The sequence below is a fragment of the Dromiciops gliroides genome, chromosome 3, assembly GCF_019393635.1.
Source record: "Dromiciops gliroides isolate mDroGli1 chromosome 3, mDroGli1.pri, whole genome shotgun sequence".
Taxonomy (NCBI): domain Eukaryota; kingdom Metazoa; phylum Chordata; class Mammalia; order Microbiotheria; family Microbiotheriidae; genus Dromiciops; species Dromiciops gliroides.
The window spans coordinates 669,296,929-669,367,826 of NC_057863.1; the positions used below are offsets into that span (position 1 = coordinate 669,296,929).

General features: G+C 45.4%; 2 protein-coding genes, 1 pseudogene and 2 gene segments (V, D, J or C); 2 read left to right on the plus strand and 3 right to left on the minus strand.

Moving 5' to 3' along the window:
* Positions 1-9,106: 9,106 nt before the first annotated feature.
* On the minus strand, positions 9,107-9,743 carry LOC122748486. The segment is given in 2 exon segments: positions 9,107-9,552; positions 9,678-9,743. Coding segments are annotated over 2 exon segments (492 nt in total).
* A 6,179-nt stretch (positions 9,744-15,922) lies between these two features.
* LOC122748488 lies at positions 15,923-18,589 on the minus strand (annotated as a pseudogene).
* Positions 18,590-20,729: 2,140 nt separating this feature from the next.
* On the minus strand, positions 20,730-24,183 carry LOC122746873. The segment is given in 3 exon segments: positions 20,730-22,574; positions 22,698-23,242; positions 24,148-24,183. Coding segments are annotated over 2 exon segments (393 nt in total).
* A 2,515-nt stretch (positions 24,184-26,698) lies between these two features.
* On the plus strand, positions 26,699-44,861 carry LOC122746869 (zinc finger protein 883-like). Its single transcript, XM_043992933.1, has 5 exons — positions 26,699-26,803; positions 31,075-31,204; positions 35,770-35,896; positions 36,305-36,400; positions 42,070-44,861. Exons 2-5 carry the CDS (start codon positions 31,187-31,189, stop codon positions 43,869-43,871), a joined length of 2,043 nt encoding a protein of 680 aa, XP_043848868.1. The 5' UTR covers positions 26,699-26,803; positions 31,075-31,186; the 3' UTR covers positions 43,872-44,861.
* An 18,820-nt stretch (positions 44,862-63,681) lies between these two features.
* Positions 63,682-70,898, plus strand: part of LOC122746868 (zinc finger protein 883-like) — a 10,799-nt gene continuing 3,582 nt past the window's right edge. Inside the window, exons 1-5 of one of the 4 annotated variants that reach the window (XM_043992931.1) lie at positions 63,971-64,178; positions 64,733-64,827; positions 67,030-67,102; positions 67,533-67,659; positions 67,999-68,094. In XM_043992931.1, the coding sequence (XP_043848866.1) occupies positions 67,100-67,102; positions 67,533-67,659; positions 67,999-68,094 (226 nt within the window). In that variant the 5' untranslated portion in view covers positions 63,971-64,178; positions 64,733-64,827; positions 67,030-67,099. Of the gene's footprint in view, positions 64,179-64,732; positions 64,828-66,049; positions 66,154-67,029; positions 67,103-67,532; positions 67,660-67,998; positions 68,095-70,898 lie in introns of those variants that run through there. The other 3 variants (XM_043992930.1, XM_043992932.1, XM_043992929.1) reach the window with 3 other exon arrangements.

Consider the following 70,898-nt stretch of genomic DNA (forward strand, 5'->3'; position numbering starts at 1 on the left):
CACATCAACTTCAGAAAATGTGGAGATATTTTATACTTCTTATAATCTATTAACCATCTAGTGAGGAGATGGGCTTTTAATTGACTGCTGGACTGTAATGAGGGTGCATTCAAAGGATCCTTAGCAGCGAAACCAAGGCCCCTTTCTTCTCTTGTCCCCTTGACTGTGTGGAAGTAAGACATACTCTAAGCCTGGGGATTGGGAAAGGCCCTCTGTACACAGAAGACAACATGGGACTTGTAAGTGCTAGCTTCTGCTCTTTTGCTCTGCATTTCTGCTACTTTTTGGTTAAGGAGCATTATGGCTAACAGCACCTTTTGAGAACCTCAAAACGTCCCAGAAGCTGGGGAGCCCAAGTAGGGATGTGGGAGTGTGCTAAGCATCAATCATTGAGTCAGGCAGAAAACCAAGGATTGGAGATATTCCCTTTTTTTTTTTAATTAATAAAGTATTTTATTTTTATCCCTGTTACATGTAAAGATAGTTCTCAACTTTTGTTTATACAAGCTTTCCAATTTCAGATTTTTCTCCCTCCCAAGATTCCCTTTTAAGGAGAGTGTGTGGGTCTCCTGAGTCTTCCTTCTCCAGCTAAAATGTATGTGTGTTTGTGAGCAGGATTGGGGAGGGGGTCTTTTCCCAGAGTGGTCTTGCTGGTTCTCTTGGGAAAAGTCCTTGAGGCCTAAGATGGAAACCCTGAAATGAGTGAGCAGTTCTAATTTCTGAATAGTTACATGGGCCCAGATGGAGAAATCTCTCCCAATTAGAATGGAAGCTTAGTTTGGGTTGTAAGGTCTTGTCCCAGTGCAAAAATGTAATGACTTTTTCAGAGATATTTCTTTTTAGGTTCTCCAGGAAAGATGGCATTCTGAATTTCAAAAGTATTCTAAATCATCCCATTGGGCTATACTCTCATTGACGTGAGATTTGGTAGTATTTCTGTTCAAATTTCTCATGCACCTGGCCAAATTCCCTAATGTTAAATGCTTGTCCACCCTCTGCCTTCCTCATACTGCACACCAGTACCCAGGAAGTTGTGTCCTAGTGAAGTAGGAATAGAATAAGTGTGAGGCTTTTTTATCTCCTACTCTGATTCCCCTCATGGCTGTTTCTCCTTCTATTTTCCCCTTTTAGACCTTTAAGTTCTAGAGAGCTCAAGGCATCTTGGGAGAAAGTTCTGGCTCAAGGAGAAAATTTTCATTTGTAGCTTATTGCCCTTTTGTAGAGAGAAAAGGGGTGGAAGATAGCTATGTTGTGGGATTAGAAACAGCACTATATGGCCACTGATCAAAATTTATTTTGCCTTTCAGGGTCTAATAAGACTCATTTTATCTGAAGTTTGTTGGAGAGAGAGAGGGAAAGAGGGAAAGAGATAGAGAGCTTGGCAGGGTTAAACCAAGATGGCAGAGGAAAGACATTAAACACACAGAGCTCCTGACACAATTACCCCCAAAACAGCAATAAAATAACCCCTGGATCAACAAAACTCACAAAAGACAGGCTAAGATTATTTTCCAGCCATAGACAGATTAAAGGGGGCCATGCTGAGCTGTGAGAAGAGTCCAACCCCACAATCTTGCCAACCCAAACCCCAGAGATGCTGAGCCAGAGGAACTTACCCCCTAGCCTCCAAATCAGCTGCAGCACCAGCGTCTTCTGGAACTAAGCTTATAGTCAGGTGAGAGGGCTGAACAGCAGGCCAGGGAGGGGGGAAAATACAGGGGTGTCTGCGGGACCCAAGGAGCAATTCAGCTATCCAACCTCACCAGGGAACCAGGAAGAAATATTGAGCTTCAGGAAGTCCAGGTTGGGGAGGGGCACAGGCTCATTGGAAGCTAAGAACTACCACAGCACACAAGGTTCTGCTGGCTGGTTAATTAGTACACTGGCCTGAGGTTATCTTCGGGCCAGAGAACAGGCCAGGCAAGAGAAAAACCTTCCCTTCCTCAAACAAAAACATCTTGGACCTTCTGAAGCTTGGGACAGTGTAGCTTGGAAGTAGGGCCCCACTGTAAGAGGGAGTTAAAAGTCAAGAAAAAGATGACAAGAGTAGCAAGCAAAGAAAGTTGAGAACTATAGAAAGTTTCTTTATCAATAAGGAAGATTGAGGTGCACCCCCAGAAGAGGATAACAACATCAGGGCCCCTATATCCAAAGCTTCTAAGAAAAATATGAAATGGTCTCAGGCCATGGAAGCTCTCAAAAGGGACTTTGAAGAGAAAATAGTAGCGATAGAAGGAAGATTTAGAGAGGTGGAAGAAAGAATGGAAAGAGAAATGAGAGAAATACAGGAGAGTCATGAAAAAAAGTCAACAGCTTGAAAAGCCAAATGGAAAAAGAGAAGAAAATAATTGCCTAAGAATTAGGATTGAACAAATGGAAGCTTGTGACTTTATGAGAACCCAAGACATAGTAAATCAAATCCAAATGAATAAAAAAATAGAGAGCAATATGAAATATCTTCTTGGAAAAACAACTGACCTGGAAAATAGATCCAGGAGAGATAATTTGAAAATCACTGGACTACCTGAAAACCATGACCAAAATAAGAACCTAGACATCATCTTCCAAGAGACTGTCAGTGGAAATTGCCCTGATATTCTAGAAGCAGAAGGCAAAATAGAAATTGAAAAAATCCACCAATCACCTCCTGAATGAGATCCCAAAAGGAAAACTTCCAGCAATATTATAGCCAAATTCCAAAGCTCCCAGGTCAAGGAAAAAATATTGCAGGCAGCTAGAAAAAAAAGGAATTCAAATACTGTGGAGCAACAATAAGGATAAAACAAGATCTGGCACTTTCTATATTAAAGGATTGTAGGGAATAGAATAGGATATTCCAGAGGGCAAAGGAACTGGGACAACAGTCAAGAATCACATATCCAGCAAAATTGATCATAATCTTTCAGAGGAAAAAATGAGACTTCAATGAAAAAGTGGACTTTCAGGCATTTGTGATGAAAAGACCTGAACTGAACAAAAAATTTTACTTTCAAATACAAGACCCTGGAGAAGTATAAAAAGGTAAACAGGAAAAAGAAATCATGAGAGATATTAAAAGATTTAGCTCTTTACATTTCTACATAGGAAGATAATACTTCAAACTCATAAGAACTTTCTCAGAATTAGGGTAGCTGAAAGGAATACACTTAGACAGAGGACTGAACTGAATATGAAGGGATGATATCTGTAAAGCATTTATTTTTTGTTTATCCTTGTTCATTATGGGGCAAGCAGGGTGGGGTGTCTTATGTCTGGGGCCAGATTTGGGCTCGTGGCCTCCTGGGTCCAGTGCTGGTGCTTTGTCCACTGTGACACCTGGCTAACCCATGATGACATCGTTAAAATAGAATTGAGAGGAAGGAGGAATGCACTGGGGGAGGGGGAAGGGGAAAGGTGGACTGGGGAGAGAGGTAGCTCACATGAAGGAAATAAGAAAAAAGCTTATGGAGGGGAGGGATATAGGGGGAAGGAGTGGGGGGTGAGTGAACCTTACTATCATCAGAATTGGCTCAAAGAGGGAATAGCATACATACTCAAGTGCGTATAGTAACATATTTTTGCCCTGAGGATAAGTGGGAGGGGAAGGAGATAAGGGGGAGGGGGAGAAGAGGGGAAGGAGAGAAGTGCAGATTGCGGGAGGGAGCAGTAAAAAGCAAAACACTTTCAAGGAAAGTGAAGATGTTCTGCATAACTTGCACATGTATGACATATTAAATTGCTTGATTTCATAGGGAAAGTTGAGGAGGGAGGGAGGAAGAAAAATTTAGAACTCAGAATTAGCTCAAAGACCTTAATCTCATCAAAGTGGGCTCAAGGAGGGAATAACATACACATCCAATTGGGAGGAGTAACCTATTATTTTTTTTTGGTGAGGCAATTGGGGTTAAGTGACTTGCCTAGGGTCACACAGCTAGTAAGTGTCAAGGGTTTGAGGCCGGATTTGAACTCAGGTCCTACTGAATCTAGAGCCAGTGCTCTATCCACTGCACCACCTAGCTGCCCCAAGAGTAAACTCTTTAACCCTACATGAAAGTAGATGGGGAAGAGGATAAGGAGGGAGGGGTGAAAGAAGGGAGGGCAGAGCAGGAGAAGGGGCAGTCAGAAGTAAAACACTTCTGAGGAGGAGTAGGGTAAAAGAAGATAGAAAATAGAAGGGAATAGGATGGAGGGAAATAGTTATGCTGATTGACTATAATGGCAAAATGTATGATACCTACTTTGCTGGGCTACTGTGAAGTAAATTCTTTGTCAAGTTTAAGGTACTATACAAAAGTTATGATGAAAAGGATGCTATCAGAAAAACCTGGAAAGACCCACAGGAACTGAAGCAGAGTGAAATGTACTGTGTACAAAATAACAGCAATAGTGTAAGATGATCTGCTGGGAAGCATGTGGTTATTTTCAGGAAGGCAATGATCCAATATAACTCTGAAGAACTTAGGAAAATTGCAATCCATCTACAGAGAAAGAACTGGTGGTATCTGAAAACAGATTGAAACACACTTTTTGAAAATTCCTTAATCTGAAGTTTTGTTTTTATCTGTTTTCTTTCACAACCTAGCTAATGTGGAGATGTTTTCCATGACTACTCATATATAACTTATATTGAATTGCTTGAGTTCTTGGGGGTGGGGGTGGGAAGGGAGGAAGAGAAGTTGAAACACAAAGTTTTTAAAAATTGATCTCAAAATTTGTTTTTACATATAATTTGGAAAATAAAATTCTAAACAGACAAAATAAAGAAATAAAAAATATGAAAAAATAAAAAATATTTCCTCTTTCAAAAGGAAAAAAGATAGAAAGACAGAAACAGATAGAGGCAGAGGCAGAGAGAGACAGGCAAACACAGAGACACAGAGAAAGAGAGACAGACACAGAGAGAGAGCATTTATTAAGTGCCTGACACTCTACCAAGTACTGGAGGCCCAAGGACAAGCAAGCAAGGATGTCCTGAACCTCAAGGGCCTTATTTTCATAGGATCATACAATTAGAGCTAAAAGGGAAATAAGTCCCTTCGTTGACAGATGAGAAATTGGACAGTGATTAAGGGACTTGCCCAGCATCACACCTCATTAAATATACAGAGACACTTAACTCACTTCTTTCTGAATCCAATTCTTGTTTCCTAACCACTGCCCCAGTGGTGTCAAGCATAAATAGAAAGGGATCCCTGCAGGTCTCTTATTGTCTTAGAAAAACACAGATTAACATTTTCTATATTGTACTGTATTTTTATTCCTTTTGTTAGCTATTTGCCACTTATATTTTCATCTAATTCAGGACTCTGGGTGTTTGATAGCTTTACACTTACATAACCTTAGTGCCTACAGTTGGTGAACAGTAGAGCCAGGATTATACCTAGTATAGCATGAATAAGGATGAGCCTGCAAATTCATGTAAATGGGGCATCAGGTCCACAAGTAGGAAGGGACTCAGAGTTGCCATAGTCTGGGAAGATGGGAAAGTTCACCAACAGAATAGATTACAAACATTATACATTATAATCAAGTGGAATTTATACCAAGAATACAAGGATGGTTTAACACAAGGAAAACTATATACATAATTGATTACAGCAATAATAAAAGTATATAAAAGCATATGATTATGTCAATAGATGCAAAAAAGGCTTTTTGGTAAAGTTCAACGTTCATTTCTGTTAAAAAAACAATTGAAAGTGTTGACATAAATGAATTTCACTGAAATTCATAAAAATCATTTATCTAAAACTGTCAGCAAGCATTATTTGTAATGGGGATAAACTAGAAGGCTACTCAATAAGGTCAGGTGTGAAACAAGGATGCCAACTGTCACTGTAATTATTCAATATTCCATTGGAAATTCCAGCAATAGCAATAAGAAAGGGAAAAGAAATGGAAGGAATCAGAACAGGGAATGAAGTAATATAACTATCTCTTTTTGCAGACAATAAGATGATATATTTGGAAAATCCCAAGGATTTGACTAAAAAGTTAGCTGAAACAATTAACGATTTCAGTAAAGTCGCAGGATAAAAAAAATTCACATAAATCATCAGCATTCCTACATGTCACAAAGAAAACTATGCAAAAAAAAGATAGTAAAAATACCCAATTTTAAATAACTGTAGACAGTATAAAATACCTGGAAATATGCCTTCTAAAACAAACAGAGGAACTAGATAAACACAATTATAAAACACCTTTTCATACGAATGAAGTTGTATTTGTAGGAAGGGCCAGTATGATAAAAATGACAAGTTTACCCAAACTAATGTATATATGCAATGCAATCTCCATAAAATTATGAAAGAAATTATTTGGGTGAATAAGAAAAAACAATAAAATTCATTTGGAAAAACAAAAAGGCAAGAATATCAAAAGAAATAACAAAAAAGTAAAGGAAGGAGGTTTAGCAGTACCAGATCTTCAACTATATTAGAAGGCACTAATTATCTAAACCATCTGGTACTGGGTAAGAAATAGAAGGGTAGATCAATGGAGTAGAGTAGACATACCATGGCTCACCTCTTTGCACTGTGGCCTCGGGATCCCCTTCTCTGTCCTTAAGGGCAGCCCAGCCAGCCCCTGGCCAGAGTCACCAACTGCATCCCTTCAGAGGATCTTGGCAGAAAGAGCAGCAGTAACAGCTAGCCATGATATCCCACTTTAAGGTTTGCAAATCATTCCATATCTATGATCTCAAGTGATTCTCACAATGACCCTGGAAGGTGGGGGTTATTAGAGTTGAAGGGAATTTGGTGTTGTCCTAATCAGGGGCGAGGGAAAGCTGGTCTGCAGGTCCCCACATGAGCAGTGCTGACAGAGCAGTGCAAAGGGCAACAGCCAGTCTCCCATCATGAGCTGCCTGTATATTTATGAAAAAATATCAATACCGATGCTGTCCTCTGCATTTTAGGCAGTAATTGCTGTCATTCTCCCTGTCCTGCTAATCTAACTTTTCAGGACAGTGAAGAGGAGCCAAGGTATATTTTTGGGAATCAGTTTCTAAAAATGTATGACTTCAATTCCACATGATCAATAGGAATTTTCACCTGACTCTACTGAGAGGACTCTCCATATATCCTCCAGTGCATCACCTTTTGGAACAAAGTATTTGCTATGTAAACACTTATTCCCTTTCTTTACCTTCTTGTTGGAGTCCCTTCAGCATTTCTTGATCCCAAAAGTATTCAGATGTATCTGTATTCCACAACACATTCATCCATTACCCAATTGATGGCCACACCTTCAGATTCCCATTCTTTGCCACCTCAAAAAATCCACTAAAAGAATTCTGGTAGATCCTTAGTTAGAGATTATTTGGTTTAGGACTAATCCCCCCCTTAATCTATTCCCACAAAAACTCCCCCTGTCCCTTGTCCCTCCCTTTTCTTCCTACTTTCCTGCTGAATAAAAGACATCTCTCTATTTAAGTCTATGTGTATGTATACATGTATGGCTATATGTACATATGCATGCATGTATGTGTATTCCAGATCCTTTTGACCAATTCAAATGAGAATGAGATTGAAATGTCAGTGACTCCCCCACACCCTTCTCTTTGTATAGACGTCTACTTGCACACCCTGACTATGTGACATGATGTGGAAGACTTGATTGCTTATCTTCTGAAGACCCCAGACCTAGACTGCTCTGGCTAAAGGAACTTTAAAGGACTTCAGCAGGTCAAGAGGAATGAAAAAAGACTCAGTCCCTTCTTAGCTGGGTGACCCTGGGCAAGTCATTTATTTTCTCTTTGACTCAGTTTCCTCTCCCTCCCAAGACCGTTGTCAGCATTAAATGAAATCTGTGTAAAGTCAGTTTAGCACAATGGCTATAGAAGGCATGTCAGCCCTCACTCAATAACTGATTGTTCCCTGACTTCAGGGGGGTTGTTGGTGAAAGTACTCAGTGTACTTTACTGATGCAATCCTCATGTGGACAAGTTTGGGGAGCCTGCTTCTGGGAAGGTGTGGTGACATGCTGAAAGGGCCCTGCTCTCTGGTTCCCAGGATGCACAAACATTCCATAACGAGTTCTGGCCCAATAGCCACACACTAAAGAGATGGACTGTTGATTGCAAGTCCCTAGTCAGCCTAAAAATGTGACCAGCCACCAATGCAGTCTGCATGCCTGATGCCAGAATCAATTGACAGTCAACAGGCATCTCTTAAGCACCCACTATGTGCAGGCTCTGCGGTAGGGGCAGGGAATGCAAGAAGAAAGCATGAAACATTCCCCATACACAAGGAGCTTACAGAACCACCAAAGCCTGAGAGGTTGCAAGTGCAGCCTTTTCCAAGGTAAAGTCTCCTTCTCATGGGACACAGTCTGAAATCTCTGCTCTCTGCTCCCCAGCATCCCATAAAACTATCCATTGCCACACTTCCCTCTCTCCTTGGTGTCTCAGCATAGGGATACCATAAGGCATTAACAGTGGAGACCCAAGGTTCTTAAAGTTGTGCCACACAGGTGCAAACCCTTCTTCTGCCCAGTGAAAGAGTTTGCTGAAAAATGAAGTTCAAGGTATGATGAGCATTCAAAGATGTCCAAGAATAGCTTCTGTTTCCTAGGTCAGTGCTACTTCCTTCCCCCGACCCTGATGAGCCTGATGTTCTTGGAGGGATGTCTACTCCAATCATGTAAAGACTTTCCCTGATGCAATGGGCAGATGAGAACAGTTTGTTCCAATGTCTATGAAGGTGACTGAAGCAGGTGCTGTGAGATACTTAGAGCCTGGTCAGACATCACCAGTCATCCTGACTTTTATCCTGCCACTGGACTTTGAAGACTCTGGAAGAGACAGTGAGTGAGGCTGACGATTTTGTACAACTCTACCTCACTTAAATCCAATGCATAAGCACGTCATGATGTCATTGGTTCTCTTCAAAAATGAAGGACAAACAAGAACTCTGAGGGAAAACCCCAAGGTCTGTCAGCTGTTAAGGCTTCTAACCTCTTAAAATTATGGAGGACACCAGGATTCCTAGAACTGTTTTCCCTTGTTATTACCATGCTTACCAACTGAAAACTACACAATTACTCAAGACTTTTGCCCCAGAGAGACAGCTATGGAGACCCACTCCTATTACTGACGCTGCAAATAATAGCAGGAAAGAGGATCTCACAGGGAATGAGTGCGGAAACATCCCATGTCAAGTTCAGAAGCTGGGAATCCACAGACATGAGATAACCTCTGCAGCTGGAAACAGGCATGGCCTGAGAAGGTTTTTGTCTCAGTTCCCCATCTGAGTCTCTCACTGTGCTGAGCACCACTATAATGCAAGGTACAGTAATAGTCAGCCTCGTCCTCAGGCTGGGCCCCCTTGATGGTGAGGGCAGCTTTGTCCCCAAGCAGGGACCCTGAGAACCGGGCAGGGACACCTGATACAAGATTGTTGGTATTATAGATGAGTTGCCTGGGAGGCTGCCCAGATTTCTGCTGGAACCAGTAGGGATAGTGCCCAGAGGTGACCGCCCCTGTGCTGGAGCTGCAGGTCAGGGTGACTGTTCCTCCTGGGATCACAGTCAGAGATGGCTCCTGAGTCACCACAGCCTGAGAACTGACCCCTGAAACCAACAGGACAGACACAAATGTCAGTAATGGGGAGAGGGGCATCGCTGCCAAGGCTCCTTATTTCATGCCCAGCTCTCCCCTCCACACCCCATGAGCACAGGGATTCCCTCCTCCCAACCTTGGCAGACTGTGAGCACCCAGAGGAGAAAAGGAGTCGGGTCCATGGTGTAGATCCTCTGCTCCCTGAGGCCCCAGAGCTGGGACTGGGCTCCTGCCCCTGCTTCTTATCCCCTACTCCACCCCATCCTGGGAGGATGGAGCCTCCCTTCATGCAAATATTGCTCCCCACTACAGCTCTCTGACCCCAGTGTCGAGGGCCCCTGTTGGCAAATGGTGGGACAGTGTGTGGCTTGGCTGTGTGGTTACTCCACTGGGCATAGCCAGGAAGCAGCTGCTACTATGGTAGACGTCAATGAACACACAGAGACACCTGCCAACTCTGGATGTGGTTGTGTGGGGTCTGGGCTGTGACCACTCCCCATGACTCACACATGGTCGTCCCACAGTGCCCCCTGCTGGAGCCAATGCCCAAAGCCACCTAATGTCATTGAGGACACACCAAGGATAGGTAGAGCCTCCAGAAGGTAACTGCATTTCCCATTCATCTGCCCATAGGCCATCATCCCCTTAAGCTGGGTCCTCACCTCTACACAGTAACTAAGAACAACAACACTCAGTCCTTGGTCTGGAGTCACAATGAAGTCATTGCTCCAGTGTCCACTATGAGCTGCATAAACCCATGGTCTCCTAGAGATGGAAGGTGTCTAGAGGCTGCCACAATTGAGGAGGTGGGAGAGTTGTACTTCAGGGGCTGCTTCCAGTCACTCTAAGAAGGCCCCTGCCCCTCTCACACACTGAGGCTTCCTGGAGGCAGCACAGGAAAGTATTGTGGGATCCCCCTTGGAGTCACTTCCCCAACACCCACTCAGAGTTTGGGCAGGCTTATTAACTGACACACTGAAATCTCTCCAGAATTGGCATTTTCACACCATTCTTGCCCAAATAAGTCACTATGTTTCTGAGTCACTGGTGGGACCTTTGATGGGATCTCAGCATCTCCTGGAGTCACATGACCCCCTGGGCACTCCCATCTCAGAATGCTCACTCATCTGAGGCCAGAAAAAAATGAACACATGAAAACGAGGCACCGTGATCTTGGGGACATGTGGTACCTGGGAAGGAGCAACTGGGACATTGCCTCTCCCTGCCCAGAAGCTCCGAGTGAAGCTCCTCCCTCTCAGCCACCAAGTGCACAGCCTTCTGTCACTCAAGGCCATCTCCAACAGGTGCCTCAGCTACCCTCTCCTCCCTCTCCTCCCTCTCTCCAGTCTGGCTTCCAACCTTTCTTCTGCTGATTCTATTTTCTCCAAAGTTGCCACTGATCTCTTGTTTGCCAAACCTCATGGTCTTTTCTCGTTCCTCATCCTTCCTGACTTCTCTGTAGACTTTGATGCTGTTGGTCACCATCTCCTCCTTCATATACTCTTCTCCCTGCCCTTTCCTGGAGCTTTATTCAGGTCAAGTCACTAACTGGGGGTGTCCCACAGGCTCTGTCCCGGGCCTTCCTCTCTGCTCTCTCTATATGTTCTCACATGGTGATATTCTCAGTCCCCACATATCCAATAACCATCTGTACCCTGATGATTCTCAAATCTACGGATCCTTTCCTAGCCTCTGCTCACGTCCAGTGCCTCACCTCCAGTTGTCTACTGGACATCTTAAGCTCAAACCCTCCAACACGTAACTCATTATCTTCCCTCTCCCCCAAGAACTAACCCCCTTCCAAACTTCCCTATGACTGTTGAGGGCACAATCTTCTTCCCACTCATTCAAATTCAGTCTAAGTATTGTCTTCATTCTATCTCACCTCCTATATTCAATCCACTGTCAAGGCCCATTGATTTTGCAATCCCTCATCTCCTCTGATACTGCTACCTCCGTGGTACATCACCCTTGTAAGTACAAGTCTGACCATGTCACCCCTACCTAGGAACTCAATACACTTCCATGGCTCCCTAGCACCTCCATGACCAAATATGAAAGCCTCTGTTTGCCCTTAAAAGCCCTTCAGAACCTGCTTCACCTACTTTTCCAATATTCTTATACTTCACACTCCCACCTCATATGACAGATACACTTCAATCCAGAGGCACTGTCAAGTGTCCCAAACAAGTGTCTCCTCTGAAGACCGCTCCATTTTACATATCATAATGCTATCTCTTGTTTGATCCAAATTTCTTCCCTTGTCCATCGATATGACATACAAACTATTCCTTGCTCTCCAAATTGTTTATAGTAGCATCCAAATTCTTAACAGAAAAGTTAAATGAGTTACAGGAGGAAATAGACAGTAAAACTATCTTAACAAGGGACCACAATTCTCCCCTCTAAGAACTAGACAGATCTAACCAAAAAAGAAAGAAAGAACTTAAAGAAATTAATAGAATTTTAGAAAAGTTAAATATAATAGACATGTGGAGCAAACTGAATGAAAAGAGAAAGGAATATACCTTTTTCTCATCAATACACAAAAATTAACTGTGTGTTAGGACATAAAAACCTCACAACCAAATGCAAAAAAGCAGAAATATTAAATGCATCCTTTTCAGATCACACTGCAATAATAATTACATTCAATAAAGGCCCAATGGAAAGATAGATTAAAAAATTAAGTGCAGGGGGGCATCTAGGTAGCACAATGGATAAAGCACCAGGCCTGGATTCAGGAGGACCTCAGTTCAAATCTGGTGTCAGACATTTGACACTTACTAGCTACGTGACCCTGGACAAGTCACTTAACCCTCATTGCCCTGCAAAAAAAAGAAAGGAAAAAAAAGAAAAAATTAAATGGAAACTAAATAATCTAATCCTAAAGAATAGATGTGTCAAAGAACAAATCATAAAAACAATGAGACAACATACAAAAATTTATGGGATGAAGCCAAAGCATTACTTAAGGGGAAATTTATATCTCTAAACACTTACATCGATAAAATAGAGAAAGAACAGATAGATGGGTTGGCCATGCAACTAAAGAAACTAGAAAAAGAATAAATTTTTTTAAATCCCTAATTAAAAACCAAATTAAAATCCTGAAAATTGAAGGAGAGGTTAATAAAATTAAAAGAAAATCACTGAACTAATAAAACTAGGAGTTGATTTTTCTGGGGAAAAAACAACAAAATAGATAAACCACTGGTTAATTTCATTTGTAAAAAAAGAAGAAAACCAATGCCAAAAATTAAAGAGTGAATTTACCAACAATGAAGAGGGAATTAAATCAATTATTATGAGTTATTTTGCCAAATTATATGCCAATAGATCTAACAATCTAAGCAAAATGGATGAATAGTTGCAAAAATATAAATTGCTCAGATTAAGAGAAAAGAAAATAGAATATTTAAATAGCCCCATCTTAGAAAAAATAAGAAATAATACCCAGAGCCAGATGGACTCACAAGTAAATTCTACCAAACATATAAAGAACAATTAATTCCAATACTATATAAATTATTTGGGAAAATAGGCAAAGAAGGAGTCCTACCAAATTTCTTTTATGACATAAATATGGTGGTGATACCTAAACCAGAAAGAGCAAAACCAAAGAAAGCTATAGACCAATTTCCCTAATGAATGTTGATGCAAGTTTTTTAGATAAAGTACAAGCAAGGAAATTGCAACAATATCTCACAAAGATCAAACACTGTGACCAAGTGATATTTATACTAGGAATTCAGTTTGTTTCAATATTAGGAAAACTATCAGAATAATTGGCCATACCGATAATAAAAACAACAAAATTATCATGTCAACAGATGCAGAAAAAGTTTTTGGCAAAATGCAACACTCATTTCTATTAAAAACATTAGAAGGTAAAGAAATAAATAGAGCTTTGCTTAAAATGATAAGTAGTATTTCAAACCATCACCAAGCATTGTCTGTAATGGAGACAAACTAGAGGCCTTTCCAATAAGATCAAGGGTGAATGATGCCACTTGTCAACACTATTATTCAATATTGTACTAAAAATGCTAGCTACATATTCTCAACAGAACCAAGCTAGCTACATATTCTCAATGAACCAAGATAATCCCTAAGGACTCAAGATGAAAAATGCTATCCAGCTCCAGAAAAAGAACTGATATTATCTGAATACCAGCAGAAGCATACTATTTTTCTTTCTTTCCTTCCTTTCTTTCTTTTCCTCTTTCTTTTTTCTTTGTGTCTTATTGCACAAAATAACTAATACAAGATATTTTCCATGATTGCACATGTATCTAGTAGCTTACCATTAGGCGGGGAGTCGAGGGAGAGTATGGAGAGGGAGATAACTCAAAACTTTTTTTAAAAAATAAGAAATGTTAAAGTTTGTTTTTACATGTAATGGAAAAATTTAAGTACTGTTTTTAGATGCTAGCTATAGCAATGAGAAGAAAAAGAAACAGAAGGAATTACAATAGGCAATGAGGAAATAAAAGTATCACTGTTTGCAGATGATATGATGGTATACTTAGAGAATCCTAGAAAATCAAATAAAAAATTAATTGAAATAACTTCAGCAACATTACAGAATATAAAATAAACCCACATAAATCATCATCATTTCTATGTATTACCAACAACATCTAGCAGCAAAAGAAAGAGAAATTCCATTTAAAATAATTCCTTAAAAAATGGCATTGAGCAAGTAGAAGCTAATGACTCTATGAGACATCAAAAAAAATAAACAAAATCAAAAGAATGAAAAAAATTGAAGACAATGTGAAATATCTTATTAGAAAAACAACTAACCTGCAAAACAGATCCAGGAGAGATAATTTTTAAATTATTGGATTTCTTGAATTCCATGATCGAAAGAAAAACTAGATATCATCTTTCAGGGAATTATTAAGAAAAACTGCCCTAATATTCTAGAACCAGTGGGGAAAATGGGAACTGAAAGAATCCACTACTCACCTTCTGAAAGAGATTCCAAAATGAAAACTCCCCGGCATATTATAGCCAAATTCCATAATCTCTCAGTGTTACCACCAGATCTAAGAGGTGGCATCCAATCTCACTACAAATGTGGCCAACCAGCAAGTGCCATTTACAAATCTAATCCTCAACCTGATGACTTTTATGGGGTCCAAAACTGTCCAATCTGCAAGAAAATCCACAGAGGTAGAGCTCAAGCCAACAGCACTATATTAAAGGGTCTATAGCCCCCCTCTAATGAAGTGGACCTCAGATCTTCCCCACATTCTGAGATGCCCCTGGTCCTTAGGAACCTGTTTATATAGGATTTGGTACCAGGTTCTATATCTGGAGAGGGAAAGCAAAATACAAAACCCCCCTTGGTTGATAGACCTTGTTTTGAGGGCCAAAAATGATGCATCAGTCAAAAAATGTCATATCACCAATGGGGCCACGGGTTGGGTGAAGCACAGGATATCTCCACAAACTAATTGGTCAGAAGATGGGCAAGGGAACAGTCGTCTCCAGGGACTAAGTGGTCATAAGATAGTTATCTGCTCCTGTTGGACAAGAGTAGTCCAAAGGTAAAAAAGAATCATCCCACCTATACTGGGTTTGGACTTGGAATCTGAGCAAAAAAGGATGGGGAGATCTTTGTCAGTATTCTTGGGGTTGCCCAAGTGAGCTTCATAACTGGTACACAAGTAGTGAATGCTGGATTAAGGCCCACTATAGGAACTTGTCTTATCTAATTTTACCTTTATGATCTGTGTAAAATATCAAAATGATTAATACTGATTGGAATAGAGATGGGGTCCAAATGATTCCTATCTCACACTTTGAAGGGAATTGCAGTACAGAATAAAAGACAAGCAAGAAAAAGACAGAAGCAAAAAGAGAGGGAAATGATTGTGAAAGGGGAATGGGGGTCTGGAGCATTGTCCCAGTTCAGTGGATGTGCTGCTCTCTGCCAGCCTGGGCTGAGTTGAGCATCAATGAGCTTCACAAGTCCCCAGGGATAAAAGCAGGCATTGATGGAACTTCAAAACTGGCCTGTGATGCAGGGAAACTGCTTTGCATGGATTTCCCCTTTGGGGGCCAGGAGTGTTGGGTGGCTACCCTCAGCACTAGTTGCCTCTTGCTTTTCACACTCCCCAATAGTGAAATGGACACTGTGCTGTTAACTTTCCTCCCACTTGCAGCAAACCAGAGCTGCCCTTCAATTGGTTGTTTCAGTAAAGCCTATTATAAGAAGAGCTTTCTCAGAATGTGTGAGTCACTGTACTCAAACCTGGCTCTCTCATTCCAATCTGGTCCAATTCTTTTTTTTTTTTTTACTTTTCATATTGACATTTTATTTTTTGCTGTTCAAAGTGAAAACTGTATGAGTGCTTCACATTTTTCATGAGTTATCTAAACATTATACAAATATATACAGGAGTATTCACATTTAAATTTATTGTGTACCCCTTTACTATTTAAACAGCTAACTGCATGCAGTGCAAACAGGACTCACATGATGTAAAGTATAATTTCACTTGGTACATTTTCTGCGTTTTAAAGAAAAGAGTTAATGACATATGTGTTCTTCAATTTCAGATTAGTTCGAATGTTTTCATAGTAACAAACTTGCCCTCTAAAAGATTGTTTTCATGGAACTTTTTTTCAATACGGAAAGTCCTTCCTTCACTTAAGTAAATGCCAAATCGCACTTTCATAATTGTTTATAAAATAAGCCATTTTCCACAATGAGTTGATATAACTGTATACGTGAGAACTACTAAAACTTTGGGCCTTAATGTTAACGTCAAACTGGGCACAGGACTCTTCACCAGCTGATTTTTTTTCCTAAGTCCAAACTGAAAATCGAGTGTCACCACAGAGGAATTGTCAAGTTGACAAAAATCACTGAAATCATTCCAGAGTATTCATGTTCAAGACCATTCAGGAGGTGTTTCCCTTTGATTCGCTCTTCTGTAGACATCCTTCTTAGTCAGGAGGAACTGTAGTGCTCATTGCTTCAAGCATTTTCTTACTTTTGTTATCTTGTTCCACTTCACACAAATAAACACCAGTGAGTCCCTTTGTGCTCTGCCTGTATACTGTTATACAGTCTTCTTGGGAAGTTGGCACTTCGAATTTGGTTTCTTCTGGAGCCTTGACTGCAATAACAACCTGTTTGTAGAAAGGTTGACTGCTATGGATATCTTGATAGGGAACATAAACTAACTAATCTTTCATTTTCTTTGCCATCTGTTCGTTCAAACAGCTGCTGAGCATAATCCTTAATTAACTCTTTCAAAGCTTTTTCCATCGCTGTTAAATCAGTAAATTAATCCCTTATCTTCTTTTGTTGAGGTATTTTTAATCCAATACCACCAAGTCCAGATCCAATCCATTGAATATGGTTCTTAGATCTTTTATGAATAAGGCCCATTCCATCTAATACATTGGTGATATTATATACTCTTCATTTCTGTCCTCCCGATCTTGTTGCAACTTCATTTAAATTGTAGTGGCAGCCCTAGTAGGCCTGGATCCATTTAGAGGATGCTCTGACTGTAAGAAAAAAAAACAAAACAACATTTGATCGACTTGCTGGGGTCAGTTAGAAGGATACTCTTCCCTTGGAAAAGCAAAGCAGTTAATGAACCAGAGAGTGGTTAGTCAAAAAGATAAGGAAGCAGAAGTGTCAAGGGTACCCAGAAAATTAGGCGCCTTGAAATTTATAACAGGAGCCTAACTGGGAGCCAGATGTGCTTGCTACCTGACTAGAACCAGCTAGTAACAATAACCTCAAATTAGGAATGTGACATATTTACTGTTCCATACGTCTCACTCCCCTATAGGTAGCATCCCCACTCCCAAACAGCTGTAACTTTTCAGTTCCAAGCCCCCCCCCCATCTATTCCCTATAAAGTTATCATCTTCTCCTTTGCTTGGGGAGTTGAAGTTTAGATTTCTTCTCCTGACCAAATCCCCTAGTGCCAAATGAGAACTTTTTACTTTCAACTCTGATTGGATCATGTTTTTTAATTGGGTATTCAAGATCCAGTTTTCCCATGACAAAATCAAGAACTCCACCAGGAGAAGATTTGATGAATTCCATGAATTTGCAAATTAAATAAAGCAAAAATACCAAAAATCCATTGTAGCAAGGTTTTGCCACTCTTAGGGCTTCAGCAGGCTCTCCATGTGGACCAGAAGCCGGGGGATTGGGCTCATGGACTCTAGCTTCCTCTGGCCGGCCTTAGCGTCCTCTAGGTCCTGGGCACTGGGCACTGCAGCCTCCAGGCTCCAGACACCCTCCCTAGCAGACTAACTAAGTCTAGCAGCTCATTGTCCTTCTCCTCCTAGCTAGGCTCGCCCTGCTTAAGTCAGAGCCACTTCCTGCCCCCTCCCCAAGGCCCCCAACCAGCCCTTCTAGCAGTCTCTGGTCCAAGTGAGACTACAAACCAGAGACAAAATCTAGGAGGGGAATGGATTCAAAGTACTGAGGGTTAGGGGGCAGCTAGATGGCGCAGTGGATAGAGCACTAGCCCTGGAGTCAGGAGTACCTGAGTTCGAATCCGGCCTCAGACATTTAACACTAGCTATGTGACCCTGGGCAAGTCACTTAACCCCAATTGCCTCACTAAAAAAAAAAAAAGTAATGAGGGTTAGCCCTATATAACCAAGGTTAACACTCCCTAGAAAGTCAACATATTTTTGACCCCGCTGAACATCCTGCCAGCCCCAGAATAAGCTGACCACCCGAAATCTCATCACTGTGCCGTTTGACTTAGCTTTGGATAGCAGCAGCAAGCCAGGCAGAGGGTAACCAGGCCTCAGACACTTCGATGAGTTAGGGGGGTGTCTACCCCAAGCAGGTGAAAGCTTCTCCTGGCAGAATGGTCGCATGAGAACACTTGGCTGAAGTGGGCGCAGGTCATGCACTGCACCCTGGGCCACTGCCCCTCTCCTGACCTTTGTCCTGCCGCTAGACTCTGATGACTGGAAGAGTGAGGCTGCTGACTCTGTGCAGCTCTGCCTCGCTTCAGTCCAATTCATGTGCAAGTCTAGACACCACTTCATGACGCTATTGGTTCTCTACCAAAAGGAAGAACAACCCAACACCTGCTCAGCTCCCTCAGTTGCTTCTCTCTCAACTGGAGGACTGGAGGGTGGCCCAGTAAATTCCTCTCCAAACCATCCTTTATATGGGTCTCATATCTTTCCAGGTAATTCTCTATTTTCCACAGCAGCCCTGCTTAGTTTCAATTCTTCAAACATCATGTCCCTGTGGCAGGAATTCCCAGATAGCACCCCCTTTTCAGATTCCTTTTTTGTACTATCTTCCTTTGGGCAGCTAGGTGGTACAGTGAACAGAGCACCAGGCCTGGAGTCAGGAAGACCTGAATTCAAATCCAACCAGATACTTACTAGTTAGATGACCCTGAGCAAATCCCTTAACCCCGTTTGCCTTATTTTCCTCAGCTGTAAACTAAGCTAAAGAAAGAAATGGCAAACCACTCCAGTATCTTTGCTAAGAAAACCCCAATTTGGGGTCTTGAAGACTTAGACATAACTGAACAACTGCCTTCCCCATGAGCTTGTAAGTTCCTTAAGGGGACTCTCTTGTATCCCCAGTCCTTAGCACAGTGCCCGGCACAAAATAAGTGTTCGATACTTATTGAACTAAATCCTAGAGTAAAATCACTATGTCTTCCAGAATCTAAATGGAACCCCTGGCCCGGTGCTTACTCATCCTGGATCTCTCAGCTGGCTCACTGAGATAATCTTCCATCACACTAGACGGTCTGGGAGTCTCAGAAGGACGGAAGCCCTGAGGTTGCAGTTAAAATTCTCTCAAGGTGCTGACATAAACCATTATAGTCTCTCAGCTCCCGGTCAGCGAAGTGGAAATAGGCGCTCAGTAAGCAAACATCACTCAAGTGATGGCTCTGCGCCGGGCATTGCTCTAAGCACCGGAGATGTAAAGAAAAGGAAGCGATAGTCTGTTCTCAAGGAGCTCTTGGTCTAACGGGGAGGGAACATACCACAAGACAAGTCAGAAAATCAGCTGAAGGAAGGTACCCACCTTCACAGGAGAGGCATCTCAGGAAAGCTGTCAGGATCCTGGGCACACTCTAAGGGGAGATCAAGGACCATTACATAGTAGAAGTATACCTCCCAACCCTACCCAATATGGTCTGGCAAAAGATAGAGGATAAACTGAGGATGGTGCTCCCATTGGCCGATCTTGTTCCACTCCTCTTTACTTAATGAGGGAGGCAATACACCACTCCTTCAGTTTGTTGTCGCTCAGTCACTTTCAGTCACGTCCGACTCTGTGACCCCACTTGAGGCTTTTTGGGCAGAGATACTGGAGGGCTTTGCCATTTCCTTCTCCAGCTCATTTTACAAATGAGGAAACTGAGGCCAACAGGGCGAAGTGACTTGCCCACAGGGTCACCCAGCTAATAGTGTCTGAGATTGGATTTGAACTCAGGTCTTCCTGACTCCAGGCACTGTATCTACTTCACCACACAGCTTCCCCTTCTATCAGTTACCTGCCTCCCAAATGACACTATTTCCAATTGCATCAACCTCCTAACTTACCTCTATTAATATATTCCCCGTGCGTGACCCTTCTTTAACCTGCGGGACCTGGAAACGTTGTGACTTGAGGTTGGAATTATCACTTGTTTATACAGGAAGTCAGATCTGTTGAGGGCCAAAATTTGATAGGCGGAGAGTATTTGGGTGACTCGCCTTAATATTGGGGTCCCTGAAATATGAGGGACTGTTTAGGTTCACCCTCCCCTCTGAACTGCCCTTTTTAGATATTTCTCCCAGTTCACAAAAGGATCAGATTTTATTACTTGGGAATTAATTGCACAACAAAGGTGAAACTAATAAAAATCAAAGATAAGGAAATAGGAAAATAGAAATACAGATAAATATTCTTAACCCTAAGCTTAACCTATTCGATACCCAGACCATTTCCAATTAAGCGAGTTCAAAGGAATTTAGGGTTTTCCGTAATTAACTCGCCTAACCCGAAAGTCTACGGTTGCTGGAGCTGCCAGAACAGGTAACACGCACCACCACAAGGGCCAAGCACAAAAAAGGCTGAGTCCCGGAAGCAGCCTCTGCCTCCCTTCAGGGAGCGTTCAATCTTTCCTTCCCCAAGGTGGGGGGGGGGGGGTCCGTTAAAAGCTGCCCACGGAGAGTTCTCTAATTCTTACCACAGATCCTTTGGGCTTGCCAGTAACAGATGAAGCAGAACACTGACGGTGAGTCACTCTGGATCTTGGACAAGCAATAGTAACACTAATCACACTACGGATTACGTAACACCTTGAGGTCTGCAAAGTCATTTACATGGATCGAATCATCTCTGATCCTTGGGACAACCCCATGAAGTAGCATTTTACAGATGAGGAAACTGAGTCTTAAAGTGATCAGGTGACCCATCTGAGATCATGAAGTACATGAGTGAGGAAGGCTTTGAATTCGAGTCTTCCCCTTTATCCACTGTCCCGAATAGCTGTCCCTAGAAGAAATATTCTCACTGGGAAATGAAGGGGAAGGAGGAAACATACAAATTGTGAGCAGGGCTTGGGGTAAGATACTCTCCTCATCAACTGGCTGGCTGACTGCAGAAGGGAAGAGCCTCCTTGCACCCTCTACACTCCTCCCGGTGATTCACGGCTGGGAAGGCAGATTCCGGAGAGAAGAAAGGACCCACCCACCTGCAGAGTATGGAAGCAGACCTGGGCTGGCCCCTATTCAAGGCACAATGTCATAGGAAGAGTTTAGAAAAGAAGGACTCGAGGAAACTGAACTCAGGGTCTTGACACTGGACCTGAGGGCCAGATGCAACCCAAAGCACTCGGCCTCTCCTGAGGCAATCGCCCTTTTCCTACGTCCTGATCCTCCTCTGCCTCCCATCGTTTTCTCCACGAAGTTTTCTGGTGCCTCCTTTTTATGAGACCCTATGGCTAAGTGTTGTAAACATCAAGTGTGATTCTCATGGTTGACCATTCTGGTTTATGGCATCATCGATTTATAGCTCAATGGGGATTTCAGAGGACATGGAGGCCAACCCCCTTATTTTATAGGTGAAGAAACAGAGTGGGGTGGGGGGCATGGTCAACGTTCTCCATCAAGTTCTCCCAGGTGGTGTCAGAAGCAGGATCTGAACCCAAGACTGCTGGTTTAGGGTTTTCCATCATTGAACCACACGGATGTGCCAGTGATGTCTGTGACATCCCCATCCTCTAAGGTCTCTTAACTGTAAATCTTTGGCAATCTTGCCCACCCAGGACGGTGCCTCACACGGTTTGGAGTAAACGTTCTTGAGTTTATAGCTCTTATAAGCAATGGCATTTGCCTCATATTGAGGCACTTTTAAGATCCTCAGCACCCATATATACACGATGAAAAAGGAAAGAGCATCTACGCCAAGATATTAGGGAAAGGAGTTGCAGCAATTGTATTTTGGAGGGACCTGACCCACTGGGTTGGGCAAGGAGACCACCACAGGTGCTGGGGCTGGAAGGGCTGGGAGTAGAATAGCTTGTGTCCCACACCTGTGGGGACCCACTGCTAGTACCAAGCTATCAAATAGTCATAGGAAGGCGAGTGAGCGTGGAGAAATCAAGCTCAGAAGCTGGGAATACATGGACATGTGGTAACCTCTACAGCTGGGAACAGGCACCGCCTCAGGAGGTTTTTGTCTCGGTTCCCCATCTGAGTCTCTCACTGTGCTGAGCACTGCTATACCACAAGGCACAGTAATAGTCAGCCTCGTCCTCAGGCTGGGCCCCCTTGATGGTGAGGGCAGCTTTGTCCCCAAGAAGGGACCCTGAGAACCGGGCAGGGACACCTGATACAAGATTGTTGGTATTATAGATGAGTGTCCTGGGACTCTGCCCAGATTTCTGCTGGAACCAGTAGGGATAGTGCCCAGAGGTGACCGCCCCTGTGCTGGAGCTGCAGGTCAGGGTGACCGTTCCTCCTGGTATTGCAGTCAGAGATGGCTCCTGAGTCACCACGGCCTGAGAACTGAGCCCTGAAACCAACAAGACAGACACAAATGTCAGGTATAGAGACAGTCACTGCTGCCAAAGCCCCCTGCTTCATGCCCAGTGCCCCAGCATCACCACTCTAGCTCCCCTTCGGCATGTCTCCCAACCTTTGCAGAGAGTGAGGAAGATGAGGACGGGAGTCAAGGCCATGGTGGAGATGCTCTGCTGCCGGCGGCCCCAGGGTTGGGGCTGGGCTCCTACCAGGCCCTCTTATCTCCACCCCAGCCTGGGAGGATGGAAGGTGGCTTCATGCAAATATTTCTCAGCCATTAAAGGGACTTTGAACCAGGGGACTTTGCTAGGTAGAGTCTTAAGTATGTAGTGGGTGGGACACTGCAGTTACCCCACTGGGCCAGGAGAGGAAACACTTGCTGGGATCTCAAGCATCCATGAGCCCATAGCTCCTTCTGACCAGTCTGGATATGGTGGGGTGATTTCTCAGCTGAGAGCAAGCCCACCATGACTCACCCACAGTGGTCCCACAGCTCCCCCTGCTGGAGCCATCCCCCAAAGCCACCTGATTCCAATGAGGAAACACCATGGATAGGATAGCAGGAGGCTCTCTGGACTGGAGGTCTTTAAGTATTCCTTCGCAAAGAATTACACTCTCGAACACAGTCCAGTTAGCATTAAAATGGTCCTTTACTGGGCACTAGAGAAAGGGACAGAGACAGAAGTCAAAGACTTCAAGCCCAGGGAGGACAGGGCTTGAAAACATCTTCCTCCCCAAACAGAAGGAAGGCCAAAGCTTTTATACAGGCTAGGTGAGGTGACCACCTGAAAATGGAAAGTTCCTTTTGGGAGTGGGGTGGGGAAAGATGCCCAAGAGTCAAGGAGAATGCTAGTCCTGACCTCTAAAGTTATCTCTGCCTCCTAGCTCAGGTAGTAGCCAGGCCTAACTGACTTTCCTGCTATAGAATTGTATCTCCCCTGTGTCCGTCCTGACTTCTGGTCATCTTTGGTTCTGCTTCTCAAAGGAGGAGCTTCTTCTGAGTTATCCTAACATCCTAATTTAGCCCCAGGTCATTCTCTTATACCACTGGCAGCTAAAAAATAAGCCCACTGAGTTCCTGTGGTAGGTCATTGCTGTCAAACAACACTATTACTACACAGGGATTCCAGAGGCTGAAACCTAGGTTATATTAGGGCTAAGCACAGGTTCAGAGCTGAGAAAACTTACATAGTTTTCAATTATGTCAGAGGGACAGAGAAATCATTTCAGTTTTACCACCTTCACACGGGAGGCGGAATCTCACACATTAACCTGGGAAGGAGAAACAAAGTTTTACAGAGATAAACTTCAGGGAATTACTCTTCAAGGCTACATATTGGGGGGGGGGGCAGCACAGGCTAATTGGGAGATGAGATTTACATGCCAAAAGATAACCAGAGCCAGAACTGGTTGGGCTCCTTCCACAAATAAAGCAAAGCAAGTCACTTTGGGAAGCCTCAACTAACACTGCAGGTGTAATAAATTCCTTTTTCCTCCAGTTTGGTTTTCCTTAGGAACGCTAGAGGGTGTAACGATTGGAATGGCGCCACCTGCTGGAGACTTACTGTAGAAGAGTTCCGCCCATGAAGCGAAGGTCTTTGAAGGCAAGACCAGGAGTCTTTTCTTTGGCGTCAGGAAGTGACTTGGGCTAGTGGAAGGAGGAAGGAAGAGACTGGCGCTCTGTCTTGCGCTCTTGCCTTTGGACTCTGGTGGAGAGCGGAGCTAGAAACATGCTCTCCCTTTAATAGATAGATGAATGTAGGCCTTTCTCTTTACCAAATTCTTATTCTCCTTAATAAATGCTTAAAAGTCGAACTCTTGCTAAAGCTTATAATTTATTGGCGACCACTCATTAGATATTTTAGACAGTTTAGCTAGAATTTTAGCCCTTAACAAGGGCCTTTATTGATATTAACATCTCAAGAGACAGGCTTCATCCAAATAACCTCCTAAGCCAGAGAAGTGGCCCTGAACCTTGTTAATATGAATGTGTGGATCACCTGCATTTGATGGAGGTACTTTATTATCCAAAAGTATTTTTTATGAAACCCTGGATTAATAGATTAATAGGAGCAAAATGTCCTTCAACTGAACTCCAAACTGAACCCAGATGGCTATCAGATAAAAGACCCTACCTAGTCACTTCTTTCCTCTCAGGATAGTCAGTCCCCATCTTATGATAACATCTGGGCGTCCTCATCCTTGCCAAACCCTTTTTTGGAATCCTGAAATCTTATGATGCTTCAGTATTTCCTCCATATGTGTTATAACTGAAATTGTTAAACTGCCCTTGCTTCTGTATCATACTACTGAAACTGATAACACTCTGTAACCAGTGGACAAAAACACCTTATATACAGTCAGAAAGGGGGAGTGTCTGAGCTTCCTTCTTAGGAGGGGAGTCTCCACATCATCATGTTCTATTTCTTTTGGGGACAAAATTAAATTGGTATTATGGGGGTTTTGTCTGTCTCTAAAACAATTTGTAGCCACGTTCTCTGATCTTGTTTTAGCAGGAGATTTATGTTTCTCTGACCTGGGTTTTTTAGGAGGACGGGTATGGAAACAAACTGTAGAAGATATTATAATTTCTCTGATCTGTTTATTAATTTTTAGGAGAGATTAAAGATTAATTTCTCTGATCAGTTTGTAGGAGACAGGCAAAATAGACTATATATTTTAATATTCAATAATCCCAAATAAAGACTGATAAGAAGAAATCAAAATATTGTGTAACTGTAAGGGGAGACTGGCCCTTATGAGCACCAACAACATTGCATGGCTGAAACATTCTTGATGTGGACTTTGGAGCATGGGCAGAGATTTGGGAACTGGTTCTGGTCACATACTTGTCATTGCTTGCTGAGCTGGACCTGAATGCATTCAAAATACACCGAACAGTTAAAGCAGGGGCACCGTGGGTAGATCGCTCAGCCTGGATCCATGAAAACCTGAGTTCAAATCTGGCCTCAGATGATTCTTAGTTGTGTGACCTTGGATAAGTCATTTGATGTTTTCATTTTATCAACTGGAAAAGAAGCATAATAATAACTCCTACCTCTTAGGGTTGCATGAAGACCAAATGAGAGGTTTGTAAAGAGCTTACTTAGCAAACAACTTAGGAGTGGCTGGAGTGAGATTTAAATGGAAGTCAATCTAGTCACTATGCCAATGTGTGTGTGTGTGAGATCGGCCCTTAGAGATGGGCCCAGAAGGGATGGGGGGGGGCAGTACAAACCCCTCATTTTCAGGATGAGGAAACAGAGACTTGAGAGCGTTTAAAAGACTTGCCCAGGGTCACACAATGAATAAGTTTCAAAGGTAGGATTTGAATCCAGGCCCCCGCCTCCAGAGTCCGTCTCCACTGTACCCAATCTGGGCTGGATCCCAGACCCTCGTAAGGATGAGGAACCTGCCTTGTTAAGGTGTGTTTGAAGTCAAGTTGACTCAGTCACTCCTTGGTCCCAGCCCAGCTTATCCACCAGTGTTGGGGGAGGTTCTGGAGAGAAAGGGCACACCAGGGCCGCGGAGGGGGCGGGGGAATGAGGAGGGCCGCTGGGGGCACCGGCTCGGAGGAAGTGCGCCCGCAGTCTGCTCCCCCCCCCCCCCCGCCCACACTGACCAGGTCCCTCCCTTTGCAGGGTGTAAGCCTTGCACCCAGCCCGGGCGGACTTTTACCATTGACCCATTTGTCCGTCCCTCCCTGTTCCCATCCCGGACCATCCCCCACCCCACCCACCACCCACTTGGTGCTATGGGAGACCGGCCAGGTCCTCGGCTATGGGGTCTGGGAGGAGGGGCGCGGGGGAGCAAGGGGCGATGAAGGGGGCAGGGGACACCCGAGGGCGAGGCAGGGGACCACCGGGACAACCCGAGAAAGGGAAGATGCCCCAGGGGCCCTCCCCAGAAGGAGCAGCCGCCGTCCCAGGGGCCCTGATCGGCGGCTCCGGCTGAGAGAGGATGGAGAGAGGAGAACAGAGAACCATCCGGCCAGGTGGGGTTACGGGCATGCGCAGAAGCCGCTCTAGCCTCGGGACTACGTTTCCCAGAGGGCTTTGCAAGTCGCGAAGGCACCTCCCGGACGGGGTGGGGGGGGGAGAAGAGGAGATACACGGAACTTCCGCTTCCTCCTTCCCTCTGCATCCTCTTCATTCCCGGTCTCTCCCGCTCCGCTCTCTCTCCGCCGCCACTCGGGCCTGCGACTCTGCGTCCTGAGCCGGGGTGAGTGATAGCTGGAGGCCGGGCGGGCGCGAAGGCGGCGAGCAGGCCGGTCGCCCGCTTTCGGAGCCTCCTGGGAGGGGGGGAGGAGCTCTGTGCCAGAGGTAACCACACATGCGCACTCCACCGCTGCCACGCCTCTGCCCCATTGGTCAGCCTCCGAGGGGGCGCGACCTGGCAACCAATTAGCGGCGTGACTGCTCCCCGGCCCCGCCCAGGCGCCTTCCCTTGGGGGACCGGGTCCCTAGTGAGAGAGCGGAGTGACGGGGTACCCGGAGGCCTCCCTACCCCACCCCCCAGGCCCGGTGGAGGGGCTCTGCCCTGCCCCCATGCCTGCTGGGGCCTAGACTCCTGTCCCCCCAAATACCTTCTGGGGGTGTGCAGCTCCCGCACCTTTGGAGGGGGTGCCCATCCCCGCAGAGCCCCCGCACCAGCGGAGCTCCCGATGCCCGGCTCCTGTACCCCCAAGTGCCTTGGCAGGCCAACCTTTGCTCAGCTCCCGCACCTGCTGTGGCTCCCCACTGTCCCTGCAGCTCTTAGGGTTCCAGGCCGGTCTGGGCTGTCCCCCGCCCTCCCTTCAGAAGAGAGAAGGCGGTGTCAGCATCTCTGCCAGCCTGAGGCTGCCTCTCAGCATCATTGTGGGTATCAAGGGAGTCTTCCTGCCCTGCTTCCTGGTCCCAAGGCTCCAAATTCCATCACACTCCCAGAACCGCTTTTCAGCCTGGAATCACTGAATAAACAGGAAGTGACACTTCCTGGCCTCCAGGAGCTCACAGTCTAAGGAGGAGAGTACCAACAACACAGTGTGTGTGTGCCAGATAACTGGGAATAAGTAGGGGGTGGGGGTCCTGGCTAAGGGCGTTCAGAGAAGGCTTCCCGGAGGACGTGGGGTTTTAGTTGGGATGTCCAAGGAAGGTCAGTGGTCTAAGCCGAGGAGGGTGGCAATCCAGACATGAGGACAGCCAGAGAGAAAGCCTGGAGCTGAGGGATGGAGGGTCTTGGAGGAACGGCCAAGAGGCTGGGCTCATTCCGACATTCCCCGTCCAATGAGCGCCTTGTGGGTTCCCACCTTGCGCTGTCCCACAGAAAGGGCCCCTGGGAATATCGTGGTCTGAGGACCTTTCTCTCTGACTTTGACTTCTTTGGGATCGTTGAGTCAGATGGTAAGATTGGGTTAGATTACATAAAGCACTTTTTTTTTGTTTATTTAGCATTTTATTTTTCCCCAATTTCATGTAAAAATCATTTTAACATCCACTTTTATAACTTTGTATTCCAAATTATCTTCCTTCCTCCTTCCCTACCCCACCCCATTTGAGAAAGCAAGCAATTCAATAAGTTATACATATGTAGTCATGCAAAACGTTTCCATATTAGTCAGGTTGTGAAAGAAAACAGACAAAAAAACCTCAAGAAAAGTAAAGTAAAAATATATTTCACTCAGTATTCAGACACCATCAGGTCTTTCTCTGGAGATGGATGGCATTTTTCATCATAAATCCTTCCGAATTCTCCTGGATCATTGTATTGCTGAGAATAGCTAAGTCATTCACAAGTGATCATCTCACAGTATTGCTGTTACTTTGTACACAGTACGTTTCACTTTGCATTAGCTCATGTGAGTCTTTCCAGGTTTTTCTGAGGATCCTGACATAAAGGACATATTAAGGAATTCCTGTATTCTAAACCCTGAGAGTATGAACAAAAAGAAGAAAGGCAATCCTTCTCCTCCACCCCCCACCCAGTCAGTCAGTCAATGATCTCCTGTCTCCAGCTGCCTCTCAAACGTCTCCAAATGGATATCAGCAAACACCTTAAGCTCAACATGTTCAAAACCAAACTCGTCTTTGCCCCCAAATCTGCCCCCTACCTTCTCTGTCCTTCCAGTCCCTCAGGCCCCCAATCTAGGGGTCGTCTTGAACTCCTCACTCTCTGGAGGCCTCATCGCCTCACCCCTTGACCACTGCAGTAGCTGCTAGGGAATCTGCCTGCCTCAAGTCTCGCCCCGGTCTAGATTATCCTGCCTTCAGCCACCAAAGGGAACTTCCTGAAGGGCCGGCTTACCACGCCACCCCCTCCTCGGAAAACTCCAGCAGCTGCCAGTCCCCTCTAGGATCCAATACAGAGTCTTCTGTCTGCTGTTCAAAGCCCTTCATCACCTGCACCTCCAGTGCCCCACCCTTTCTAGACTTGTTATACTTGATTCCCTTTGAGTTCCTGTGATGCTGGCCTCCTGGCTAGTCAAGTCAAGTCAAAAGCAGTGATGCAGGTCTAATTTTCCATCAGCCACTCTGCTTGACCTGACTACTCAGAACAGCTCCCCCATACCTACTCTGACTCCAGAATAAACTGATCCCCTACCAGTGACTCTGGGTTTCATACTCTTCCCCATCTCACCTCTCCCCTCCTATTGGAAGGCGGGAGGATGAAGCTCTGAACTGCTCTCAAAGTCTTCTTTGAGGGAGGCATCACAACCTCCTGGTAGCTCCATTTTTCCCTCCACTGCTCTGTTTGGCTTGGACTCCGTGGAACAACAGGCCTCTGCCCCCGGCACTGCCTGGCACCTCCCGGCTCCCCCCACCCTCTTCAGCTTCCTTCTGTGTACTGTCTCACCCATTAGATTGTAAGCTCCTTGTGTGCATCTTGAGCCCTCAGACAGTGTCTGGTACATAGTAGGGGTTTTGTGTCAGGTGCTGGGCCAAGCATTGGTCACCCATGCCCGGGTCACTCTCCCGCATCATCTCATCTCTGCCTCCTGGCTTCCTTGGCTGCCTTGCACAAAAGCCTCTCCCACACACACACCCCCACATTGTTCCAGTGCTTTCCCTCTCTTGACCTCATCCAACTAATCCTATTTCTTGTCTGTACACCGTTGTTTCCTCAATTAAACCCTGAGCTCCAGCTCTTAGTGCAGTGCCCTCCGCTTAGTAGGTGCCTCGTCAATGCTTGTTGATTGACTGACTTGAGAAGCTTCCTCTAATGGAGCAAACAAGGGGAGGGAAGGGATGAGGTGGAAAGGTCGGGGCAACTCTGACTGCGGAGCTCGCCCTCTGAACCATGCTGGGACTTCCTGTGTTAGTCCCACATCCTTTTCCAGGACCCCCACTGTATTCACGGGCCTGGGTCTTTCGGTCTTGTTTGTATTGCGAGCTCCATTTCCGATGGTGTTTCTTGTGGCCCAGCCTAAAAAAAAACAGGAAGGAGGAGAAGTCACGGCCTCCTCGAGGGGCCCTGACTTCACCCCCACAGCCCCCACACCTGCAGGGGGGAGAGGGAGGGGCAGCAGGTTTTCTTGCTCAGGGTCTTTCCTTCAGGTGTCTGTTTACATAGCGCTCAGTGTGTATTTTGTCTTTCTGGCTCTGCCTACCTCACCTTGCATCAGTTCGTAGAGATCTTCCCAAATGTCTTTGAATTCTTCATATCCATAACTTGTTAGGGTGCATTGACAATCCACCACACTCATATTCCACGATTTGTTATTCGGTCAGTCAACAAACCTACTATGGGCCAGGCCCTGGTACACACTGGGAGTCAGACCCTGCCCTCAAGGAGTTTGCCTGTCTAATGGGGAGACAGTATATACTTCATGAAAGGAAAACCATCAATAAGCAATGCCTTGCCTGTTTTTGCTCTGTATTACCTTGCTAAGCATTTATCAACTATAATCATTTTAATAAGACAAGAAGTAACTGTGATTTGTAGTAAGAATATAGGCCCAGGGAAGCCTGGGTAACTGAAACTCTGATGGAGTCCCAGGAAATTCCTGTGTTAGCCTAACCTAAGAAGTGTCCCTAAATCATGAGGTCACCTTTATACGGAAATGTCCTGAGCCATTGCATTGAGATGGTCCTGCGGCTCACCAGTGTCAAAGGGCAGCCCTACCCTACGGCTGCCAGCCGCTGACTCGAATCCAGAGGACTTGTCGCCTGGGGGCTGAGCCCACGCTGGGTGCGTGGAGACCCCACCGCCCAGCCCCACCCCCACCCTGTCTGTGGCTTCGTTGCCGGTTTACACTAGCCAGGTGTGGAGAGAGACCACAGCATCAGGACTGGAGGCTCGGGGATGGGAGCCGTCCCCCATCAATGGGCCTTCCCGTCCTTTTGCTTCCAGTCACTGGCTGCGACCAAAGGGCTGCTGAGGATACTGGGGGTTGTGAGGCCCCGTGCTGGGGCCGTCTCTGGGCACATCTCCGGTTTGATCAGCGTAATTCTAGATGGTTTTGCAGATGGTGGCAGCAGTTATTGGAACGGGAACTTCTTTCTTTCTATTCCCAGCCCGCGGCTTAGGCACTCTCCCATTTCTAGCTTTTCCTTCCCGGCTCCGTCTTCTGAGGACTTGGATTTTCCCAAAGACCAGGAAGAAGACGGAGTGGCCTCGGTGCTGCTGATGGCCAGGGCCCACCAGGTAAGTGGGAGCCCACTTTACCAGAACTGGCTTTTGTGTTCTTAAAGTGTGGCTGCGGTGCGGGATGTGCGGAAGCAGTGTTCCTTCCTTCTTTCTTTTTCTGTCTTCTAAGTCTTCGCAGAGTCACGACTTAAGAGCCAAAAGGGCCCCCAGGCCTGGTCCCGGCCTTCCTTTGGCCCTGGGGGGGAGGTGACCCACCCCAGCGCCCCAGCCTCTTCAGTCACTCCTCCCAAGCCAGCCCGGCCCTGGATGCTCCCTCCTCCCAGAGGGTTCCCTAGTGACCCCCTTTCTTCCCTCCCCTGTGTGCCCTCCTTCACTGGTCAGGGGGGTCAGGTGTCCAGGGGCTCAGGACCAGCTGGCTCTGCCCTGAGGGAAACAGGAGGAGCCTAATCACAAGGGCAGCAAACTTCTGTTTCCCAGGTAAGTGGGACCAAGCACAGCCTCCCCACCCCCACAATAGGAGGTAGTCCAGTAGTGGCCGATGAAGCCACTGGGGCCCACACAGTGCAGGTGACTTTCCCAAGGTCTCAGCCAAACCATCCCCTCCTCACTCTGCCATAGGCCCTCCCTCCCAGGAGAGAAGCTGAGGGTCAGCAAGGGCAGGTCACTTGCCCAGGATCACACTCATAGTAGGTGTTGGAGCCAAAGGGTAGAAACCCCCCCCACAAAAGTCTCTGATCCATTCCTGGTTTCTCTCCTTCCCATCTAAGACCAGAGGAGACCCAGAATAAGGTTCTTGGATGGTTCTAGTTCCCCAGGGAGCCCCTGGCCACAGGGGCCCAGAGGAAGGAGATGACCTGGTGGGCTCAGCCCTTCAGGAGCACTTATTAAATGCCTGCTGTGTGCCAGGCCCTGCCCTGCCTCCCTCTGCCTTGTCTGAACCAGCTCAACAGGGGACCTGGGCCTCAGGGCAGAGGGAGGGGAAGGAAAGCTGCCCTTGGATGGGGGGGGGGCACTCCTGCTCAGAAAGGAGAAGCACTTGTACTGGGGAGAGACTTGGGGTGGGTTCCCATCTCCCCCACTTGCTTCTCTTCTCTCTCAGCCTCAGTTTCCTCTTCTGTAAGGTAGGACTCCTGATCACCCCCCACAGGGTTAGTGCAGAGAAAAACCATTTGCTCAGTAAAGCACTGCCCAATTGTCCAGGATTGTTAGCCCAGGTAAATCTGCTAGCTTGGCTAACAGCGGAGCCAAACCAGAGCCTTGGGGGACGTCCCCTGGAGGTCCCTGGTGTCTGACTGGACTCGCTGCTTTCTTGGTTGCTTGGATGCAGGTGGAATTGCCATGTTGGGCCCTGGCAGAAATCCTGGTTCACTTGGTGTGAGACTTTGTGCTTAAGAGGAGCTTGTGAGGGAAGGTGGTTGGGTGTTCTTGTTGTTTGTAAATAGTTAAATGGATTATATTCATTTTTTCCTTACTTGTTTTGAAAGTTTTCTTGGCCTGCTTCAATAACAATGTTCTATAAAGATTTGAGGTCTGCAAAAGCATTTTGTACATTATCTCATGTGATCCTCAAATCACCCTGGGTGGCAGGTTTTATTATTACCCTCTTTTTACAGATGCAGAAATTGAGACAGAGAGAAGTGAAGTGGCTTGCTCAGGGCCACAGAGCTTAGAAGTGCTTTAGGCTGACTCAATTTTGTTCACTTATTGTTTTCACTGAAAAAGGATTTGATCTTTTGATATTTTTCCCACTCCTCTTCCCTCTATTTGAAGAAAAAAAGGGAAAAAGAAAACTTGTGTAATACATACATCTAGCAGGGTCACGCAGATTCCCTCCGCAGCTCTCTCCAAAAATAGCCCTTTTGGAAGAGGGACAACGGCAGGAGTGGGGGAGGGGGAGAGAAAAGATTCAAGGCCCCTCCTGGTCACCCTCCTAAAATGGGGTGCTAGGACAGAAGAGAACCTGGGAGCCAGCGAACTTCCATCTGGTCCTGCCACCAGCTGGCCCCGAGGCCTTGGCTTAGTCACATTCCCTCTCTGTCTCATCTGGAAAATTCCTCATGATGCCGAAATCCCCTGTTCTGTGAGGTGAACACTGATAGCAGAGCTAGGACCCTGTGGCAGGGGGAGATCACGCAAGTGAAAAGGTCAGGGAGAGCCTCCTGGGGGCACTGGGCCTTGACCTGCATCTGAGTTCACACCCCAGCTTTGCTGCCCGATTCTGCTTGCTTTGGGTAAATCACCTAATTTCCTGGGCCTCAGTTTCCTTACCTGTAAAATGAGGGAGTTGACGAGATGGAAAAGAGAGGAACGAGAAGATTCCCCAGGCCTCAAAACAGGGGGTGGAAAAGCAAACGAAAGGGCTCAGAAGGGCTGTCCTACAAGAAACTGGGAGCTTCATTTTCTGATCTTCAGAATCGTGGTTGGTCATTCCATTGGTCAGAGTCCTCAAGTCTTTTTGGGGGGGAAGGGGGGCAATGAGGATTAAGTGACTTGCCCAGGGTCACACAGCTAGTAAGTGTTAAGTGTCTGAGGCCGGATTTGAACTCAGGTCCTCCTGAATCCAGGGCCGGTGCTCTATCCACTGTACCACCTAGCTGCCCCACCTTAAGTCTTCTGAAGTTGTTTTTCTTTATAATGTCATAAGAATTGAGTCCGTCGAGGACTTAGGAAGTTTGGTATTTGACATAGCATCTGTATGTACTGGAAGACGCTTAGGATGAGTTCAGGATTCTGTTGGTGAGAAAGACCGTGAGCCAGCCCCGGAGGGGAGGAAGGGAGAGGCTGGCAGGCAGGAGAATCTCTTGAGGCTCTACAGGTGATGGCCACCAGGATCCAGGCTGGATCCTAAGTTATCTTTCAGTGTCGGTGATGGTCTCGGCAGCGCACAGTGTGTCCAAACCACCTGCAAGGCCATATTTTTATCTAGGGCTTGTCCACCCTCACCAACAGCCATTGAGCTTTATAGTGTAGGATTCCTCCCACATTATGTCATTTTCATTTTTAAAATTTGTCAATGATATTAAAAAAAATTTCTTGTGGCATCAGCATCAATATGTTGGGAAGATAATAAATCATTCTGGAAGAGGGCCAAAATGACATCGCTATTTGGGTATCCAACTGCAGCAGACGGGACCCATGTAAGCTTGGAAGGCTTAGCACAGGTTGGGCACTAATGGGCCGTATGAGCCCTGGAGCAGAGATGTCTCTAAATTTGTGCATCTTGCGTCCCTTTGGAGCTACTGTGCTCTGCTCACAGAACACAGGACTTTCTTTGATGCGGGCACATCAGGCTGGGCCAGCGTCTCCCATGTTCAAAGTTCTTCAGAGAGGTCTGGGGTGTGTCCTTGTATTGCTTCCTCTGACCTCCGTGGGAGCACTTGTCTCGCGTGAGTTCTCGGTAAATAGTCTTTTTGGCAGACGTAACATTTGGCTTTTGAGCAGCATGGCCAGCCCGTCGGTGCTGTGCCCTCTGCAGTCACGTTTGAATGCTTGGCAATTCAGCTCTGGAGAGGAGCTCGGGGTCTGGTACCTTATCCTGCCAGATGATTTTCAATCTTCCTAAGACCCTTCACGTGGAACAGTGTCGTTGGCACACCATCTCCCAGTTAATCATACTCAAAGCAAAAGCGTGCTCAGCAGGTGCTGGAGAAGCTGTGGGCAAAGTGCAAAATGCGTTTCTACTAAAAATCATACAAGGCTTTGCCTGTTAGGGCATGAGCAGCTTCCTCATGGCCTTTAACAAGTATCAGATGCCCCCCGGGCACATCATTGGGAAGGGTCACTGCTGCATTCGTTCTCGGCTCCCGGTTAGCAGTGCTTTGGACGTCTTTGATTTGAACTTTGTTGTCCAAAAAAAGTGAACAAAGGAATTGTGCTTGAAACTGTCCCAATGTTTTGCACCCCTCCCCACTCCCACGCACAGCCCTGCCCTGCCCCCTCACTTCTGTGTCAGGTTTCAGGCCTGTCCCTTCTGTTTGGAAACCTGGTGGAGTAGAAAGAGCACTGGGCCAAGAGCTGGGCATGCAAGCTGGCACACCCCACTGAGGCCCAGAAAAGGGGGTACAGGCAGAGTCGGGGACAAGCTGGTTCTGTGCCAGTGGACAAGTCACTTAAGTTCCCTGAGACTCAGTTTTCACTCCATGAAATGGGGACAAGAATTCCTGTTTGACCCCAAACACAGGCTGCACAGGGTGGCTATGAGGCTTACAGGAGATAATGCACATAAAGGGCTTTGCAAACTGAAAGCACCATGTAAATCTATTCCTCTTCTTGTTCTCCTTGCACCTGTGCCCATGTCATCCCAAATAACTCTTCTTAAAGACTTGCCAATTCCCGAGGGGAAACGGGTATTTGTGGCATCTGCTTCACATGGTTGTGGCAGGTTAAACAAATCAAATGATGCATTAGAAAACTGGGCTGCTGTTATTTCCATCTTGCTGCATGACCAAAATCCAGGACAGCCTGTGCATACAGCAGGAGCCCACTAAATGCTTCACTCAAGGCCCTCAGAAACCCAGACTCTGAGAGAGCCATTCCCTGGGCTTCCTGCCAGTGCCCCTTCTCCTTCCACATTGACAGGAGGGATGATCCCTGGGTGAGCACAAGTGTCTTTGGTCTTTCAGGGGCCAGTGACCTTCAAGGATGTGGCCGTGGACTTCTCCTGGGAGGAGTGGGGGCACCTGGGCCCTGCCCAGAAGAGGCTGTACCGGGAGGTGATGCTGGAGAACTACAGGAACCTGGTCTGCCTGGGTGAGGACCACAGGCTTCCCCTGGGACCCAGGGAAGAATCTTTGCTTCATCCCCTTAGTTTATAAACGCTCTGCAGTGTCTGGAGTATGGACTAGTAACTGTTGGCCAAGGAGGGGGCCCCTTGTGACCAAGGGGCAGGGCACTGATGAAAGACCTGATGGAAGGTCTTTGCTTCATACACTGGACACTGGGAGTTTAAAGGGGGGTTGCCCCTTGACCCTCTGTTCCCTCAGATTCAAGATTCTGCCCCCAAGGCCCTGTGGCTCCAGTGAGCACCATGATGCTCTAGAGGCCTTCTGGAGGTCTCTGGGCCACTCTGAGCCCTCCTAGCACGCCCACTTTCCAGGGCTGAGAGTGGACTCAGAGGGGGCTGTGAGGCTCCAACCTTCTCCTGTTTCCAATGAGCAGGGCTTGCTGCTTCCAGTCCAGAGGTGGTCTGCCAGCTGGAGCGAGGAGAAGGGCCCTGGATACCCGAGGGAGACGTCCCAGGAAGCAGCTGTGCAGGTGAGTGGGTCATTTAAGGGGAAGTGCTTTCCAGATGGGGCCTCCAGAGAAGGCTCCTCAGCTGGGGAGGGAGGGGCTTCCTCCCTCTGCTCTCTCTGGGGTTACCATGTGCTCAGCAGCCTGTCTTCAGCCTTGCTGCCCATGCCTGGGGACTTGTTCTCTAATGACATTGAACTGACCAAATCAGTGACAGTGGTGTTCTCTTTGCCACTCTAACCCCCCCTGATCTTTCTCTGCCTTTACTCCCTGGGACCCCCTAGGGGGCTGCTGTAACTAGCTTTTATACACAATGGTGTTGGTGTGGCACTGCTCCCTTGGCTTTCTTCCTTGGGTGTCATTTGATTGAAGTCTTCCCATCATCCTTTGTGTTCTTGGGACATGAGCCATGAAGGCACAGCGATGACCTCCCCAGGCCAGAACTCCCCCAGGCCCAGCCCCATCCTTGAACCCGGGGCTTCTTTCCTGCCTTTGGCTGTTTGGCCTAAAGCTGCCAGGAAGGAACAGCGGGTTTTCTCCCAGCATCTCGGCACCATCTGCAGCGTCCCGCTCCTGGTTCTCAGGGCCCAAGGCCAGGAAGGCTTCTCTGTGGCAGTAGGTAACCTGGGCCTGGGTCTCCCCAGCTCCACCAGAGGTTCATGGGATCATTTCTTATATAATATGTGTGTAAGATGTGTCCCAGAGGTGATTTCATTTGTGTTTGTCTGATCACTGGAGGGTTTGAACCACTTTCCTTTGGGTTACCTTTGCTTCACCATCCATTCGTCAGCCCTTGATACCTTTTGTCCCCACCAGGCTGACAGCCTTGTCTGGTCTTCCCAGGATGTTTGCTTGGAGAGAGGGGTCAGGCAGTAATCACAGTGATGGGTGACCACTGAGCCCCAATTCGATGGACTCCAGAAGCCCTTTCATTTGTTCTTTCCATACTCCAAACCATGATCTTGGATCCACCAAGAATGACTTGTTGGGAGCAGGAAGGGACACCAGAGACCTTTTAGTCCAGCCCCCTTAATGTACAGATGAACAGAGTGGCTAATATAACAAAAAAGGAAAAATATTGGATGTTGGAGGGGATGTGGGGAAACTGGGACACTCATGCATTGTTGGTGAAATTGTGAACTGATCCAACCATTCTGGAGAGGATTTAGATCTATGCCCAAAGGGCTATAAAACTATGCATACCCTTTGATCCAGCAAGACCGCTGCTAGGTCTGTATCCCAAAGATAGCCAAAAAAGGGGAAAAGACCTATTTGTACAAAAAGATTTCTAGCAGCTCTTTTTGTGATGGCTAAGAATGGGAAGTCAAAGGGATGCCCATCTATTGGGGAATCTCTAAACAAGTTGTGGTATATGATAGCGATGAAATATTATTGTGCTATAAGAAATAACAGGCAGGATGGCTTCAGAAAAACCTGGAAAGACTTCTATGAACTGATGCATAGTGAAGTGAATCAGGAGAATGTTGTGTACAGTAACAGCAACATTGTTTGATGAAGAACTGTGAGTGACTTAATTATTCTCAGCAATACAGTGACCCGAGACAATCCCAAAGGACTCATGATGAAGCACACTCCACCTGTAGAGAGAGAGCTGCTGTTGTCTGAACACAGACTGAAGCACACTTAAATGTTTTTTATAGACGTAGAAGCCAAGACCCAAGAAGGTTGTGGCTTCCCCATGTCACAAAAGCTGTAGTAAGATTCAGAGTCAGTGTTTAAACCCAGGGCCTCTGACTCGAGAGCCAGTTCTTTTTCCATTGTGTGGTGATATTTCCCAAGTTCCTACCCTGCACATTGACAAGGAAGGGGCATGATGTAGTAGATAGGAGCTTAGACACAGAGTCAGAAAGGTCTGAGTTCAAATCCCACTTCAGACACCACTGGTTCTGTGACCCTGGGCAAGTCTCTTAAGTGCTGTCTGCTTTAGTTTCCTCATCTGTAAACTGAGGGAGTTGTACTCAGTGACTTCTGAAGTCACTTCAGGCTCATAATCCATGAGTCTGTCCTTGTCTTTTTAACTGAGAAGCTCGAGAACGAGGTACTTCCCTGGTGAGGTTCATTCTCCTTTTCTTTCCTGTTTGGCATTCAGCAACTTTCATGCTTGAAAACTCTTCCTCAATCCCAGAATCCCTTAGACATTTTCTTTGGGATTTGCTTTGCCATTTTTCTCTTGACAGTTTTCAGTAAACCTGATCATTAGGGTCTGTGCTCACTCAAGCCTTTGTCTGCTTTTTTCTCCTATGGAGTCATTTTTCAGCATTATTTTTCTGCTTTTGCTGGTCTTGTAGGGAAGTATCCTCCTTTTCATCGAGTCTTTCCTTTTCATGATTGTGTCTCTGTGGCTGTTTCTAAACTGGTGAGTGTCAGTAGCTTCCTCTCACGATCATCTGCCTTCCTTGGGTTCATCTTATTTCACTCGTTTTTGGTCTTCCCTCATTGTGACGATGTCAGGGTTAAGCAGGTTCGGTGCCTTGCCACCCACAAACAAGGCTACCCAATTTATGCAACCATGTCAGCCATTCCCTTACTGTTTATAGACCATATGAAGACACTTGGTGCCCTCTTCCCCTTCTCTGCTGCTCTTGCACCCTCATCTCAGAAGTTTATGAGGCCAGCAGGATTGAAGATCCCTTTGAATTTTCCTTTTATTTTATTGTCTAAATGAAGGCAAAGATGGCGTGCTTGGCTGATTTCCCAGATTATCAGGACTTTGCAAGCTTGGCTAAGCTGATCTTAGATATTTGCTAAATCCTTTCAATAATATTCTCTGGAATTTTTCCCAGAATCAAAGTCAAACTATGTAGTCTTTTATTTATTTATTTTTGTTTTGTTTTTTGCCGGGCAATTGGTGTTAAGTGACTTGCCCAGGGTCACATAGCTGGTAAGTATTAAGTGTCTGAGCCTGGATTTGAACTCGGGTCCTCCTGAATCCAGGGCCAGTGCTCTACCCACTACACCACCTACCTGCCCCTGTAGTCTTTTATTTTATAGATTTCATTCATTATCCCTTTTGACAGATCTTGAAAACATTTGCCCATTTCTGTCCCTTCGGCCCCATCTTATTTCTAATACCTTCCAAAAATCAGTCACTGTGGCTCATCATATCAGCTGGATCTTCCAGTTTCCTTGTATCTCTGTCCCCTGGGGCATTGAAAGTTAATTAATGAGCTAAAATAGGTGGTGAAGTGGATAAAGCACCGGCCCTGGATTCAGGAGGACCTGAGTTCCAATCCAGCCTCAAACCCTTGACACTTACTAGCTATGTGACCCTGGGTAATTCACTTAACCCTCTTTGCCCCGCAAAAAAAATAACCAAAACCAAATAAAGAAATAAATGTGCTAAAAGTAGAGTGGGCTAAAAGCACAGGGTCACCTTGGGAGGCAAGGAGTTTCTCCCAAATGCAAAGGCCTGAATGTGACTTGTTGAGTCCATGATAGCGGATGCTTGTGATTGTGCACGGGGTCAGTAAGTGCTGGCTCCTTTCTTGGCTTTCCTTTAAGTTCCTGAGCATGTTCATTTGTAGCTCTGCTTTTGCTGCTCACTGTGCTATTTAGCTCAGCAAATAGATGTAGGCAATTATCACCCTCCCCTTCCTTTTGCAGCTTCAAACCGATGTGTATAGATTCACAAATTATCTAGTGGGACTTGGTACAGATTTGTCTGCAGACGGTCCCTTCCTCCAAAGAGGAAGCCTGTGAGTAGGCAGTTCAAAGTAAAGTATTAATGACTATGCCCTTCCCTTTTTTGCTTTTACTCTGTAGAATAGTGGTGATAGTAGTAAAGTGAGAGAATAATGTCAAGATATTAAACATGGATTTCAACACAGGCTTTGGTACAATATCTCATTGTTTGCTTTGAGATAAAATGTCAGGATTTGGGGTAGTGAATTAGTAAGACAGTTGGGAATTTGAGATTAGGTGAGAGGCAGGACACAAAGTTAGTTATTGTTGAGTAGATGGCATCTTACAGAGAGATTTCCTCCAGTATGCCCCATAAATTGGTCCTCTACTGTTCAGCATCTTTATTTGTTGTCCTAACTGAAGGCAGAGATGGTATGGTTGGCTGATTTAAAGATGAACACTGGAGCTCAGAAAAGTCTGCTTCCCCAGCACAAGAGAGGAAGATATGGCCAACACACTCACTGTGTCAGGTGCCCTGTGAGCCTACAGGGTTGATGTAGGGATTAGGCTGTGATCATCAGCATGCTTGGCTAGGACTGGGTAGGTGACTCCTTCAGCCTTGGTCAAGCCATGTGAGACTGCTTCCCTGGAGATCCTATCTGCCTTCTCTGTATTTATATGGGCTTTCCATCTACCCACCTTCCTTTCGTCATATTTCTGTGCTGTCACAACTTTGAAGGAATTATGTTTTGGGTTTTTTTTTTTTTTTTTCAGTAAGGCAATGGGGGTTAAGTGACTTGCCCAGGGTCACACAGCTAGTAAGTGTTAAGTGTCTGAGGCCGGATTTGAACTCAGGTACTCCTGAATCCAGGGCCGGTGCTCTATCCACTGCGCCACCTAGCTGCCCCGGTTTTTTTTTTTTATTCCTCTCAATTTATCTTTCAATTGTAACCTTTGGGAATGAATTTCTCCCTGTTTCTCTTTTTTTTTTCTGTCTTTCTATCTCTGTCTATTTCTTTGTCTCTCTCCTTTCTTCTCTCTCTCTCTCCCCACCCAAGGAGGCTAGAGAAGATGAAGTATTGAAAAGCCCCTACTATTCCCTATGACTATGTTCTCTTTACCCATAGGAAGATTAAAGACTCTTTAAAATCCTAAAATCTTAACTTTTTGAGAAAACTGAGCAACAATTCAGTTCAAGCCCCGCCCCCCCAATGAAGAAATCTTCTCTATATCACCCCTAACTCCACTTAAACATTTTGAGAAATTACAATTTTATTCCACTGCAGAGAGATGCCATAGCATGGCCCCCCCAAATCCTGGAAGTTCACCATCTCAGTTTCAAATTCTGCTTCTTTAGACCTTTGAAAAATAAATAGACTTTGCTTAATAAAACAGTGCCATGGGGGAGTGAAAAGAGCCCTGGAGTTGGAACAACAACAAAAAACCTTGTGTTGCATCTGAGCTTTGACCTTTTTTAGCAGCATGAGCAAATCACTAAATCAACTTGATCCTCCTTTTTTTCTTTTAGAAAATATAAATCCTGGCTTCCCTCCCAAAGTGGCGGCGAGATTGAATGTAAGATAATTTTAAAAGCCATGAAAACCCGAGCAGTAAAGGGTATATAGAAACTGGACAAATTCAAGCTAGTTATGATTTTGTGAGTGTAGGAAACTCCTTTCACCAACACAAATCACAACTACTCTGTGACTTAGTCCTACGTAGTTGCCTGAAGTATATGAAGTTAAATGACTTGGTCAAGGTCACAGAGCTGGTTTTTTATTTAGTTCTTACTGATTTTAAGGACAGAATGCTGTACTCTACTTAACTAAACCCATAAAATATACATAATTACAATGTTAAGAACAATTCATATTTATCTAGCACTTGAAGGATTGAGAAAGACTTCCCTAAACCCTTAAAATATAAGATTGTATTATTATTTGTTCTTTTTAGTGTGCCAATCACATTTCTTAATGGTGAATACCAAAGTTAATACTATGTGTGTAGCAGGAGAAAGAGCTAATAATTACTTTTTTAAAAATTTATTTCAGGTTGGGAGACCAAGTTTTCAGCTCCAAAAATGGGCATTGCTATCAAAGAATCATCTCAGGAAATGCTAACAAGGGTTGACATATGTGTCTCTAAGCTAGAAGAAGCCTGGAAATTTAAAGCCAATTTAGGAACTCTTCAGAACAATAAGGAAAAAAGTATGCATAAATATGATCCCCACAGAGAAGGTGAGTATGCTGAATGTGGGAAACCCTTCACTTATAGTTCAGGCCTTATGGAGTATCAGACAACTCATGTTGGTAAGAAGCCTTATGAATGTCGTAAATGTGGAAAGGCCTTTAGTCAGAGAGCAGAACTTAGGCAACATCAGAGAATTCATACTGGAGATAAACCTCATGAATGCAATGAATGTGGCAAGGCCTTCCGCCGTAGTTCCCAGCTTACTGAACATCAGAGAATTCATACTGGAGAGAAACCTTATGATTGTCAGGAATGTGGCAAAGCATTCCGACAGAGGTCAAAACTTACTCGACATCAGAGAATTCATACTGGAGAGAAAACTCACATTTGTAATGAATGTGGAAAAGCCTTCCACCAGAGCTCAGCACTTATTCAACATCAAACAGTTCATACTGGAGAGAAACCTTATGAATGTCAGGAATGTGGGAAGGCCTTCAGCCTGAGCACACGATTTATTGTACACCAGCGAATTCATACTGGAGAAAAACCTTATGAATGTCATGAATGTGGAAAAGCCTTTCACCAGAGAACAGGACTTACTGAACATCAGCGAATTCATACTGGAGAGAGAGCTTATGAATGTAACAAATGTGGGAAGACATTCTGCCAGAGAACAGGACTTACTCAACATCAGAGAATTCATACTGGAGAGAAACCTTATGAATGTAAGGAATGTGGGAAGGCCTTCTGCCAAAGAACAAGGCTTACTCAGCATCAGAGAATTCATACTGGAGAGAAACCTTTTGAATGTAAAGAATGTGGGAAGGCCTTTCGGGTAAGAACACTACTTACTCAACATCAGATAATTCATACTGGAGAGAAACCTTTTGAATGTAAGGAATGTGGAAAGGCCTTTCGCCTGAGCACGGGGCTTAGTGAACATCAGAGAATTCACACTGGAGAGAAACCTTATGAGTGTAATGAGTGTGGGAAGGCTTTCCGGTGGAGTGCTGGGCTTAGTCGACATCAGACAATTCATACTGGAGAAAAGCCTTTTGAATGTGGTGAATGTGGGAAGGCCTTTAGGCTTAGCACAGCACTTACAGAACATCAGAGAATTCATACCGGAGAGAAGCCTTTTGAATGTAATGAATGTGGAAAAGCCTTCCGTCTGAGCATAGGACTTACTGAACATCAGAGAAATCATACTGGAGAAAAACCATATGAATGCAGTGAATGTGGAAAGGCCTTCAGTCAGAGTACACAGCTTAATCGACATCAGAGAATTCATACTGGAGAGAAACCATATGAATGCAATGAATGCGGGAAGGCCTTTTGCCAAAGAGCAAACCTCACACAACATCAGACAGTTCACACTGGTGAGAAGCCTTATGAATGTAATGAATGTGGGAAAGCTTTTAGCCAAAGCACAGCACTTACTGGACATCTGAGAATTCATACTGGAGAGAAACCTTATGAATGCAATGAATGTGGGAAGGCCTTCCGTCTGAGGACTGGACTTACTGAACATCAACGAATTCATACTGGACAGAAACCATATGAATGTAATGAATGTGGAAAGGCCTTCCGCCTGAGCAAACAGCTGACTCAACATTATAGAATTCACACTGGAGACAGGCTTTATGAAGGTAGAGCCTTTTGAAAGAAATGAGTTTGAGGTTTTTAGCCAGAGCATTCTTTTTCAGAAAGTAGAAATTTCAACCTAAAGGAAACGCTGGAGGCAAATCATATTCCCATCTAATTTCATACAACAGTTGTTCCAGACCTTTTCCTCTCTGTTCAAGTCCCCAGTCACCTCCCTTCCATAACTTCCACATTTACAGAAGATAAGTCACTATTAATTTACTGAGATCTTTGTTCCTATCTGAAAGGAGTTCATCAATTGCTCTTTTGTGCCCATCATTCCATTCATTCCTCTCCAATTTCAAATCATTTGCCATGTTTTATCAACTTTATCTCTACAAGATGTCTAACATCTTCCTCTCTACTCACATAACCACAACCTTAGTTCATGCCCTTATCCTTCACCTGAACTATTGCAATAGCTTCCTAGTTAATCTCCCTGCTTCCTATCTCTGTGCTCCAATCCATTCTTTACCTAGTTTCCAAGATAATCACCCACAAGCACAGGCCTTTCTTTCTTTTTTTTTTAAGCACAAATCTTTCTATGTTGTTGCCCCACTCAGGAATCTTTAGTGTCTCCCTTTTGCCTGTAGTGCAAACTATAGACTCCTCTGGCATTTGAAGCTTCTCCTAAGCTAACCCTAACCTGCTTTTCTGGTGTTATTTCACCTTGCTTCTCCTCTTGCATTCTGATGTTCCAAATGAACTGGCTAACTTTCTGTTCCCTGAACCTGATGTTCCATCTGCCTTTGCACCTTTCTGTTGACATGGAATTTTCTCTCTCCTACCTTCTAGTAGAACTCTTAGAATTCCTCACTCCCATGAAGGTTTACTCTAAGTGCTGTCTCCTACATGGTCATTCTAGATATTGTTGCTTCATGGTGCCTACCCCCTTTACCCAGTCATTTAGTGAATGAAGTTTGCAATTAGTCATCCATGTACATTTCCACTGAGGAAATGGATTGTTTTGTTTCCATCTTGTAATTTTCCGCACCTAACACAATGTCTTTGGGGGGGGGGGGAGTTGAGGCAATTGGGGTTAAGTGACTTGCCCAGGGTCACACAACTAGTAAGTGTTAAATGTCTGAGGCCAGATTTGAACTCAGGTCCTCCTGACTCCAGGGCCAGTGCTCTATCCACTGCACCACCTAGCTGCCCCACAATGTCTTGCATATAATTGGCATTTAATAAATCTTTGTGGAATTGACTTGGTTTGATATCCCATTTTCCATTATCAATAAGTTGTTTAAGTAGGTCATGTTGGAGTTGTTTTAATTATATCTTTTTCTAATTTTTATTTTTCTGGGTTATATTAATTTTGATACACAGACATCTGATGACTCTGGAATGACTTCCACATTAACATACATTTTGTATGTTAAAATAAAATTGTGATTTTTTTTGGTGATTTTCCAGAAATACAGAATTTGAGAGTTAGAAGGGATCTCAGAACAACCCATCCTCCAAAAGAATCCCCACTCTAAAATGGTTGTCTAGGCTCTGCTTGAAGACCTCCAATGAGGGGAACCCAGCACCTCTCAAAACAGCCCATTCCATTTTTTTGTTTTGTTATTGTTCAGTTGTGTCTGACTCTTTGTGACCCCATTTGGGGTTTTCTTGGCAAAGATACTGGAATGATTTGCCATTTCTTTCTCCACTCCACTAAAGTGGAACAGCTCTAGTTGTCAGGAAATTTTTCCTGACCTCATGTGTCAATTCCTCCTCCACATGACAGTTGATTAAATACATGCTAGCTTGTCCTCCCAAGTTTACTTTTCTCCAGTCCAAGCATGCCTGTTTCTTTCAATCAATCTTCATATGTCATAAACACAATGCCCTTCACCATCCTTGTTACCTTCTTATGGACACTGAAGATTTGCATTGTTTTTCTTAAATCATGGTGCTCTTAATTAATTGCAATATTCTATATTACTTCTAATCAGGGAATAGTATGATAGGATTATCACCTCCCTGTTCTTGGAAGCCCTATGACCCTCTGAGTGCAGACCAAAGTTTCATTAGCTTTTAGGGCTGCCACATGACATTGTTGACTCATATTGAGTTCACAATCCACTCAAAGCCCCAGATGTTTTTCAAACTGTTGCCCAACCATCCGACTTCATTTTGTATTTGTGAAGGTGATGATAGGAACCAAAGTTTTAGACTTTATATTTATCCTTACTGATGTGTTTTGTTAGATTCAGGCCAATGTCATCCAATGAATCAACAATCCCTACTAGCTTTGTGTCATCTGAAAAATTGATTAGCATAGCATCTATGTCCTTATTCATATCACTAATAAAAATGTTAACAATGGACCAAAAAGTACAAAAATGCTTTTCAGGAAATATATATATATATATATATATATATATATATATATATATATATATAATGAAACAAAGTCTAAATCTGTTCCAAACACAAATGATGGATTTTGATTGGTGACATTATATTGATAAACCATGATTTACCATCATATAATTGAAGAAGAGAAATAAGAAGTTGACTAACTTCATGGTTTGAGAAATTGAGCTAGAATAGAACTTCTAATACCAGTAGAATGTAGACTATAGCCTGTAGAATGTATTTCATTCTCTCCCATATTCTTTTCTATAGAAGTAAACTGAACAAAGGCAAATAAATATGTGCCTCATGACCCAGAATCAGAACTCTGAGCTTACAGAGTAAATCTTTGGGGTTTCTCATTAATTAAATATTCTCTATGACTTGTGCTTGCACCCACAGTCTCCTCCTCAGGAATATAAAAATCTGTTCCTTTCAGTTCTTTCCTAGGGATATCGAATAATTAGAGCTCTATTTTCAGCTTGCTGACCCCATTACAATGGATCCTCTACCTCCTTTTTCCAGGAAACTTTTTTCTCCTCGAGTTCCTTCTTCCAGTCCCACCAACAAATTTTTTCTTCTCATTAGCCTCTGTCTCTAGTGTCTTGATTTAGTTTGCTTAACTCTTATTTGTTATAAGAGAGGTTTCTATTGGGAAGTATGGTGGAGAGTCGATGGGAACTGACTGCTTTGTTAGAAAAAAGAAAAGGAAATAGCATCAATAAAGCATTTAAAAGGGGGTGGGGGTGGGGAAGAGATCCCTGGGGAACTTCAATGAAAACCTCCTATCAGGTTGACATGTAGCCACTAATTACTACTCTTTGAATCTGGCCACCCACCTCATTCTGAATTCATCTAATGTATTATCATCTAATCCATATTTCTCCATTTTCTTCACAAGAACAATAGGAGCTATTTTATCAAACACTTTGCTAAAATATAGGTAATTTATATCTATCTACAAGATTCCTGTCATCTGCTAGTTTAGTAATCCTTCCCAGAAAGGAAATAAGTTTATTCTGGCATGACTTGTTCTTGATGAAGCCCCGCTGGCTTCTTATGATCACCACTTTCCTTTTTCAGATCTTCACTAGCCCTTTTATCATCTCATGTAAAATTTTCCTAGTAATCAAAGTCAAGCTCATTGGTCTGTGGTTTGCAGACTCTGATCTTTTCTCCTTTTAGAAAATTGGAACAGCATTCGTCCTTCAGTATTGTGGTACCTCTCTTCCCAAAGTCTTTCAAATATCAGTGACAGTGGCTCAACAATCATATCTGCCACTTCTTTCAAAACCTGTGGGTGCATTTTTTCTGGACCAAGTGACTTAAATTTATCCAAGGCATCTGGGGGCTTTCTTTTTATCTCCATACTCATCTTGAATACGAACTCTGTTAGTAATTTTTATTCATTTTATTAGGTTCTTCTTATGCCTCCCACACCTTGTGCTTTTCTTGAAATTATTGATGATCTGGAAGTATGATGGTTCTGTCTGGTCTATCTATCTTTAGCTTCTCTCATTCCTTTTTTTTAAGATCTATATTTCTGATTCTTTTTTTTTTTGGTTCTTAACATATTTCCATTTTTATATTAAAGTCACCTAAAGATAGGGTAAGTTTACCTTGGGAACTGTGGCAATTAAAATTATATGGGGTTCTTTATGAACCAAGTTAATGTGCTTGACAAAAGCTTTCCCCCACAAGAGAACTAGCCTTATCCCTGGAAATTTACCTATCAACTTGGTCCAGTTTGTCAAGTTATTCACAGTCTTGTCAGCTGTACTCAGCATGGCAGCGTGGAGAGATGCACCCTGTCTGCCTTTTGATTCCCTTCTTAGCAACTGCGTGCTAATGAGATTGTCGGAGCAGTGCAATGAAAGGGCTAGCATCTCCATAAGGAGGTTTCCTGAGCCTGGGTGTGGAAGCAGTGTCATTTTATGTTAAGTTCCCAAAGGCCTGATCTGTTTTCATGGCAGTGAAATGGGGAGGGGGGGGGGGGCGGTGTGGAAAGGCCAAACCTCCTCTAACATGTCTTTGTTTCTGCACATTTTTAACTGATCTCAGGGGTGACATTGAGGTGCTGGGGAGGAGGAGCCAGATATATCAAAGAGAGAAAGGGGCAGCACCCCAGCAGGGACAGGACCTCCATGCCCTCCAGTGTTGCCTGCAGTCCAGATGTGCGATACTGTCTCTGTCACTCGTGGGTGCCCTTTGCTACTGTTAGTGTTTGAATAACATTTGAAATGCTGTGATTTTTTTTTTCGTCAATAAAGACAGTTAAAACAAACAAACAAACAAAATTATATGGGGTTACCCTATAATTGTCCCAAGTTTTAGGGAACTCAGCTGGGGTTTCTAATATGTTGCTACTTATAAATTAGAGGCTTAGCACCATTTTGTGGCATTAAGCATTTATTAAAGTATATTAAATATTAGTAAAGAGAGAACACGTGGCTGAGAAAGTTCAGAAGCCCTACGTACCTAAGATAGAAGAGCAAGAGAGAGCAAGGCACAGCCCTCCTCCTCCAAGTCTCAGGCCAAGAGAACACGTGAGAGCATGTGTGTGAGGGGAAGCTTCCGGTGGGTCTGGATGAGAGGCAGCCCTTCCACACTGCTCAATGCTAATTGGCTAGCATCGTTCAAATCTATTGGTTTACTGGACTTGAGGGTGGTCCATAAGCAGTACGTGCTGATGTCAGAAGGTGTGGTTTTGAGTAAGGTAACTTCTATTGTCTGTATTCACAGTCCAAAGTCCAACTACATTTCCTTTGAAATTCTCCTGACTCTGGGCTGGCCTTAAGAAAGGTCTGGCCATGCCCTCTGGGTCTCATAGAACCCCATTATTTTCTCATAGAAGTCATACTGAGTTATCCATGGATAACTTCATCTTTCACAAAAGTTGTTGCATAAGCAACAGTTATTTCCATGGTGCTGTTTTTGTGATAGAAAAAGACCAAATGTCCCAAAAGATGGTATTGGGGAGTTTTTTGGGGGGAGGGTTGTTACCTCTGAGCATACAGTTAAACCAGTTCTACCAACCTCTTTTACTTTTGAGTAATAGCTTGTGAGCCATCTTTTCATTTAGCTAGAAACTCTTGTTGTATTCTAGCTTCATTTATAGTAAAGAATGTCAAGATTGGTATGATTCCATTCATTTAATAGTTCTGATCTCTTTTTGGCCTTTGGACAAAGACTTCAAATTTAGAGGAACAGAGATAATAAGCAAAAGAAAAATCATTGTATTATTCTTATTTTTCCTCACTGAACCTAGTGAGTCTACTGGACTTTCTCATATTTTCATATAAGAAACTGAAAAGTGATATTAGACACTTCTAGTTCTACATTTAGAATTGGATGGGATCTTTGTCATCATCTAGTCCTACCCCCTCATTTTACTTATTTTTTTAATAGTTCAGTATTTTATTATTTTCCAGTTACATATAAGGATAGTTTTCAACATTTGTTTTCATAGGATTTTTGGTTTCTCCCACTCTTCCTTCCCTCCCTCCTCCCCAAGACAGAAAGCAATCTAATATAGGTTATATATGTGCAATCACATTAAACATATTTCTGCATTAGTCATATTGTGAAAGAGTCAGAGCACAAGGGAAAAACCTCAAAAAAAAAAAGTTAAAAAACCAGCCCAAGATTAGATACAGTATGGTTCAATCTGCATTCATAAACCACAGTTCTTTTTTTCTGGATGTCATGAAGTTCTTTGAAATTGTTTTGGACCATTGCATTGCTAAAAAGAGCCAAGTCTATCACCATTGTTCATAACACGATAGTGCTGTTACTGTGTACAATGTTCTCCTGGTTCTGCTCCTTTCAGTCATCATCAGTTCATGTAAGTCCTTCCAAGTTTCTCTGAACTCCTCCTGCTAATCATTACTTTTCACATTGATTTTTTTTTAAACTTTGTGTTCTAAATTTTCTTCTTCCCTCCCTTCTCATCCCTCCCTGTGAAATCTGGAAATTCAATATAAGTCATACATGTGCAGTTATGTAAAACATCAGGCAAAATACCTTTAGAAATATAGAAAGGAGCTAACAAATATAATTATACTTCAATCTATATTCAGATACCATCAGTTCTTTCTCTGTTGATGGTTTGCATTTTTCATACATCCTTCTGATATCATCCTGCTTATCATTTCTTTCACAGTTACTATTGCTAACTGTATTACCCTCCATCTTATTCCTTCTCCTTGATATTTACTCTATTTTCTATCTTCCTTCACCCTATCCTTCCTCAAAAGTGTTTTGCTTTTTACTGCCCCCTCTCCCAATATTTCCTTTCTTCCTTCGCCTCTCCCCTCCCCCCCATCTCCTTACCCTCCTACTTTCCCTCAGGGCACAATATATTACTATTCCCACTTGAGTGTGTATATTATTCCCTCTTTGAGCCAGTTTTGATGAGAGTAAGGTTCACTCATTCCCCCACTCCTTCCCCACCTTCCCCTCCATTCCATAAGCTTTTTCTTATTTCTTTTATGTGAGCTACTTTACCCCAGTCTACCTCTCCCTTTCCCTTTCTTCCAGTACATTCCTCTTACCCCTATTATCCTTACTGTAGCTCCACAGTATTTGAATTCCTGTTTTCTAGCTGCTTGCAATATTTTCTCCTTGACCTGGGATCTCTGGAATTTGGCTATAACATTCCTGGAAGTTTTCCTTTTGGGATCTCAGGAGATGATCCATGGATTCTTTTAATTTCTATTTTACCTTCTGCTTCTAGAATATCAGGGCAATTTTCCCTGATACTTTCTTGGATGATGTCTAAACTCTTATTTTGGTCATGGTTTTCAGGTAGCCCAATGATTTTCAAATTCTCTCTCTTGGATCTATTTTTCAGGTCAGCTGTTTTTCCAAGGAGATATTTCATATTGCCCTCTATTTTTTTTATTCATTTGGATTTGCTTTACTGTGTCTTGGTTTCTCATAAGGTCACTAGCTCCCATTAGTTCAATCCTAATTCTTAGGCAATTATTTTCTTCAGAGAACTTTTGTATCTCCTTTCCTATTTGACTTTTCAAACTGTAGACTTTTTTCTCATGACTCTCCTGCATCACTCTCATTTCTCTTTCCATTCTTTCTTCCATATCTCTAAATCTTCCTTCTATCTCTCCTACTTTCTCTTCAAAGTTCCTTTTGAGTGCTTCCATGGCCTGAGACCAATTCATATTTTTCTTGGAAGCTCTGGATATTGGAGCTTTGACTTTGTTATTATCTTCTTACGAGGGTGTATTCTGGTCTACTTTGCCACACAAAAAGCTTTTTATAGTCCATTGCTTTCTCTGGTTACTCATCTCAGCCCAGAAGCAGATGTCTGATTGAAATCTGATTCTCTATGGTTGGAAGCTTGGCATGCCTGTGCCCCTCCCCCACTGGGCCACCACCACTTGATTCAGCCCAATGGTTCAGAACCAGGGCACTTTGCCCCAACTCCAGCAGAGACCACAGCCACTTCACCCTGGTCAACCACCACACTCCCATACCAGTCCGTGAGCCAAGCCTCAGAACAAGCTACTGGCACCAAAGACTCTGAGGTGCTGGAGGCGTGGTCTGTTCCTGGCTAGATCTGGACCATGCACTGAGCTCCTCTCTCAGCCTGATCAGCAGGCAATCCCGGTTGCTGTCTTCATCTGGAAAATAGTCTCACTCTGTTCTTATGTGAATTAGGCTGCTCTGGCAGTTTTTATGGCATTATTTGGGAGGGAGTGGATGGGTTTATTGGGAGCTTGTGGGAATCAGCCTCTCCTCCACCATCTTTTTTTTTTTTTCCGTGGGGCAATGGGGGTTAAGTGACTTGCCCAGGGTCACACAGCTAGTAAGTGTCAAGTGTCTGAGGCTGGATTTTAACTCAGGTACTCCTGAATCCAAGGCCAGCGCTTTGACCACTGTGCCATCTAGCTGCCCCCCTCTCCTCCACCATCTTTAAAAGACCCTACCCCTTCATTTTTTAATGGAGATAATGGAGGCCCACAGAGGTTAAGCATCTTCCCCAACAACACATTGTTAGTAAGTAGCAGAGCTAGCATTCAAACTCTTCCCTTTGGTGCCAAATCCAGCTGTTTCTATTGCACTTCCATTAATCCTACATACAGCTTTCCTAGGCAAAGCAGTGCCTTTTGTTTTTGCATGTGACCCATCAATCAGTCAGCAGGTATTTTTAAGTGCCTACTGTGTGCTAGGTGTATGTAGTTTGTCTACTGTGTACTGATGTGTCTTTGCATGGAGTCTGTGCATCTGGTCTACTATGTGCAACTCTGATGTATGGTTAGGCCAGACTCAGAGGTACCTTAGAATAAAAGTAAAGAAAATCTCTCCCCTCTCTTTTTAAGTTGATGTGTTTTGCTTTTATATCACACTCATTTCTGAATATTACCCATCCAGGCTTGCAGCCTGCAGCAAAACATATTGACTGCATGTTACAATATGTGTAATACGCATACATAGGCTCCCTCAATTTCAGAGGTGGGACATATGTAAGCTTAGAGTGTCAAACATAGCTAAAATTGCAAGTTTCCAGGAAATAGAGGACTCCATAATCCCCCAAAGCACATTCCTGTCACTTTCTATTTCCATAACTTGGTCATCTCTCCTCTCTTGCCTGTTTTCCCAATCCCACTCTAGTAATAGTATGAAATATCTTATGTCTATTGATTTTTACAAATGTGTACATATTTTCTTGATCTAATATCAATGGCTTCCTAACTCACATCATAAAGACAGAAGCATAGGACTTTAGAAATGGAAGGGAGGGAGCAGCCAGGTGGCGCAGTGGATAGAGCACTGACCCTGGATTCAGGAGGACATGAGTTCAAATCCCACCTCAGACACTTAACACTTACTAGCTGTGTGACCCTGGGCAAGTCAATGAACCCCAATTGCCTCACCAAAAACAAAAAAAGAAATGGAAGGGAGCACAGTACCCATGTAGTCCAGAAAAAGAATCTCTACATAAAGGAGTCACATACATGGATATGCTCATTGACTCCATGAGCGCCCATGACATCACTAAGAGGGAGAGGAGACAGGAAAGAGCCCACAGCTGTTGAATCAGAAAAGAAGTCAGGTTAGCAGAGACCCAGGAAAAAGCAGCATCACAAAAACCTAGAGCGGAAAGATATTTAGGAGCAGAACAGGCTCAACAGAGTCAGAAGCTGCAGAAGTCAAGGAGAATGAGGGCTGCTAAAAGGTTTATGTTTAGCAGTTGCAAGATGTTTGATAACTTTGGAAAGAACCATTTCTGTTGACTCTGGCAGTGGTCTAAGGAAGATGCTGAAAAGGGTTAAGTCATTGGGAGGAGAGGAAGTGAAGGAAATGAGGGTATGAAGCTTTTTTCAGAATTTGGCATCAAAGAAATAAAGGACAGTCATTGGAGGGAATGGCTGAAGGAAGTGAATATTTTTTTAAAGAATGCGGTAAATCTCTGCACTTAGCACAGTACCAGGTGCTTGTCACAGGAAAAAGGTAGGAGTCCTTAGATATTTCTCAGTAAAGAATTATACTCTTACCCACAGTCCAATTAGGTCTAAAATGGTCCTTTATTTGGTGCTAGAGAAAGTGATTGAGTAGGAAATCGAGGATTTCAACCCTAGGAGAAGGTAGATTAGAAACATCCTCCTTCTTGACCAGAAAGGCAAAAGCTTTTATGGAGGATAGACGGGGTGTCCACCTGAAAGTGGAAAGTTCCTTTTGGGGCGGGGGGGGCCCCCCCGGAGCCTGGATGGCTGTCATACTCCTGAGAGCCAATAATGGATTATTTTGTTAATAATGGTCCTGACCTTTGGGATTATTTCTGTCTCCCAGCTCTGGTCAGGTAGTAGCCACACCTAAGTGATTTTCCTATTACAGAATTTTATCTCCCCTTACTTCTTAGGTGTGTCTGTCCTGATATTTAGTTGGTTAATCTAAAATTTAATAGTCCCTTGATTCCTGGATATATCTGTCCTGTTATCTGGTCATCTTTGGGTTTGCTTCTCACAGGAGAAACTTCTGACATATCCTAAGCCCCATGTGAGTGATTAATAAATGCTTGCTGATTGGTTTGGTCATATTGGCAAGTACTAGAGAAGGATCCAGTGGTTAGAATTAAGGATAATAGGAGGGGAAGGTCAAAGGTGTGAAATGAGCAGAGGATCCAAAGCACAGTTCTGGTTGGCCTTGATAAGGACAAGAACCACATTTCTCTCTGAGAGAATAGAGACTAGGGTTAGAAGCAGAGAGTGTTAATTAAGGCTGAAAGTACAGAAGTGGGAAAAAGAGAAAACTCCTGAGAGATGGCCTTAGTTTTCTTGGTAAAATAAAAGACAAGAGCCTCAACTAAGGAGTCACAGAATCACAGAATTCAGGAGTTAGAAAGAACCCATCCCTCCACCAAAGGAACCCCAGCTACATTCTCCTTGACCAGTGGTTGTCCAACCTCTGCCTGAAGACCTCCAAAAAGAAGCAGCTCCTCCACTTAAGGTAGCTCATTTCACGTCTAGGCAGCTTAAACTAAGTTTTTGTGGATGTGAGGACTAAATTAGCTTCTTTGTAGCTTTGACCCATTGCTCCCATCCTGCCCTTTGGGGACAAATAGAACTCCCTCCTCATGATGGTCCTTCATATACTTGAAGCTGCCTGTTTTATTCCCCCCAATCTTCATTGTTCCCCATGCTAAATGCCTGACTCCTCATCTATGATGAACTCGCCATCTTGAAGAAAATTAATATGATGTTGTATCATCTGATAATATTACTCTGCAATCCGTCCTTTTGCCCATTTTGTCAAAACCCCATTACTTAATCTAACTCAGGACTTCCTAAACTTTTTCCATTCATAACTCCCTTTTGCTCAAGAAACCTTTACATGACCCCAGGTGTGAGAAACAGTCTCAGACGAAAGTCAAGACAAAGATCCCCATCCCATCAGGTGTAAAGCTGGAAGGCCATTTATTATGATCTTGAATGTTTCATTATAATGTTGTTGTTGGGGTTTTTTGTTTTTTTTTAGTGAGGCAATTGGGGTTAAGTGACTTGCCCAGGGTCACACAGCTAGTAAGTGTTAAGTGTCTGAGGCCACATTTGAACTCAGGTCCTCCTGAATCCAGGGCCGGTGCTCTATCCACTGCACCACCTAGCTGCCCCTCACTATAATGTTAATTCTCCACCCAGGGGTGTGTTGGATAATATGTATGAGGATCATGAATGCTCATCAAGCAAGCCCAGTAGGGGTTTAGGGGCAGTTAGGGGGTACTAATTTGAGTCCGTTTGGGGGCAATTCCTGACTGGATGAATTCACTGAGTCAACATTCTTATCTTCCTGGGTTTTGTGATACTGAGGAAGACAAAACATGCACGTTTCTCTCACCAGGTATATAGGTGTACAAAATAGGCATATATAACCTTTAACTGTTGCCACATTTTTGCAACCCACACATTCAGTTATCCCACTTGGGGTCAAAACCCACAGTTTAAGAAGCTTTGGTCTAACTCACCAGGAAGCTACTAAAAGTGTGGCAGAGTACCGTGATCACTCCCAGCCCCAGTGCATCAGCTTGCTAACCAGCTTGGGCTAGGCCCTCCCCAAGGCACAAGTCTTGAGTCCTTCCTTTTCCTCATCAAAGTTAAGCTTGACTTGGTTTTAAAGGGAGAGACCAAACTGGGAGAAACCTGATTTAAGTGGTTTTTGTTTTTCTAAGTAAGATTGCTAGAGGCACCTGGGACTCATAAAGCAATTAGCATTCCTTAAGTGTCATTTGTTCGGTGGTGTCAGACTCTCGGTGACCCCATTTGGGGTTTGGCAAAAGGACTGGAGTGATTTGCCATTTCTTTCTCTAGTTCATTTTACAGGGTTAAATGACTTGTCCAGAGTCACATAGCCAGTAAATGCTTGAGGCCAGATTTTAACTCAGGAAGATGGGTCTTCCTGATTCTAGGTCCAGCAGTCTATCCACTGTGACACCTTGCTGCCTTAAGTGAAGGAAAGGAACTTAATCAGCCACAGTGAAGACCAGCCAACCTTCCCCAGCTTCACACTAATCCTGTACTCACAACAATGACATATTGGGAAGAGATGAGAACTCAACCCACCTCCATTAAAATGTCTAGTAATAGGAACTGTCTTGCCTTGGCCAGGAGAGGTCCAAATAATACACTGTCAGGCCAACCAGAAGGAAGAGACACCTCAGTTAAGAAGAGCCTATAGGGGCGGCTAGGTGGCACAGTGGATAAAGCACCTGCCCTGGATTCAGGAGTACCTGAGTTCAAATCTGGCCTCAAACACTTAACACTTACTAGCTGTGTGACCCTGGGCAAGTCACTTAACCCCCATTGCCCCGCAAAAAAAAAAAAAAAAAGAAGACCCTATGGGCCCTAGCTCTATTCTTGGTCATTGAGAGAGGCCACTGACTCAGTTTACTAGTGAGAGAATTAAATGTGTATTCCTCGGTAGGCAGAATACATTACTCAAGTCCTGGGAGCTGCTTCTCCCCCTCCCCACCATTCCTTTGCTGCTGAACTAGCAGTTACAGTTGAGAGGAATATGTTTCTCTCAGATAGGGCAGATGACATTGTTCAAGTCCCAAGAGCTTCTCCTCCTCCCCCAAATTCTCTCCTTTTCCTGTTAAGCTAGCAGTTAGTTATCTAAAGTTAGAGAACAGGAGAACCATGAAATCCCCATCCAGAGGCTGCCCACGGGTGAGGGTATATGTTTAGGAGTGTTGAGAAGAATGTGCATCCAGAGGAGCCAGATAAATGGGCAAAACAGGGGAGGGAATCTTTGCATTAGGACCCTATACAAACTTGCTGAGACAAGCATGCTTTGCACAACTTCTTTGGAAGTGTGTGCTCTTTCTTGCAAGATCGTAATAAAATGGCTTTTCTTCTTTGCACCCGATTGGGAGTCGTGCCTCAGTTTACCTGTTTATAATAATGAGTTACTGTTAACCTAACTGAAAAGTTAATCATCCTCAGGTCCCTGGCTTATTGCTGATGTGCCAGCAGGACCCACTTTGCTTGTTAGTATATGTGCCACTTACGAAAATATGATCATTTGATGTGAATTAAAATTAAAATGATCTTGGCCTAGCAAAATCTTTTCCTCAGCATCATTTTTGCTCACCACAATTTTTAGCCATCCTGGCTGTCCTCCTCATGACCCTCCAGCTTTTCAAAGTCCTTAAACCAAATGAACACAATGCCCAAGAGGAGGGCTGAAGAAGCCCTTATACAATAGCATTGCTATTTCCACATTCCTGGCAGCTCTGCTCCTCCTAATGTGTCCCAGCATGGCATTCCTTTTTTGGTTTGTTTTTTGCTTCCACGTCACACAGCTAATTAATGTTGAGCTTTCAGTCCACTAAAATTAGTGAACTGATAAGGGAGGCGTGTAGGTTTGCCTCGCCGCAGTGAAGGTCCAGGTGAGGTGATGTAAGACAAATTTGTAGTGGACTCAGAATAGCTCAGCAGCACATGTGGAAGGAACAAAGGTGGATGGTGAGTGTCACCTGGGAAATAGGTGGTGGGGGTCCTTAGGAATTCCTCTTTAAAGAATTACACCCTCTTGCACACAATCCAATTAGAATAAAAGAGTCTTTTACTTGGGCACTAGAGAAAATAACCAAGAGAGAAGTCATAAACTTCTCTCGAGGAGACGGTTCAGAGACATGATTCTCGGAGATACCCATCTCCTTAAACAGAAGAAAGGCAAACGCTTTTATAGCTGGTAGATGGGGTGATCACCCGACTATGGAAAGTTTCCTTTGGGGGTGGGAAAAAGCTTGAGTTAGGGGTGGAAGTTCGGACTTCTGGAGTTATCTCTGTCCCCTGGTGCTGACCAGACAGCAGCCATGCCCAAGGGGCTAATCTCCCTTACTCCTTAGGTGTGTCCATCCTTTGGCTGGTAGGCCATAGTCCCAAATTGCTTGATAGGCCCCAACCCCATCTCAGTGAGGCTTGGCAAAGCACAGTTGCCAATATGGTAAGGGGGCCAGCAACCTGAGAGAAGAGGACAGTGAGTTCAACAAGGACTCTGAGGAAAAGAGGAGAAAATTCTAGTTCAGGGGAGATGACCAGGGGAAGGACAGAGGGGTGGAGGGATTGGAGGTAGAGGTCACAGTGTGACTGAAGACTAGTAGAGTTTGGTAAGGATAAGGGCTGGAGAGGAAGCCTTTGAGCCAAGTAGTGAACTCTGAGAAAGGAGAGAGGATGATCTGGGCAGAAACTGTGAGAAATCTGTGGGGTGAACCTTGAAGGAATAGTTGTGAATAATGGTGGAAGGGAGTGGGTCTGTAAGAGGCTGGGAGGCCTCTTACTCTTTGCCCAATGTGGCGGTGGGGGTGTGGGGGGCAGTGTGAAGGAAACAGGGCCAGGACTGGAGAGAGTGGCCAGGATAGACATGTAGAGGCAGGGCTTCACACCAGATCTTCCTTAGAATGAACCTCAGAGATCCTTTTCTAAACCCTCTCCAGAGCAAACGAATTCACTCTAACTCCCACAATTTCCCTAATGTCTGGGTGAAGAATGCGTTGCTTCCCTATTTTGTAACTATCTTTTGTGAATGTAAATAAATTGACATTGCATATAGATACCTATATATACACACATATGTATGTATGTGCATATGCACATATACACAACCATTGTATCTGTACACATATGTAGCTCTTCTCCCTAACATTAGAATCATGAAGGGTTTTTTTTCCCTCTCCTAGAATCTAGGGCAACCTCTCTTTGTAAAATATTAAGGGAAAGCTGTTAGTACCTTAAAGCAGTGGTTTTGTTGTCCAGTCACCAAAATAAGGAACCTCAAGGCCATTCCCCTTGCCTGGGCTCAGCCATTTAGAATAAAAGGACTCGAGGGGCAGCTAGGTGGTGCAGTGGATAAAGCACCAGCCCTGGATTGAGGAGGACCTCAGTTCAAATCCGACCTCAGACACTTAGCACTTACTAGCTGTATGACCCAGGGCAAGTCACTTAACCCCCATTGCCCCGAAAAAGAAAAAAAAAGAAAAAAAGGACTTGTGCGGACAGTGGGATGTCCGATAGCACCTCAGTTCCTAAAGATAATTAGATTTATGCACCCTGATTAGAAATAAGAAAGACAATTCTTCCAGGTTCACATCTGCCATCCCATCTAGATTCCCTGAGAGCTGCAAAGCTCACACACCCCAGATGTGGGAGAGATGGATCAAAGGGTCAAGGACCTTCAACATCATTTAGTCCATAGCTGCGGAAACAGACCCAGAGTTCAAGTGATTTGTCTGAGATTCTACAGGTAGAAGGTGACAGTCAGAATTTGAATCCAGGTCCCTTCATTTCAAATCCAACCTTCACTTCACTGTCCTATGCTTTCTGCATAAAAAAGGACAAGCCAGTGAGTCGTCTCTGTCACTGATACCTACCTAATAATTCCTAGCATATAACTCTATCAGGCTCATTTGATACTCACAGCCCCTCTGCAAGGTCGGCGCTATCATTCCTCCCTCCCCCCCCCCCCGCCCCCCACCATATCAGCTGCTCTGCTTGGTTTCAGCTCCATGACCATCATGCCCCTGCAGCAGGTACCCTTTGGCAGGCTGCACCATTTCCAGCTTCCTTTGTGTACTGTCTTCCCACACTAGACTGTAAACTCCTGGAGGGGAAGCACTGGCTTTCTTTTTATTTTTATCCTCAGTGCCTAGCCCAGTGTCTGGCACGTTTTTTGGCTGGGTCTGACTCTTCATTACCCTGTGGCTTGTCCATGGGGTTTTCTTGACAAAGATCTTGGAATGATTTGCCATCTCCTCCTCCAGTTGATAACTTTCTGTCAGAACTTTCCATGTGACCTGTCCATCTTGGGTGACCCTGCACAGCACACTTCACACTTTCATTGAACAACACAGGCCCCTCTACCATGACAAGGCAGAGATCCAGGAGGGTGTCTGGCACTTAATAAATGTTTATTGAGTATTCATTTCTCCTCATCTTTCATGGCCAAACTCCTAGAAAAAGCTGTCTGTGCTTACTGCCTCCATTCCCTTTTCTCCCACACCAACGTCATTTAACTGAAACTACTCTCTAAACTTACCAATGCCAGATCTTAGTTGTTAAATCACAGGGCTTCCCCCTACACACACACACACACACACACACACACACACACACACACACACACACACACACACACCATCCTTCTCTTCCATGACCCCTGCTGCAAGTAACTCTGTTGACCACATCTCCTCCTGGACACTCCATCCTCACTAGTTTTCTATGACTGTTTCTCCTGGTTCTCATCCTATCTATCTGATGGCTCCTTCTCAGTCACTTTTGCTGTATCATCATCCATATCTCACGCTCTATGTGTGTGCCCTGCAGTGTCCCTTCTCTTTGGAGGCCTTCTGTGATTTCTCTCATAACACTTTTACTCTCTTATCAAATGAGATATTTGTAAAGTGCTTAGAACACAGCCTGATCCATAGTAGATGGTGCATAAGTGTTTGCTCCCTTCCCTTCCTTCTCACTCTCAATTACCTCACCACATCTCATTGTTTCAATGAGCATTTCTAAGCAGATGACTCCCACATGGACAAACTTGGCCCTAGTCTTTTTTGTTTTGTTTTGTTTTTTTGTTTTTTGTTTGGTTTTGTTTTTTTGTTTTTTGTTTTGTTTTGTTTTTTTGTTTTTTGTTTTGTTTTGTTTTTTTGTTTTTTGTTTGGTTTTGTTTTTTTGTTTTTTGTTTTGTTTTGTTTTTTTGTTTTTTGTTTGGTTTTGTTTTTTTGCGGGGCAATGAGGGTTAAGCGACTTGCCCAGGGTCACACAGCTAGTAAGTGTCAAGTGTCTGAGGCTGGCTTTGAACTCAGGTCCTCCTGACTCCAGGGCCGGTGCTTTACCACTGCGCCACCCAGCTGCGCCCGGCCTAGTCTTTTTCCTCAGATCAGTTCCCACATCACCAATTGTCTTTTTGGCATTTCCAATGTGATATCCTTTAACTCAATGTATCCAGAACAGGTCACTATCTCCCAGCTCCAAATTTGTCATTATCTTCTCCCCCAAACTCACAGCTCTTCAGAACATCTCTGCTTATGTCAAGGACACAGTCATCCTTCTAGACACCCAATCATGCAACCCTGAATTCTTGTCGGGGTCTCAGGTTCAATTCCCTTGACAGAGGTTGAGGATTGGAGCCAATTAATCATTGACACATCAGCACCACATTATGCGTGAATAACTGCATGCTTTATTATTGGGACAGCTGAGTATTTAAGGCACAAAACCACAAAGTATTCAAATAAAGTCTCTGCAAGAATAATTCTAAGAGAATAAGAGTAATTTTTCAACCTTTCAGCCTTGACCTGACAGAACTTGTTCCAGGCTTACACAGAGCAAAGTTTGTACACCTGATTCTCTCAGACGCTGGGAGACAGGCCAAGCATTGTCTCTGGAATCCGGGCTTTGACCACAAAGTTTCCTAGGAGACTTGATGCTTCAGTGACCACAGCCCAAGCCTGGGGAGGGGGAACTCAGTCAGAGGGGCAACAGAGAGCCTTCTGGGTTCACCACAGATTCTTCCTCCACTTCTTATCTCTCCCTCACCCCCACCCCCACATCAAATTTTCTACCAATTTTCATTGATCTCCCTCCACACCCTCTCTTGCATCTGTTCCCATGTCCCATGCCCACCAGTCAGCTTCAGGTCCATATCACCTCTTGCCTGCCTCAAATTGCTCCCTTCTCCAACCTTTCCTTTATGCAACTAACAGAGAAATACGGGCTATAACAGTACCTACCTCATAGAGTTTTTGTGGGGATCAAATGAGATATGTGTAAAAGTGCTTTACAAACATTAAAATGCTTATTCTTAATGCACAGGTCTGTTCATATCACTTGGCTGGTCAAAAAGTTCCAGGTGCACTCTCTTGCCTCTAGGATAAGTGATAATCTCATCCATCTGTCCTTTAAAGTGCTTTCACCTGGCGCTAGCCAGTCCTGCCAGATTTACCGCATATCATTTCTTTTCACACACTTTATAGTCCAGCCAAACTAGCAGACTTGCTACTTCTCATCCAAGGTGGTCCATTTACTGCCTTAGTGTCTTTGCCCCATGCTGCTATCCAATGACAAGAATGCTTTTCTTTTTCACTTCTGAGTCTAAGAGCCCCTAGTTTCCTTCAAAGCTGGGTTCAAATGTCGTGGAGCCTTTCCCCACTCCCTCTGCTTCCCCTGAAATTACATTCTCTAGAAAGTTTAAAACTGCACTAAGACTTTTTGGGACAACCTGTATGTAGACATATTCTCTAGATGTAGAGCCGGAAGGAAGCTTGGAGGTCATCTCTTCTGTAATGATAACTTTATTTTTGAAAATTATTTTTTACTATTTGAGACTCAAGGGACATTCCATCAGCAACTTTTGGTTCACTGTGTTAAAGGCTAAAATTGCAGCTAGTCTGTCTAAACTATCTAATGAGTGGTCGCCAATAAATTAGAAGCTTTAGCAAGAGTTAGACTTTTAAGCATTTATGAAGGAGAATAAGAATTTGGTAAAGAGAGAGAGAAAGGCCTACATTCATCTACCTATTAAAGGGAGAGCGAATTTCTAGCTCCGCTCTCTGCCAGAGCCCACAGGAAAGAGCCCAAGTCAAAGTGCCAGACTCCCCCTTCTTCCTCCCAGCAGCAAACATCACCTCCTGACGCCAAAGAAAAGACACATGGTCTTGCCCTCAGAGACCTTCACCCCATCGGGGAGCTTTTCTACAGTAAATCTCCAGCAGGTGACGTCATTCCAAGCGTTACAACTGGAAGCCTTTCTTCTGTTAATATGGTTTAACCTCACCTGACCAAAACCCGTCCCATGAGATGTGACCTTAAGCAATCCTTAGTTAAGAAGACAGATTCTCAATCTGCCCCCGACTCCTTGACAGGGACACGCCCCTCAATCAGCCTATTCTTGAACCCTCTAAACGCAGTTTAATCTATAACCTGAGCTTATCTGTCAAGCCTGGTTGGCTAGGTTTGCTTATGCATGAGATTATGAAGCCAGGTTTTGTGGTCCAGGAGGAATGCACAGCGTCTCCCAGAACGATGCTGACCCCTCCGCCTACAGATGAGAAAACTGAGGCTCAGAGAGGTTAGTGAGTGTGCGCAAGACTTGGGCCCTGGCCCTCTTCACCCAAGGTGCTCAGGCCAGGTGGAAGGTCCACCTGAGGGCGGGGCCGTTTCCGGTTTGGAAGTTGCTCCAAGCTGAATGAATGAATGCATGTATGTGGCTCCCCCCTCCCTTCAATGAGGAAGGCACGGGGAGAGGGGGGAGGCGGGCATCGGGCAGGTCTTCGGACCTCTGGGAGGCACAGAGCCACCTAGAGGTTTTCAGAGGCCGGGCAACCATCAGTCCGAGAACAGAGCAGCAGCTGAGGCGCAGCGGGCTCTCTGGGCATGCGCTCAAGCGGCTCCGGCATCCGAACTACATTTCCCAGAAGGCGATGCCCTCACGTCACCGCCCAGGCTGGGGTGACCACGCGACATTTCTGTTCCTTCGTTCTTTCTGCGCTCTTTCCTCTCAGCCACCGAGGTCTGACTATCGCATCCAGGGCCTGGGAAGGAGCGGGCAGGGGAAGAGGAGAGCTGGACCCCAGCTTTCTAAGCCTGGACAGTGACGAGGGGGCGGAGCGCGGCCGGAAACATGCACGCGTGCGCAAGGACCGGTCACGCCCCCAAGCGGAGGCCACTTCCATTGGTCCGAGGCCGGGGGTGTGGCATGGGAGCCAATCCGCGGAGGCAGCGCTGCCACGCCCCCGCCCTGGCGTCCTGGGTTCTGCCGGGTCCGGGCTGGCGCGGGTGGGGAGCCCCTGGGAGCGGTCGGGCCCCGCGGGGCCGTCGTTCCTGCCGACGTCCCGCGGACCGGGGCCTGCATCGTCATCCCGGCGTCCTTCCCCAGGGAGGTCGGGGCGGCCTCTCCCGGGGGACGGGGAGTTGGGAAGCACCGGATGGCCTCGGGGCGCCTCTCCCCCCGGGCCCACCAGGTGAGTGGGGGGCTCCGGCCGGGGTCCGCCCGCCGCAGTCCGGCCCCCTTCCGTCCCCAGAGACTCTCCCAAGAGCGGGTCCGACCGTGTCGCTGAGGGGCCTTTCCTCCGCCTTCATGTCCCCCTCCCCCTTCCGCCGAAGCGCCTGGGGACCCCCCAGTGCTCGGAGGGCTCCGCCGTCGTTCTCCCCTCCGGACTGGGGGCTCCCAGAGGGCAGAGACCGCCTGGGTCTCTCTCTGTGGCCCGGAGGCCGGCCGCACACGTTGGCGCTTAATCAATGTCTCATCCCTGGATCCCGGGGGTCTGTGAGCGGGGTTGGGAAAGCCCTGACCTAGTGTAGATGGAGCTGCTTCCCTCGCCGTCCTGCCCCTTGATGTCGAGCAAGGCTCCGCGAGGGCCCTCCTTTGGCCCTGGGGAAGGTGACCCACCCCACCACCCCAGCCCCTTCAGTCACTCCTCCCAAGCCAGCCCGGCCCTGGATGCTCCCTCCTCCCAGAGGGTTCCCTAGTGACCCCCTTTCTTCCCTCCCCTTCGTGCCCTCCTTCACTGGTCAGGGGGTCAGGTGTCCAGGGGCTCAGGACCAGCTGACTGTGTCCTGAGGGAAACAGGAGGAGCCTAATCACAAGGGCAGCAAACTTCTGTTTCCCAGGTAAGTGGGACCAAGCACAGCCTCCCCACCCCCACATTAGGAGTGGCAGATGAAGCCACTGGGGCCCACACAGTGCAGGTGACTTTCCCAAGGTCTCAGCTAAACCATCCCCTCCTCACTCTGGGGAGAAGCTGAGGGTCAGCAAGGGCAGATCACTTGCCCAGGATCACGTTCATAGTAAGTGTTGGAGCCAAAGGGTAGAAAACCCCCCCAAAAGTCTCTGATCCATTCCGGGTTTCTCTCCTTTCCATCCAAGACCAGAGGGGACCCAGAATAAGGTTCTTGGATGGTTCTAGCTCCCCAGGGAGCCCCTGGCCACAGGGAGCTGAGACCCTCTGCTAAGCTCACACAGCAGAACAGAATTCACCTGGTTTCACATGCTATTTGAGAGGCTGGTCTCGGTGTTTGAACGTCCTCCTCCGGGTTTTCTTGCCTAACACCTCTCTCAGTCCCAGGAAGGAGTGAGACCCAGCTTTTTTGGATGTGGCCACTATGCATGTTTGCTACAAGGGTTTTCTTTTTCTTTTTCATGGGGGAGGGGAGTTGGAGAGAAAAATAAATTTTTGTTAAATAAAAAGACAATTAATTAAAAAAACCCAAGAGATCTTGGTGCCTTTGGTACCACTGCACCAAACTTCTCCTTTGTCTCCACCTCTACTATGGACCCCCCACACACACACACTTTTTACTTCTGGAGTGTGCCCTGAACCTCTCTCAGAGCCAGACAAGCCACATCTACCCTCAGACTCCTAGTATACCCTGAGAGGGTAGAGTTGTCTCTGTCCTTAGCTTTCAGTTTGAGCCCCTGTCAGTGGTGTTCACCCCATCTGTTAGGGGCCAGTGGTATTTAGCCACTTCATAGCTAGGTGAACATTTGCCCAACACCTTAGGGCATATTCTCCTGCCCCCAACCTTGTTCTCTGGGGAGAGGAGGCTCAGCTTAGTTCACCTGCTGTCTGACTTGGTGGACCACTAAGTTCACATTCAAAGACACCTGTGGCAGCTATCACTGAGTTGGGATGGCAAGATCACTTCCTGTGCTTCCAGACATTGGCACTTCTGGCTTCACAGGGTCACCAGGACACCCCCCACTTGTCACTCGTCTCCGCTTCTCAGACTGACCTTGTATTTACTTCACTGCTTTTCTTGGCTTACCGATTTACCAGGAAAGAAAGAAGGAAACGTTTAATAAGCATTTGCTGTGGGCCAGGCTCCTGCTCAGGGATTGGCACATATCTTGTTTTGTCCTCATCACAACCCCCTGGGAGGCAGGTGCCATTATTATCCCCATTTACAGATGGTAGACGGCCCAGGATCACCCAGCTGGTAGGTGTGTGTAAGGCAGGTTTTGAACTTGGGTCTTGCTTACTCAGTGCACAATGGCACCCCCTTGTGATCTTCATAGTCTCACTTGCCCTACCAGGAGCCTCCTCTGGCTCCTGCTGCTTCAGCCCCCGGAGCATCCCTCATAAGTGCAGGAAGGGGAATATGTCTTTGGGGACTGCTCTCATCTGCCTCAGTCTCTCCGGATTTTTGCTCCCCATCTTCAGTTGATGCCCTTCTTTAGAAGTCCAAATGCCTACAAAGCACCTCCCCAATCGCCTTCATTAGCTCCCTCACAGAAGCCAGAAATAAACCCTGAGCCAGTCAGTCAATAAGCACTGATTACCTGCTGTGTGTGCCAGGCACCGTGTTAAGTTGTAGTAGGGCTACAAAGCAAGTCAAAAACCACTTCCTTGCCCTCCAGGGGTAGCAGGCTGGGTTAGGGAGGAAGGAACAGCGTCCAGATAACTAGATTCAGAGAAGATACGCTGAGTTTCAGAGAGGTGATCGCTGAGGGGAAGCCCCCCCAGAGCTGAGAAGGAAGAGCATTCCAGGCCTGGGGGAAGGGGAGGTGAGGAACCAGAGCCAGAAGAAGGCATGTGAAGGGGGGCAAAGTCTGGGATGAAAAGTGGGAAGGGGCCAGGTAGCAGAGGCCTTTAAATACCAGAGAATTTGAGATTGGGCCCTGGACGCAATAAAGAGCCACTGGTGATTACTGAGGCGGTGGTGAGGGTAGACCCCCCTAGTGGGGCGTGGCACAGGGACAAATGCAGCCTCAGACACTCCCTGGCTGTGTGACCCTGGGAAAGTCACCTCACTTCTGTTTGCCTTGGTTTCCTCATCTCTGAAATGGGGATAAGAATGGCCTTTCCTTGCCAGAGTCCTTGGGAGGATCAGAAGGGCGCAGCAGATCACTAACGGTGTCCCACTCGGAATCTGGAGAATTCAGATGGTAAATGGAATTGGCTTCTATTGCTTAGATCTTGAAAATCACATTCTCAGGCAACATTTATGCTGAAGCCCTTTTGTGGTCTTCTCCCCTTTTTATTCAGGATGCATGATGCACAAATAATTTCACACAATCACTTCGGAGTGGAAAATGCAGCATTCAGCACCTGCCTCCCAGGGTGGCAAATTAAGTAAACCAAAAAGGATGCTAGAAAGAGGAGCTTCTGCCTCTGTTATTGCCGTCTTGCTGCATGATTCAGAATCCAGGACAGCCTGTGCATACAGCAGGAGCTCCCTAAATGCTTCACCCAAGGCCCTCAGAAGCCCAGACTCTGAGAGAGCCACTCCCTGGGCTTCCTGCCAGTGCCCCTTCTCCTTCCACATTGACAGGAGGGATGATCCCTGGGTGAGCACAAGTGTCTTTGGTCTTTCAGGAGCCAGTGACCTTCAAGGATGTGGCCGTGGACTTCTCCTGGGAGGAGTGGGGGCACCTGGGCCCTGCCCAGAAGAGGCTGTACCGGGAGGTGATGCTGGAGAACTACAGGAACCTGGTCTGCCTGGGTGAGGAGGCTCCTCAGGACCCTTCCTCCCTTAGTGAATGCCACGACACATCTCAAGTGTTAAACAGTGATTATTTGTCAAGTGGGGAGCAGGGACTGCCGATCCTCTGGTGGCCAGCCTTTTCTCAGCTCCCAAGTCAAATGAACTTCCCTTCTTTCTGATTCCCAATACCCAGTGGGTCCTGTTTCCTCTTACTCCAGTGAGCACCATGATGCTCTAGAGGCCTTCTGGAGGTCTCTGGGCCCCTCTGAGCCCTCCTAGCACGCCCACTTTCCAGGGCTGAGAGTGGACTCAGAGGGGGCTGTGAGGCTCCAACCTTTTCCTGTTTCCAATGAGCAGGGCTTGCTGCTTCCAGTCCAGAGGTGGTCTGCCAGCTGGAGCGAGGAGAAGGGCCCTGGATGCCGGAGGGAGACGTCCCAGGAAGCAGCTGTGCAGGTGAGTGGGTCAGTGGGTCATTTAAGGGGAAGTGCTTTCCAGATGGGGCCTCCAGAGAAGGCCCCTCAGCTGGGGAGGGAGGGGCTTCCTCCCTCTGCTCTCTCTGAGGTTACCATGTGCTCAGCAGCCTGTCTTCAGCCTTGCTGCCCATGCCTGGGGACTTGTTCTCTAATGACATTGAACTGACCAAATCAGTGACAGTGGTGTTCTCTTTGCCACCCTAACCCCCCCCTGGTCTTTCTCTGCCTTTACTCCCTGGGACCCCCTAGGGGGCTGCTGTAACTAGCTTTTATACACAATGGTGTTGGTGTGGCACTGCTCCCTTGGCTTTCTTCCTTGGGTGTCATTTGATTGAAGTCTTCCCATCATCCTTTGTGTTCTTGGGACATGAGCCATGAAGGCACAGCGATGACCTCCCCAGGCCCAGCCCCATCCTTGAACCCGGGGCTTCTTTCCTGCCTTTGGCTGTTTGGCCTAAAGCTGCCAGGAAGGAACAGCGGGTTTTCTCCCAGCATCTCGGCACCATCTGCAGCGTCCCATTCCTGGATCTCGGGGCCCAAGGCCAGGAAGGCTTCTCTGTGGCAGTAGGTAACCTGGGCCTGGGTCTCCCCAGCTCCACCAGAGGTTCATGGGATCATTTCTTATATAATATGTGTGTAAGATGCGTCCCAGAGGTGATTTCATTTGTGTTTGTCTGATCACTGGAGGGTTCTTGGTTCTTGATCATTGCAGGAAGGGTGAGTTAAGGAATTCTCCATCCCTGTGCTCAAACCATTTATCTTTCAGGAAATGGATTTTGTGTTTTACATGTTTGTAGTTTTAGGTTTGAAATGGCAGAATTTTAGAATAACTATCTAAGGTGATTCCCCTGACCTCCTTCAGCCCATTCTTTTTTTTTTTTTAATGTGTATATAGACTTTTGTTGTCTACAAGAGTTTTTAAAAGCCCAAGCCAACTTTCTACTTCTGGAATTCATTGAATGGAATGCATGCTCCTCCCCCTTTTCCAGCCATGATTCCCCTTGGTATTCTCATTAGTTTGTTTTTCCACACAAATTCCCCTACCTCCCATCAGTGGTGCAATGGATGCTCCCCCCCCCCCCCCCGTGGGCTGGCTCTTTCTACGGGCTCACTTTTCCCCAGCTTACACCTCCACTGGCTGGTTGGCCTTCCCCAGAGTAGGGAAGCTGCTGCAGCTCCATTCAGAGAGTTACCCTGTCAGCCAGGTAGTCAGAACACTTATTCAATCCCTACTATGTGCTAAGGTTATGCAGAAAGGAAAGGGAGGCCTAGGCGGGGAGGAGTACAGTGACTCTAGGTTGTGGTTAGGCCAGAGGTTAGTTTTAGAGCAGGAGTGGGGGTGAGGGGCAGAGTTGTTTGTTCTTAAACATTTGAACAATTTGATTTCAATACAGTTAGTTTCTAGCTGGGTATCAAAGTAGATCAATAGAGGCATGAGACTTGGGGTGACCTTAGGCCAATGACAAACCCTGTGCCTCAGTTTCCTCCTCTGTAAAATGAAAAGGAAGGAAACCATATTTATTAAGCATTTAATATGTTCCAGGCACTGTGCTAAATGCTTTATAGATATTATCTCATTGAGTCCTCCCAATAACCCTGGGAGGTAGGTGCTATTATTATCCCCATTTTGTAGTTGAGGAAACTAGGGCAGACAGAAGTAAAGTGACTTGCCCAGGGTCACACACAGCTAGTAGTGTGTGAGGCTGAATTTGAACTCGGGTCTTCCCAACTCTAGGCCCGGTGCTTTATCCAGTGTGCTACTAGCTGTTGGTTTAGAGGCCTTAGGCCCAGGGAGGGAAGGAGAGGTTATGGTTTCAGAGATAGGGCTTATGGATGAGAAGAGATGGAGGGTCTGACCACCCCTGTGTATGTGGAGCAAAAGGCCAGATGGTAGGTCCCAGATTCCCTCCTCAGATGCTGTCATCTGAGCCCCTGTTTGCTCCACAACAAACAAAATCCACCTGGTCCTTGGTCTCCTGCCCAGGGCGAGGCCGTCATGCTGGTCTTCCATCACTTGAGGCATTCTCTGCAGGAGCGCATCTGCAGGGTCTCTTTGGTCCTCCGTGTCCTCTGGCTTGATACGCATTCTGGAAAGATGGCAAAACCTCCATCTTTGTTTTCTGGTTAACAGAGAACCTGTCTTACTCTCCAGCGCTGATTAAGCCCTTAGTTTGTGCCGGGCCCTGGGCCAAGCCCAGGCATACAAACACAAGGAAAGAGGCTCCTGCCATCAGAGAGCTTACATTCTTTTTTTTTTTTTTTTGCGAGGCAATTGGGGTTAAGTGGCTTGCCCAGGGTCACACAGCTAGTAAGTGTTAGGTGTCTGAGGCTGGATTTGAACTCAGGTACTCCTGAATCCAGGGCCGGTGCTCTATCCACTGCACCACCTAGCTGCCCCTAGAGAACTTACATTCTAATGGGGGGAGATGGATAAGAACCCTGGAAGACCTTGGCAGCATCAGGATGTCAGAGTCGAGAGTCAGAATTATAATGGGGAGGGAAAGGAAGCATGTCTGGCCTGGGCCTGTCCCCAAAATGTTTTTTTTTTCCTATCTTCTTTTAACCTATTCCTCCTCAAAAGTGTTTTACTTCTGACTGTCCCCTCCCCCTCTCTGCATTCCCTTTTTTTTCACCCTTCCTTCCTTTCCCTCTTCCCCTCATACTTTCCTGTAGGGTTAAATAGATTATTCCTCCCAACTGGGTGTGAATGTTGTTCCCTCCATGCCCCCTGACTCTAAATGCCACTCCATTCCTACCATCCCATGCTACCTCCACAACATCCAC

What these genes read in the sequence shown, in the direction of transcription:
- LOC122746869 (XM_043992933.1), top strand. An exon ending in CAGGAACCTGGTCTGCCTGG is followed by an intron (nt 35,897 to 36,304) that starts GTGAGGACCACA and finishes TCCAATGAGCAG; the next exon opens with GGCTTGCTGCTTCCAGTCCA. An exon ending in CCCAGGAAGCAGCTGTGCAG is followed by an intron (nt 36,401 to 42,069) that starts GTGAGTGGGTCA and finishes AATTTATTTCAG; the next exon opens with GTTGGGAGACCAAGTTTTCA.